The sequence below is a fragment of the Salmo salar genome, chromosome 02 (genome assembly GCF_965601325.2).
Source record: "Salmo salar chromosome 02, fSalSal1, whole genome shotgun sequence".
Taxonomy (NCBI): domain Eukaryota; kingdom Metazoa; phylum Chordata; class Actinopteri; order Salmoniformes; family Salmonidae; genus Salmo; species Salmo salar.
The window spans coordinates 53,554,246-53,626,334 of record NC_138292.1 but is presented as its reverse complement, the minus strand read 5'-3'; the positions used below and the strand labels follow the sequence as shown (position 1 = coordinate 53,626,334).

General features: G+C 44.4%; 2 protein-coding genes across 10 annotated transcripts in view; one reads left to right on the top strand and one right to left on the bottom strand.

Moving 5' to 3' along the window:
• Positions 1-5,536, bottom strand: part of LOC106585934 (sprouty-related, EVH1 domain-containing protein 2) — a 31,356-nt gene extending 25,820 nt beyond the window's left edge. For all 4 annotated transcript variants that reach the window (XM_014172684.3, XM_014172699.3, XM_014172704.3 and 1 more), the window contains exon 1: positions 5,130-5,536. In XM_014172684.3, the coding sequence (XP_014028159.1) occupies positions 5,130-5,155 (26 nt within the window). In that variant the 5' untranslated portion in view covers positions 5,156-5,536. The remainder of the gene's footprint in view (positions 1-5,129) is intronic.
• A 17,351-nt stretch (positions 5,537-22,887) lies between these two features.
• Positions 22,888-70,882, top strand: LOC106585964 (homeobox protein Meis1). Of its 6 annotated transcripts, none has more exons than XM_014172736.3 (13): positions 22,888-22,927; positions 27,029-27,249; positions 28,135-28,276; positions 28,492-28,542; positions 28,962-29,012; positions 29,596-29,742; positions 31,896-32,007; positions 36,406-36,557; positions 52,298-52,374; positions 64,366-64,424; positions 65,716-65,805; positions 66,224-66,321; positions 69,097-70,882. In XM_014172736.3, exons 1-12 carry the CDS (start codon positions 22,925-22,927, stop codon positions 66,280-66,282), a joined length of 1,164 nt encoding a protein of 387 aa, XP_014028211.1. In that variant the 5' UTR covers positions 22,888-22,924; the 3' UTR covers positions 66,283-66,321; positions 69,097-70,882. The 6 variants fall into 6 exon arrangements, with proteins under 6 accessions (XP_014028211.1, XP_014028216.1, XP_014028224.1 ...); XM_014172741.3 differs by lacking the exon at positions 22,888-22,927 and adding an exon at positions 24,992-25,655 and having other exon boundaries at positions 65,743-65,805; XM_014172749.3 differs by lacking the exon at positions 22,888-22,927 and adding an exon at positions 24,994-25,255.
• The last annotated feature ends 1,207 nt before the right edge of the window (positions 70,883-72,089 follow it).

Below are 72,089 nucleotides of genomic sequence, written 5' to 3'. Positions count from 1 at the left end.
CTCAACAGCCAGTGTAATCCCGTGGCGCGTTATTCAAATACCTCAAAAATGCAAAAACTTCAATTTTTCAAACATATGACTATTTTACACCATTTTAAAGACAAGACTCTCGTTAATCTAACCACACTGTCCGATTTCAAAAAGGCTTTACAACGAAAGCAAAACATTAGATTATGTCAGCAGAGTACCCAGCCAGAAATAATCAGACAGCCATTTTTCAAGCTAGCATATAATGTCACATAAACCCAAACCACCTTTGATGATCTTCATCAGATGACAACCCTAGGACATTATGTTATACAATACATGCATGTTTTGTTCAATCAAGTTCATATTTATATCAAAAACCAGCTTTTTACATTAGCATGTGACTAGCATGTGACTAGCATTCCCACGAACACTGCCGGTGAATTTACTAAATTACTCACGATAAACGTTCACAAAAAGCATAACAATTATTTTAAGAATTATAGATACAGAACTCCTCTATGCACTCGATATGTCCGATTTTAAAATAGCTTTTCGGTGAAAGCACATTTTGCAATATTCTCAGTAGATAGCCCGGCATCACAGGGCTAGCTATTTAGACACCGAGCAAGTTTAGCACTCACCAAAGTCAGATTTACTATAAGAAAAATGTTATTACCTTTGCTGTCTTCGTCAGAATGCACTCCCAGGACTTCTACTTCAATAACAAATGTTGGTTTGGTCCCAAATAATCCATTGTTATATCCAAATAGCTGCGTTTTGTTCGTGCGTTCAAGACACTATCCGAAAGGGTAAATAAGGGTGACGAGCATGGCGCAATTCGTGACAAAAAATGTCTAAATATTCCATTACCGTACTTCGAAGCATATCAACCGCTGTTTAAAATCCATTTTTATGCCATTTTTCTCATAAAAAAAAGCGATAATATTCCGACCGGGAATCTGCGTTTAGGTAAACAGACGAAAGAAAATAAAGCATGGGGTCGACTCGGGCACACGCCTAAGCCCATAGTACTCTGATCGGCCACTTGCCAAACGTGATAGTGTGTTTCAGCCAGAGGCTGCCTCGATATCGTTCAGCTTTTTCCCGGGCTGTGAGAGCCTATGGGAGCCGTAGGAAGTGTCACGTTATAGCAAAAATCCTCAGACTTCAATAAAAAGAGCCAAGATAAACAACAACTTGTCAGACAGGCCACTTCCTGCATGGAATCTTCTCAGGTTTTGGCCTGCCATATGAGTTCTGTTATACTCACAGACACCATTCAAAACAGTTTTAGAAACTTTAGGGTGTTTTCTATCCAAAGCCAATAATTATATGCATATTCTAGTTACTGGGCAGGAGTAGTAACCAGATTAAATCGGGTACGTTTTTTATCCGGCCGTGTCAATACTGCCCCCTAGCCCTAACAGGTTAAGGTCCTGGAGTGGCCTAGCCAGTCTCCAGACCTTAATCCCATAGAAAATCTGTAGAGGGAGCTGAAGGTTCGAGTTGCCAAACGTCAGCCTCGAAACCTTAATGACTTGGAGAAGATCTGCAAAGAGGAGTGGGACAAAATCCCTTCTGAGATGTGTGCAAACCTGGTGGCCAACTACAAGAAACGTCTGACGTCTGTGATTGCCAACAAGGGTTTTGCCACCAAGTACTAAGTCATGTTTTGCAGAGGGGTCAAATACTTATTTCCCCCATTAAAATGCAAATTATTTTATAACATTTTTGACATGCGTTTTTCTGGATTTTTTTGTTGTTATTCTGTCTCTCACTGTTCAAATAAACCTACTATTAAAATTATAGACTGATCATTTCTTTGTAAGTGGGCAAACGTACAAAATCAGCAAGGGATCAAATACTTTTTTCCTCCACTGTAATTCCTTCTATGTACGCTACTCCTCACACTTTTTCCCTTCGCTTGTGGAATTCAGTGCACAACAGAACAGATGTCTGTGACCAGGCACAAAAAACCTCTCCAAGCCAAACCTTCATATCATAACTGCTAACCGCTACACAGCATACATCACTGTCACCATATTAACGTTATAGTCAACAAACTAGAACTAACATGTTAGTAAACCCAAAATGTAATCCATGTGTACAATCACGCAGTAGTGTATAGCAAGCAGTTGGTGTGCCACAGTGGCAATAAATGAATGAAACCAAAAGCTTATCTTGACTTGGAAGAGTTGAAGTGTTGGAAAGCCTAAGCCACCTCTCTTTTTGAGTCAGATTGTTGAGTAGGCTAAATTTGCTACATTAGCTAAGTAAATGAAAGGTAAACTAAGAAGAAGAACAATTACAACAAAATATAGCTATGGTTAGGGTTACTGTATAAGTCTATGGAAGAGTGTGAGAACCATGAGCCTCCTATGTTTTGTATTGAAGACAATGTACCCAGAGGTGGACAGAAAATAGCTGTCCTCCTGCTACCCCAAGGTGCTGCCCTAGAGGGTGCTGTTGAGGCTACTGCAAACAGTGCGTTTTAATCAGTTATTTGGTAGGGATGGGTATGAGTAATTGAGTACTGAACGGACATCAAAACCATCTTTAATCACGTTTTTCAAGTACTGTAAAAACACTTGGTCGAAACTCTCGTCTTTGAAGACAACATTAATTTGCTTCGACTCGTGTTCCATTTGTACACATGCATTTGCGGGGCAAACAAAAACGTAACCAAACGGGTCCCGTGTGGCTCAGTTGGTAGAGCATGGAGCTTGCAATGCTAGGGTTATCGGTTTCATTCCCACAGGGGACCAGTATGAAAAATGATGTAGGCCAACTAACTACTGTAAGTCGCTCTGGATAAGATCGTCTGCTAAATGACTAAAATGTCAAATGTATGTATCTAACCGTTCTTCTCCCCAAATTCCCTTTCCCACCTTGTCTCACTCAATTGCGTTCCGACCGCTCACTCTACAAATGCTGAGTGCCACACAAAACCGCCTGCTAGGCCTTCAGAAACAAAGGCCTAGAAAAATGCATCTAACTGATGGGATAGACAAGCCACATTCCTTGCCAAATAACAACAGTTTTATCACAAATTCAAAATGGACTGATTGACTGAAGTAAGTAAATGTGTGTTCCAACAACAAGGTGTAGTTTTGGAATAATTGCGCCCCGTCTAATTTCCGCTCAGGCTACTTTGCTGTTGTCACTAGTTACCACAGCCACAAAGTCAAAATTGGCTATATTGTAAAAATGTATGGAGAAAAAAAAAGGTTAATTTAAGGTTAGGCATAAGGTTAACGTTAGGGTTAAGGGTTAGGTTTAAATGTGATATTAAGAAGAGAAATTGTACAAATAGGCAGAGTTTATGACTGTGGCAACACTACTTTGCAAACTGCTAGTGCCATTTAGAATTGGTTAGCCTATGCTATAACCCCGCCTAAGCATAGACAGGTTCCACACTGAAAATATGCAAAACATTAGTCTGATAAATAGAAATTGCATATTTTCATCAGATTCATTAAGCCTAGGCCAACTAAATTGAATGCACTTATATCGAAAAGACAGATTTTGGTTTGTAACCCTAAAAATAAAAAAAAGGTCTTTCAACTCGCCAAATTGAGCCTGGTAAAAGATAAATAATAATCATGGAGAATAATTGTTCCAGACATGAGATGTACATCACTTCGCACTATTATGTGGTAACGGCTTGGGAAATAAAAGAGTCTTGGGTGCAAATATATATTTTTTTTAAACAACGCTATGTCATTGCACAGCCATAGGATTCTACCAACAAACGCCACTGCTGAGGCTACTACCTGTTCCACGATATAATATAACCAGGTGAAATGACCGTTTCAATAAATTCATTATAAAACTGCACTTTTTTTTTAAATTGATGACTGGGGCATTTTAGCTATTAGGATTTGTTATTTGTAATGGTTATGATAAATGATGCATCGTTGGCATATAGATAAATGCGCACATATATTTTTCCAGTGTGGACCTTATGTTTTTCTTAATTTGAGTACTTGAAAAACAATCATACAAGTACTCAAAGTCAAAAAACTGCAGTTGTCCATCCCTATTATTTGGTGAAATGTGAATATATTTAGTACCTATAATTATATCTAAAAATGATAACTTTTGAAGTGTTTCACTACTTTTATGAAATTCAATGAATAGGATGGTCCTCCGCCTTCCTTCTCTGAGGAGGCTACAATAGGACATCTATTTTAAAAAGCAAAAGTGTGTAGAACTATAAGTAAGATGGAATGGACTTTACATGAGAAAATGGCTTGTGTGAAAATGGGTTTACCAGTAGAAATAGAGGGAGTAAAAATTAAACAATCTGTGCATGACAAAGAATTTCCAGTGAATGCCTATGTACTAGTATTGCAGCAGAACCCATGAATAACCTATTAATAGACTAACGTAATGTACAAGGTCCTTATAATAAAATTTAAAAAAAACTGTAGGGCGGAAATGTTGACTATCATTCGGTAACTGCAGTAAAATGCGATGTATCATTATACTGAATCAACAGGATTAACTTTCCAACTAGACATTAATATTTGATCCTACTTAGAACATGATTAAATATTCACGTAAACTCTGCCAACGCCGCGCGCACCCCCTCGGCCTTTGCGGTTGGTATTTTTATGAATGAAGGACAGTATGCAAATTAGAGCGATTCCGAAAAGAAATGGCGGATATGGCATATCAGTCCTCCACAAAGAAAGACTTTCTAGCCAACAGCGTCACAATGCAAACGAAAGCTACTTTTCCGTGACCGTGCACCCAGATCATTTTACATAGTGGTCAACATACACACATACAACGTTGTTATACGCCTGCCGCTGTTATTTGCATGGCAAATGGTGACATTAAGCGCAGTTTTGAAACTTTTCACTGTAAAACCCTTTACAAAATGTTTCCGATCCAACCCCCCCTCTCGTCCCCCCCTTCTCCCTCGTTCAAGACTGAAGTCGTTCAGGAGGGAGAGGGGGGCCTAACCATCCAGCTCCTCTGTCCACTAACGTTACATTGTAACAAAGCATGTTCAACTTTGGGGGAAAACTTCAGGTCCACTCTCGTCATGCATCTCAGACATGCACAACATGGGTATAATTAGAGAACGTATCACACACGAAATAAGAATTAAGGCTACTTTTGCGAAGTAGCTAATGTTATAGGCTACTCACTCGTCTGGGTGTGTTTCCTCGGTCATTTTTCCGTTTCACCTACAATAATATCCCACCGAGGGCACATTGTGTGGTGTCTTCATTTTGTCTTGCCCTTCTCGTCCAACACCTCGATCACACACCGTAACAGTAGCAGCCTAGTTTTCCAGAGTGTTTTTTTCTATGTTTGTTTGCGTTATTTATTGCTTCTCTTCTTCGTCTCTCAGCGCTTCACTACAATTATTCGAGTGCATCCACGAGAGTGTAAATCCCTTTGGAACACCTCCACCGATTTAATCCCGTCGCGCCCCATGCTGAAATGCGGTAATTGAAATCGTGCGTTGATGTCGGTGAGGATGGCCCCGTACGAGCCCCATCTCTGGTTACTCCATGTTGGATTCTGTCTGTAGAAGCCAACGCCGCCGACACTGGGGTTGGAGGGGAGGGGGGGGGGGGGGGGGGGGGGGGGCTTGCGGAAGTGATGACGTCAGACCTGAAGGACTGCAAACCTTATAGGATTTTTAGGGATGTCCAAAAGCCAGCAGTGGACTAATTGGCTATACCAAACTATGATGTATGTTTCCCTATTTATACTGTTCCACACAATAAGGTCTCTCTCAGGACATTGCATTTACATCACTGTTTGGACTGTACTTTATCATATTGCCTCCTAGTTACATTTTCAAACAGTGCTGGTTGGTATGTTATGAAGATGTGGATACAGGGTTAATGATACCTAATGTAGCCTATGTATGAACTAGTGAGTAACCTGAATACCTATATCATGATTATCATGCATTCATAACAGCTGAAATTACTGGAATACAACATCTTTTTGATTGCACCATCATCAATTATTTTCCAAACACATCTGTCATTCACTGACACAGTAGGTGATGAGAAAAAAGAAAGAAACCATATATTTGAGGGGTCTTGAGTGTAGAGCAGCTGTAGATAGTTTTCAGTTAAGGTCATTGTATCACATTACCGCTGTTTCAGCCTTAGTGCCAATGAAAATACATTTTTTTTTATATTGTCAATAAACTATTGTTCAATTTCTCACAAATGGAAGGCTCAACGAATCATGGTCCAAACTACAATAGTTGTCTTCTACCACCACCTAGTGGTCAACATATGCGTTACATTCATTTGCCGTTCACAACTGTCCAGATGACATTTTAGCAGTGGTGAAAAAAGCACAAATATTGTCAAACTGAATAAAAGTAAATATACCTTAATAAAAAATTACTCAAGAAAAAGTGAAAGTCATCCAGTAATATACTATCCAGTTTTAAATGTAGCCTACTTAAGTACAGTGGTGGAAAAAGTACTCAATAGTTATTTTTTTTATTTCACCGTTATTTAACCAGGTAGGTTAGTTGAGAACAAGTTCTCATTTACAACTTCGACCTGGCCAAGAGAAAGAAAAGCAGTGCGACACAAACAACAACACAGAGTTACACATGGAATAAACAAACATACAGTCAATAATACAATAGAAAAAGTCTATATACATTGTGTGCAAATGGATATCATAAGGTGAATGCACCAATTTGTAAGTCGCTCTGGATAAGAGCGTCTGCTAAATGACGTAAATGTAGGTAGGATAAGGGAGGTAAGGCAATAAATAGGCCATAGTGCTGAAATAATAAAAAAAATAGCAATTAAACACTGGATTGATAGATGTGCAGAAGATGAGTGTGCAAGTAGAGATACTGGGGTGCAAAGGAGCAAAATAAATAACAGTATGGGGATAAGGTAGTTGGATGGGCTATTTACAGATGAGCTATGTACAGGTGCAGTGATCTGTAAGCTGCTCTGACAGCTGGTGCTTAAAGCTAGTGAGGGAGATATGAGTCTCCAGCTTCAGTGATTTTTGCAATTCGTTCCAGTCATTGGCAGCAGAGAACTGGAAGGAAAGTCGGCCGAAGAAGGAATTGTCTTTGGGGGTGACCAGTGAAATATACCTGCTGGAGCGCGTGCTACGGGAGGGTGCTGCTATGGTGACCAGTGAGCTGAGATAAGATGGGGCTTTACCTAGCAAAGACTTGTAGATGACCTGGAGCCAGGGGGTTTGGCGACGAATATGAAGCCAACGAGAACATACAGGTCGCAGTGGTGGGTAGTATATGGTGCTTTGGTGACAAAACAGATGGCACTGTGATAGACTGCATCCAATTTGCTGAGTAGAGTGTTGGAGGCTGTTTTGTAAATGACATCGTCGAAGTCAAGGATCAGTAGGATAGTCAGTTTTACGAGGGTAAAAGTAAATGTAATTGCTATACATCAAATTCCTTATATTAATCAAACCAGACAGTAGGTTTTCCTTTTTATTTACGGACAGACAGCGGCACTCTCCAACACTCAGACATCATTTACAAATGCAGTATTTGTGTTTAGTGAGTCCGCTAGATCAAAGGCAGTAAGGATGACATTGTGCCATATTAATTGATGCGTTGGACCATAATTCTGTCCTGCCTGAGCATTCGAGAAAAAAAAGGTACATATTTTCTGTAGGAATGCAGTGAAGTAAAAGTAAAAGTTGTAAAAAAATGTAAATAGTCAAGTACAGATAGCCCCAAAAACTACTTAAGTAGTACTTGAAACTATTTGTACTTAAGTACTTCACACCACTGCAATTTAGATCCGATATAATACATTTTGGTGTAAAATGACCTTGCATGACCTAACATGACATTGCATGGTATGCTACTCTTGCATTGTACTTTAATATTACTGCCTTGTGTCACATCATGTTATTAGTAATACTTTTAGTTTGACATCAACGTAGCTAGAACATATGTTTTGTTATACACCACTTTGCTTTATATATTTCTGTAAATTATATGATTTGTTTTTTGAACAGATAACACAAACAAAGTGAGGGCTATAAAAAGTATTACAATACCACAGCAATTGCATGTTATGGCAAAATTCAGTAGAGGGAGCCAGTCTGTTGGATGCTTCAATCAATGGTTAGTGCTGGCAACATTCAGATTCTCTACCCTTCTCCCGAAGTGTAACATACTACAGTGTACTATAGAATACTACGATACTTACTATAGAATTCTGTAGTAAACTGTAGTATACTGTAGAATACTATACTACACACTGCAGTATCCCACAATCATGTGTTGTACTTACTATAGAATTTTGTAGTATACTGTAGAATACTATAGTAAATACTACAGTATACTACAGACTGCAAAAACAGTACAGTAAATTCCAAAGTATTGTCCGCAAAAACACTAGAGTCTGCAAAAAACACTACAATAATTACTGAAGTATATACTACAGTATTTAATGTGCATATACCAGCTATAGGAGGACGGTCTCATTGTAATGGCTGGAATGGAATTAATGGAACGGTATCATGGGACGGTACCCTCATGGATCGGGATATGGGACGGTACCCTGTCCCATATCCCAATTTGTGCCACCCATAAGCAAGAAACCTACATGCCAAGTATAGACCATATATTGTGTTCCCTACAGGTTATGGAAAAGAGCAGAAGCTCTGAACTATCATTTCAGACCTCAATCCTACCTACGTACAGGTTATGTTAAATGTGCTCTTTGAGTATGTTGTCCAGTAGTTTTTCTCACGGAGAGAGCCCCCACTGCTATCTCAACGATAATAAAACAAAAAGCTATAGTAAATAATACAGTCATGTCCGCAAAAGTATTACAGTAAATACTACAGTCTTCAAAAACACTACAGTCATTACAATATATATATACACTGCTCAAAAAAATAAAGGGAACACTTAAACAACACATCCTAGATCTGAATGAAATAAATAATCTTATTAAATACTTTTTTCTTTACATAGTTGAATGTGCTGACAACAAAATCACACAAAAATAATCAATGGAAATCCAATTTATCAACCCATGGAGGTCTGGATTTGGAGTCACACTCAAAATTAAAGTGGAAAACCACACTACAGGCTGATCCAACTTTGATGTAATGTCCTTAAAACAAGTCAAAATGAGGCTCAGTAGTGTGTGTGGCCTCCACGTGCCTGTATGACCTCCCTACAACGCCTGGGCATGCTCCTGATGAGGTGGCGGATGGTCTCCTGAGGGATCACCTCCCAGACCTGGACTAAAGCATCCGCCAACTCCTGGACAGTCTGTGGTGCAACGTGGCATTGGTGGATGGAGCGAGACATGATGACCCAGATGGGCTCAATTGGATTCAGGTTTGGGGAACGGGCGGGACAGTCCATAGCATCAATGCCTTCCTCTTGCAGGAACTGCTGACACACTCCAGCCACATGAGGTCTAGCATTGTCTTGCATTAGGAGGAACCCAGGGCCAACCGCACCAGCATATGGTCTCACAAGGGGTCTGAGGATCTCCTCTCGGTACCTAATGGCAGTCAGGCTACCTCTGGCGAGCACATGGAGGGCTGTGCGGCCCCCCAAAGAAATGCCACCCTACACCATGACTGACCCACCGCCAAACCGGTCATGCTGGAGGATGTTGCAGGCAGCAGAACGTTCTCCACGGCGTCTCCAGACTGTCACATGTGCTCAGTGTGAACCTGCTTTCATCTGTGAAGAGCACAGGGCGCCAGTGGCGAATTTGCCAATCTTGGTGTTCTCTGGCAAATGCCAAACGTCCTGCACGGTGTTGGGCTGTAAGCACAACCCCCACCTGTGGACGTCGGGCCCTCATACCACCCACATGGAGTCTGTTTCTGACCGTTTGAGCAGACACATGCACATTTGTGGCCAGCTGGAGGTCATTTTGCAGGGCTCTGGTAGGGCTCCTCCTGCTCCTCCTTGCACAAAGGCGGAGGTAGCGGTCCTGCTACTGGGTTGTTGCCCTCCTACGGCCTCCTCCACGTCTCCTGATGTACTGGCCTGTCTCCTGGTAGCGCCTCTATGCTCTGGACACTACGCTGACAGACACAGCAAACCTTCTTGCCAGAGCTCGCATTGATGTGCCATCCTGGATGAGCTGCACTACCTGAGCCACTTGTGTGGGTTGTAGACTCCGTCTCATGCTACCACTAGAGTGAAAGCACCGCCAGCATTCAAAAGTGGCCAAAACATCAGCCAGGAAGCATAGGAACTGAGAAGTGGTCTGTGGTTACTACCTGCAGAACCACTCCTTTATTGGGGGTGTCTTGCTAATTGCCTATAATTTCCACCTGTTGTCTATTCCATTTGCACAACAGCATGTGAAATGTATTGTCAATCAGTGTTGCTTCCTAAGTGGACAGTTTGATTTCACAGAAGTGTGATTGACTTGGAGTTACATTGTGTTGTTTAAGTGTTCCCTTTATTTTTTTGAGCAGTATATATATATATATATATATATACTACATTTGTTTTTACTACAGAATTTATTTTATATCATAAACTAGGTGGTTCGAGCCCTGAATGCTGATTGGCTGAAAGCCTTGGTATATCAGACCGTATACCATGGGTATATAATAATTTTGTATTTTTTTTAACTGGTCTAATTATGTTGGTAACCAGTTTATAATAGCAATAAGGCCCCTCAGGGTTTTGGAGTATTTGGCAACTATACCATGGCTAAGGTCCTGTATCCAGGCACTCCACGTTCCGTAGTGCTTTAGAATAGCCCTTAGCCATGGTATATTGGCCATATACCACACCACCTTGGGCCTTATTGCATAAGTAAACTGTAAATACTACAGTGTACTACAACCGTGTCTGCAACACTACTGTCAATACTACAGTATTGTTAGCAAAAACACTACAGTGAAAACTATAGTATTTATACCATAGTATACTATAGTATTTTTTCATGTGGACACTCTCATAGATTTAAAAAATAATGGACTGCTGTGAGGAATATGTTGGAAACACTCTCCAGTCACGCTTGAACCAATCCAATGCTTTTAAATGTATGAGGGGGAGTGAACGAGTGCACGAGCAGAGATTCGGAATGTAGCCATACTCTTCTGAATCCCAAAACAACCCCTAGCCCCTACACCCTAGGCACTCAAGGAAGTAAATCTGAAACGATTAGATCGACTTTTGCATTATGGTAATACATTTTGCATTTCCCAAGGTATGTTAAACCAAATCAAACCATCTGAATAATTGACCCCAGTGTCCTACTCCCTTGTCACTATTGTCGATCTCAGAGGACTAGATAAATGGCAGCAATATGGCAAGTATGTGTGTGTATGCATGTGTCACTGTCTGTCTGTCTGTCTGTCTGTCTGTCTGTCTGTCTGTCTGTCTGTCTGTCTGTCTGTCTGTCTGTCTGTCTGTCTGTCTGTCTGTCTGTCTGTCTGTCTGTCTGTCTGTCTGTCTGTCTGTCTGTCTGTCTGTCTGTCTGTCTGTCTGTCTGTCTGTCTGTCTGTCTGTCTCTGTGTGTGTGTGTGTCAGTTTGCATGTGTCTATGTACAGTGCCTTCAGAAAGTATTGTCACCCCTTGACCGGGCTCTACGTTTTTTACTGGTTTGTGATTCACTGACGCTGCCTCTGGTTAAAGGGGAATAAAGCAGCCCAGGAGTTAACACATACAGGAACTTTATTTAAACACACCGAGGAAGACAAACATGGGGATGAAAAGTGGGAGAGGTAGTGGAATACTAGTGGTTCTTTAGAAGGAATGGAAAGGCAATGAATATGTTATACATACGATCTCACATCAGAGGTAATAACAGTAGATAAGGACTGTATAAATGATATATAATCCCTGAACATGTTTGCAGGTTACAAGATATACAGAGGCAGCATAGGGGGCCGAGGACACGACGTGTCCCTGTCCCGACAACGGTGCTCAGGCTGGAGAGGCAATATAGTCACATTCGATGCCAGGGCCGAAGAGGCAACTTCTTGCTGCTGTCCACCATGACTCTCCCATGTTCTCCACTGCAACCTGTTGGAGAGGACTTCCCTGATAGGAGGAAGCCTGGGATCTGGTCTTCTGTTGCATAATGTGAAAAATACTGTATATTCCGCTCAATTCGGGCAAAACGAGCTTCCTGTATTCATGACTTATGCAGCGATGTCCACAACGCTGCAACTCCCTGGTACTCCAATGTCGAAGAACAATCCACACGTTGGGTGGCTGGGGATGTGGCCCCATCTGGTTCTGAGTAGTATCCCGTAGGTGGAGGAGAAGGGCCATAGGGTCCATGCTGCACCGTCAGCAGGTGTGGGGCTCTCATAGGCTCCAGAGAGGGGGTATAATCCACATGGTAGTAATCCACTGGATACCCCGGGGCCATACTCCACTGGACCGCAGGTGGGCAGTGTGGAAAGTACCCTGTGTGGTCTCTGTGGGCCGCCATACTGTAGTGGTGTCAGCAAAGTCACAAATCCGGCGAGACAAAAGACCTCGAAAGAGAGCGACCCGGGGCTATGTGTTTAACTGGATTGTGACTGATGCCACCTCTGGTTAAAGGGGGATAAAGCAGCCCAAGAGTTAACACATACCGGAACTTTATTTAAACACGCTGAGGAAGATGAACATGGGGATGTACATGCAGATGAAAAGTGGGAGAAGTAGTGGAATAGCAGGGGTTCTGTAGAAGGAAATGAAAGTTAATGAATTTACTGTATATACAATCTCACAAGAGCAGTAATAACAGGAATTAAGGACTGTATAAATGGCGGCAGGTAGCCTAGTGGTTAGTGCTTTGGACTAGTAACCAAAAGGTTGCACGATCAAATCTCCGAGCTGACAAGGTAAAAATCTGTCGTTCTGCCCCTGAACAAGGCAGTTAACCTACTGTTCCTAGCCCGTCATTGTAAATAAGAATTTGTTCTTAACTGACTTGCCTAGTTAAATAAAGGTTCAATAAATTAAAAAATAATAATAATAATATACACTGCTCAAAAAAATAAAGGGAACACTTAAACAACACAATGTAACTCCAAGTCAATCACACTTCTGTGAAATCAAACTGTCCACTTAGGAAGCAACACTGATTGACAATACATTTCACATGCTGTTGTGCAAATGGAATAGACAACAGGTGGAAATTATAGGCAATTAGCAAGACACCCCCAATAAAGGAGTGGTTCTGCAGGTGGGGACCACAGACCACTTCTCAGTTCCTATGCTTCCTGGCTGATGTTTTGGTCACTTTTGAATGCTGGCGGTGCTTTCACTCTAGTGGTAGCATGAGACGGAGTCTACAACCCACACAAGTGGCTCAGGTAGTGCAGCTCATCCAGGATGGCACATCAATGCGAGCTGTGGCAAGAAGGTTTGCTGTGTCTGTCAGCGTAGTGTCCAGAGCATGGAGGCGTTACCAGGAGACAGGCCAGTACATCAGGAGACGTGGAGGAGGCCGTAGGAGGGCAACAACCCAGCAGCAGGACCGCTACCTCCGCCTTTGTGCAAGGAGGAGCAGGAGAAGCACTGCAAGAGCCCTGCAAAATGACCTCCAGCAGGCCACAAATGTGCATGTGTCTGCTCAAATGGACAGAAACAGACTCCATGAGGGTGGTATGAGGGCCCGACGTCCACAGGTGGGGGTTGTGCTTACAGCCCAACACCATGCAGGACGTTTGGCATTTGCCAGAGAACACCAAGATTGGCAAATTCGCCACTGGTGCCCTGTGCTCTTCACAGATGAAAGCGGGTTCACACTAAGCACATGTGACAGACGTGACAGAGTCTGGAGACGCCGTGGAGAACGTTCTGCTGCCTGCAACATCCTCCAGCATGACCGGTTTGGCGGTGGGTCAGTCATGGTGTGGGGTGGCATTTCTTTGGGGGGCCGCACAGCCCTCCATGTGCTCGCCAGAGGTAGCCTGACTGCCATTAGGTACCGAGATGAGATCCTCAGACGCCTTGTGAGACCATATGCTGGTGCGGTTGGCCCTGGGTTCCTCCTAATGCAAGACAATGCTAGACCTCATGTGGCTGGAGTGTGTCAGCAGTTCCTGCAAGAGGAAGGCATTGATGCTATGGACTGGCCCGCCCGTTCCCCAGACCTGAATCCAATTGAGCACATCTGGGACATCATGTCTCGCTCCATCCACCAACGCCACGTTGCACTACAGACTGTCCAGGAGTTGGTGGACGCTTTAGTCCAGGTCTGGGAGGAGATCCCTCAGGAGACCATCCGCCACCTCATCAGGAGCATGCACAGGCATTGTAGGGAGGTCATACAGACACGTAGAGGCCACACACACTACTGAGCCTCATTTTGACTTGTTTTAAGGACATTACATCAAAGTTGGATCAGCCTGTAGTGTGGTTTTCCACTTTAATTTTGAGTGTGACTCCAAATCCAGACCTCCATGGGTTGATAAATTGGATTTCCATTGATTATTTTTGTGTGATTTTGTTGTCAGCACATTCAACTATGTAAAGAAAAAAGTATTTAATAAGATTATTTCTTTCATTCAGATCTAGGATGTGTTGTTTAAATGTTCCCTTTATTTTTTTGAGCAGTATATATATATATCTATAAAATCCCTGAACATGTTTACAGGTTACAAGATATACAGAAGCAGCATACATAATGCAACAACAACAACTAACTATTAAGAACAATATGTTACACAACTCACCATCCCACCAGTCCAGAGATACAGTATGACTAAGCCCAGTTGTTGATGGGCAGAGACAGAGATGTTGCTCTCTGCCACTGCTTGAGGGAGACTGATAATATTGTGTGCCCTGTCTAGTCAAGATGATGGGCAGATGTCCAGCATCCTAGTAACTTCCCTAGCAACCTATCAGGGTGCAGGTCACACAGGTCAAGGAGAGTTTGGGAGGCAGGTTTATGGTACCCCCTAGACTCTCAGGCTCAGGTCATGAGGGATGGAGAGTGGAGTCTTATTCTAAAATCAATTAAATAAAACTAATTCCTCATCAATTTACACACAATACCATATAATGGCAAAGTGAAAACAGGTTTTTAGAAATTCTTGCACATTTATTACAAATAAAAAAACAGAAATACCTTATTTACACAAGTATTCAGACCCTTCACTATGAGACTCGAAATTGAGCTCAGTGCATCGTGTTTCCATTGATCATCCTTGAGATGTTTCTACAACTTGATTGGAGTCCACCTGTGGTAAATTCAACTGATTGGACATGATTTGGAAAGGCACACACCTGTTTATATACACAGTTGGCAGTGCATGTCAGAGCAAAAACCAAGCCATGAGGTCGAAGGAATTGTCTGTAGAGGTCCGAGACAGGATTGTGTCGAGGCACAGATCTGGGGTAGGGTAACAAAAAATGTCTGCAGCATTGAAGGTCAGCAAGACCACAGTGGCCTCCATCTTTCTTAAATGGAAGAAATTTGGAACCACCAAGACTCTTCCTAGAGCTGGCCGCCCTGCCAAACTGATCAATCGGGGGAGAAGGGCCTTGGTTTAGGGAGGTGACCAAGAACCCGATGGTCACTCTAACAGAGCTCGAGTTTCTCTGTGGATATGGGAGAACCTTCCAGAAGGACAACCATCTCTGCAGCACTCCACCAATCAAGTCTTTATAGTAGAGTGGCCAGATGGAAGCCACTCCTCAGTAAAAGGCACATGACAGCCCTCTTGGAGTTTGCCAAAAGGCACCTAAAGGACTCTCAGACCATGAGAAACAAGATTCTCTGGTCTGATGAAACCAAGATTGAACTCTTTGGCCTGAATGCCAATCGTCGCGTCTGGATGAAACCTGGCACCATGCCTACAGTGAAGCATGGTGGTGGCAGCATCATGCCGTGGGGATATTTTTCAGTGGCAGTGACTGGAAGAATAGTCAGGATCGAGGGAAAAATGAACGGAGCAAAGTACAGAGAGATCCTTGATGAAAACCTGCTCCAGAGTGCTTAGGACCTCAGACTGGGGCATAGGTTCACCTTCCAACAGGACAACGACACTAAGCACACAGCCAAGACAATGCAGGGGTGGCTTTGGGCCAAGTCACTGAATGTCCTTGAGTGGCTCAGCCAGAGCCCGGAGTTGAACCCGATCGAACATCTCTGGAGAGACCTGAAAATAGCTGTGCAGCGACGCGCTCCATCCAACCTGACAGAGCTTGAGAGGATCTGCAGAGAAGAATGGGAGAAACACCCCAAATACAGGTGTGCCAAGCTTGTAGCGCCATACTCAAGAAGACACGAGGCTGTCGCGCAAAGGTGCTTCAACAAAGTATTGAGTAAAGGATCTGAATACTTATGTAAATGTGATATTTCAGTTTTTTGTATTATTTATTATTAGCTAACATTTTTAAAGACGTGTTTTTGCTTTGTCATTATGAGATATTTTGTGTTGATTGATGAGGGGGAAAAACAATTTAATACATATTAGAATAAGGCCGTAACGTAACAAAATGTGGAAAAGTCAAGGGGTCTGAATACTTTCCGAATGCACTGTAAATCTGCTTGAAAATCTATGACAAGACCTGAAAATGGTCATCTAGCAATGGTCAACAAACAATTTGACAGAGCTTGAAGAATTTTGAAAAGAATAATAGGCAAATGTTGCACAATCCAGGTGTGGAAAGCTCCTAGAGACTTACCCAGAAACACTCACAGCTTTAATCACTGCCTAAGGTGATTCTAACCTGTATTGACTCAGGGGGGTGAATACTAATCTAATCAAGATATACACTGAGTGTACAAAACATTAGGAACACCTTCCTAATATTTAGTTGCACCACCTTTGGTCCGTAGAACAGCCTCTACAAGGAGTCGAAAGCGTTCCACAGGGATGCTGGCCCATGTTGACTCCAATGCTTCCCACAGTTGTGCTAAGTTGGCTGAATATCCTTTGGTTGGTGGACCATTCTGGATACACACGGGAAACTGTAAAGCGTGAAAACCCCAGCAGCAACTCTCAAACCGGTGCACCTGACATCTACTACCATACCCTGTTCAAAGGCACTTAAATATTTTGTCTTGCCCATTCACCTTCCGAATGGCACACATACATATTCTGTGTCTCAATTGTCTCAATGCTTAAAATCCATCTTTAACCTGTCTCCTCCCCTTCAGCTACACCGATTGAAATGGATTTAACAGGTGATAAGGGATCATAGCTTTCACCTGGATTGACCTGGTCATTCTATGTCATGGAATGAGCAGGTGTCCTTAATGTTTTGTTAACTCAGTGTTTTATTTGTATTTAAAAAAAAATCAAATGTTAGAATATTCTTCCACTTTGACATTAGAGTATTTTGTGTAGATTGTTGACACAATGACAATTAAATCTATTTTAATCCCACTTTGCAACACAACAAAATGTGGAAAAAGTCATGGATACTTTCTGAAGGCACTGTATGTATGTGTGTATTTGTCTGTGTGTGCACGCTATGTTTCATAATAACATGGCTAGACAATCTGGACCCTCTCTTTCCCTCTGTTTTTTTTGTTGCAACCCCTATTACCAGTCTGTTCAACCTCTCTTTCGTATTGTCCGAGATCCCTAAAGATTGGAAATCTGCCATGGTCATCCCCCTCTTCAAAGGGGGTGACACTCTAGACCCAAACTGTTATAGACCTATATCCATCCTGCCCTGCCTTTCTAAAGTCTTTGAATGCCAAGTCAATAAACAGATCACTGACCATTCGCATCCTACCGTACCTTCTCCGCTGTACAATCTGGTTTCCGAGCTGGTCATGGGTGCACCTCAGCCACGCTCAAGGTACTAAACGATATCATAAGCGCCATCGATAAAAGGCAGTACTGTGCAGCCGTCTTCATCAACCTGGCCAAGGCTTTCGACTCTGTCAATCACCGTATTCTTATCGGCAGACTCAATAGCCTTGGTTTCTCAAATGACTGCCTCGCCTGGTTCACCAACTACTTCGCAGATAGAGTTCAGTGTGTCAAATCGGAGGGCCTGTTGTCCGGACCTCGGGCAGTCTCTATGGGGGTGCCACAGGGTTCAATTCTCAGGCCGACTCTTTTCTCTGTAGATATCAACGATGTCGCTCTTGCTGTGGGTTATTCCCTGATCCACCTCTACGCAGACGACACCATTCTGTATACATCTGGCCCTTCTTTGGACACTGTTAACTAACCTCCAAACGAGCTTCAATGCCATACAACACTCCTTCCGTGGCCTCCAACTGCTCTTAAACGCTAGTAAAACCAAATGCATGCTTTTCAACCGTTTGCTGCCCGCACCTACCCGCCCGACTAGCATCACTACTCTGTACGGTTCTGACCTAGAATAAATCCTTCTTCACTTACGCCGCCAAACTTACCCTAGTAAAACTGACTATCCTACCGATCCTCGACTTCGGCGATGTCATCTACAAAATAACTTCCAATACTCTACTCAGCAAATTGGATGTAGTCTAACACAGTGCCATCTGTTTTGTTACCAAAGCGACTTATACCACCCACCACTGTGACCTGTATGCTCTAGTAGGCTGGCCCTCGCTACATATTCGTCGCAAGACCCACTGGCTCCAGGTCATCTATAAGTCTATGCTAGGTAAAGCTCCGCCTTATCTCAGCTCACTGGTCACGATAACAACACCCACCCATAGCACGCGCTCCAGCAGGCATATCTCACTGGTCATCCCCAAATCCAACAACTCCTTTGGCCGCCTTTCCTTTCAGTTCTCTGCTGCCAGTGATTGGAACGAATTGCAAAAATCGCTGAAGCTGGAGACTTACATTTCCCTCACTAACTTTAAACATCAGCTATCTGAGCAGCTAACTGATCGCTGCAGCTGTACATAGTCCATCTGTAAATAGCCCACCCAATCTACCTACCTCATCCCCATATTGTTTTTATTTACTTTGCTGCTCTTTTGCACACCAGTATCACTACTTACACACCATCATCTGCTCATCAATCACTCCAGTGTTAATCTGCTAAATTGTAATTACTTTGCTACTATGGCCTATTTATTGCCTTACCTCCTCATGCCATTTGCACACACTGTATATAGACTTTCTTTTTTGTTGAATTGGGTTATTGAATGTGCGCTTGTTTATTCCATTTGTAAGTCTGTGTTGTTTGTGTTGCACTGCTTTGCTTTATCTTGGCCAGGTCGCAGTTGTAAATGAGAACTTGTTCTCAACTAGCCTACTTGGTTAAATAAAGGTGAAATTTAAAAAAAATTAAGAAACATATGCACAAACTGGCCCCATTCAGGTTTATCCTCAGCAGAAGCCTTTTCCGGGTAGCCTATTCGTATCTTTACACATTTTTATGATTTTTTAAAAGTACGAGAATAGCTACCAAGTCGGCCCATGGGGGTAAAGAAACATTGTCCATTTGGCCCCCAAAACAGCAACAGCAAACAACAACAGGAAGAATACCAGGCCTGCTCAGCTGTCTCTGTCAGGCCAAGGCCAGAGATAATTGCGGCTGTGACCTTTTTCTGTGGCCCTTAACTCACTCTTTTCACATTCCAGGTCAATCGGAATTGTCCCACGGTTTGCGTCCAAAATGGCACCCTATTCCCTATGAAGTGCACTACTTTTGACCATAGGGATCTGGTAAAAGGTAGTGCACTACATAGACAATAGGGTGCCATTTGGGATGCATCCCCATGTTGTAGTAATAATAATAATAACAACACTGCAAACTCCCCCCCCCCCCCCCCCCCCCCTGTCAACAGAATATCCCAACCGTCATTATCCACCCCTTGAGGCTCATTTTTTGGGTGGTGGTGGGGGGGGTGGAGGATGTAAAGTCAAGGACATAAATAATACTGCATGAGTTCAAGGCAAATTGTATCTGTCTGTGGATTGTGACTGATGTACATTTGAGGATTGTGTATTCTGATCATTTACAGTATGTACATGATATTGGCACTTATCTGTCTCCATAAATGAATAATAGTGTGACATATTGCAGAAGGAAACAGATATGATGCATTGCTGGAGGCCACCTGTATTTAGCTCTGATGATGCCGTTTTGTTCACTATAACAACTTTGATCAGAGAACAGTCAATGTGAAAATCATTCAGTTTAGGTCTTGACTATGCATGATGAAATAATATTTGTATTTGAAATGTTCAGAGACAATAAAATACCTACCATTAGTTGAAATGATTATTTCGGACCAGAGATAGGATATGCTGTGGTAAAATGGAATTCATGCATGTATAAAATGCATAGCACATAAAACAGGGACAGGGACATTCTTACTTTAATATTCTAACATTAGGAAGGAGGAAAGTTTAACAGTTTTGATGGGTCTTCAAAAACACTTTACAAGTTGCTCTTTTGCCATGTAAAAGCTTTTGGAGTTACACAGCAGCTGTACATGGTGAAAGCAAATACAGTTGAAGTCAGAAGTTTACATACACTTAGGTTGGAGTCATTAAAACTCGTTTTTCAACCACTCCACAAATTTCTTGTTAACAAACTATTTGGCAAGTCAGTTAGGACATTTACATTTACAAGTAATTTTTCCAACAATTGTTTACAGACAGATTATTTCACTTAGAATTCACTGTATCACAATTCCAGTGGGTCAGAAGTTTACATACACTAAGTTGACAGTGCCTTTAAACAGCTTGGAAAATTCCAGAAAATGATGTCATGGCTTTAGAAGCTTTTGATAGGCTAATTGACATCATTTGAGTCAATTGGAGGTGTACCTGTGGATGTATTTCAAGGCTTACCTTCAAACTCAGTGCCTCTTTGCTTGACATCATTGGAAAAATCAAAAGAAATCAGCCAAGACCTCAGAAAACAAAAATTGTAGTCCTCCCCTTGTCTGGTTCATCCTTGGGAAAAATTTCCAAACTCCTGAAGGTACCACGTTCATCCGTACAAACAATAGTACCCAAGTATAAACACCATGGGACCACGCAGCCGTCACACCGCTCAGTAAGGAGACGCGTTCTGTCTCCTAGAGATACGTACTTTGGTGCGAAAAGTGCAAATCAATCCCATAACAACAGCAAAGGACGTTGTGAAGATGCTGGAGGAAACAGGTACAAAGTATCTATATCCACAGTAAAACGAGTCCTATATTGACATAACCTGAAAGGCCGCTCAACAAGGAAGAAGCCACTGCTCCAAAACCGCCATAAAAAAGCCAGACTATGGTTTGCAACTGCACATGGGGACAAAGATCGTACTTTTTGGAGAAATGTCCTCTGGTCTGATGAAACAAAAATATAACTGTTTGGCCATAATGACCATCATTATGTTTGGAGGAAAAAGGGGGAGGCTTGCAAGCCGAAGAACACCATCCCAACCGTGAAGCACGGGGGTGGCAGCATCATGTTGTGGGGGTGTTTTGCTGCAGGAGGGACTGGTGCACTTCACAAAATAGATGGCATCATGAGGAGGAAAATTATGTGGATATATTGAAGCAACATCTAAAGACATCAGTCAGGAAGTTAAAGCTTTGTTGCAAATGGGTCTTCCAAATGGAAAATGACCCCAAGAATACTTCCAAAGTTGTGGCAAAATGGCTTAAGGACAACAAAGTCAAGGTATTGGAGTCGCCATCACAAAGCACTGACCTCAATCATATAGAAAATGTGTGGGCAGAACTGAAAAAGCGTGTGCGAGCAAGGAGGCCTACAAACCTGACTCAAGTTACACCAGCTCTGTCAGGAGGAATGGGTCAAAATTCACCCAACTTATTGTGGGAAGTTTGTGGAAGGCTACCCGAAACATTTGACCCAAGTTAAATAATTTAAAGGCAACGGTACCAAATACTAATTGAGTGTATGTAAACTTCTAACCCACTGGGAATGTGATGAAAGAAATAAAATCTGAAATAAATCATTCTCTCAACTATTATTCTGACATTTCACATTCTTAAAATAAAGTGGTGATCCTAACTGATCTAAGACAGGGAATTTTAACTAGGATTAAATGTCAGGAATTGTGAAAAACTGAGTTAAAATCTATTTGGCTAAGGTGTATGTAAACTTCCGACTTCAACTGTATATAAAAAATAATGTAATTGTTTTGAAAGGGAACTTTCCAACTTCTGTTTCAAATGTGAACTAGTTCAGTTACTATGTAGTTGTATACCATCACATCAAGATATTACAATTCCACAGTGGTGTAAAGTACTTATGTAAATGTACTTTAAGGTACTACTTAAGTCGTTTTTTGAGGTATCTGTACTTTACTGTACTATATATATTTTTGAAAACTTTTACTTTTACTTCACTACACTCCTAAAGAAAATGTGGTACTTTTTACTCCATACATTTTCCCTGACACCCAAAAGTACTCGTTACATTTTGAATGCTTAGCAGGACAGAAACTGATCAATTTACATAGTTGTCAAGAGAGCATCCCTTGTCATCTCTACTGAGTTTTGGAGTGTGCCCCTGGCTGTCCATAAATTTAAAAAACATGAACAATTATGCCATTTGGTTTGCTTAATTTGACGAATTTGAAATTATTTATACTTTTACCTTTGATACTTTAGTACATTTTTTTTAATTACATTTAGTTTTGATACTTAAGTATATTTAAAACCAAATACTTTTAGACTTTTACTCAATATTACTGGTTGTCTTTCACTTTACTTGAGTCATTTCCTATTAAAGGTGTCTTTACTTTTACTCAAGTATGACAATTGGGTACTTTTTCCACCATTGCAATTCCATGTAGGCATAACTGTCTGTGGAACTCAGGTGTAACACGTGTATTTTGCTATACGTTTTGTCTGCATAAAATACGTTTCTATAAATTGACATTTTTATTTTCCGTCGCAAAGTAGCTACAACAACTCTATAACAAACCTATTACAATAAATGCCACAACTCAACACACATCTTAGTTGAACTTGCACTTGCCTAAGACTAGATGGCGCAAATGGTCCAGTAAGCGACCAAACAAACTGATACCCAAACAGTATCAGTGAAAAACAGTGAGAACTTGTTAACCCATCTTTTGGTCGCAGAAGATATTTCATGGTAGGTTATGCATGCCTAAATCAGCTAGACTTGTGATGTAACAGATTGCTTAATTTGATTACAGTAACATTTTCTATAACATTATTAAGAATGGAGTAATGTGAAAGGGGAAGATACCAGTTCCTATTAAATATTTCTTCCCGTACTTACTTTCAGCTGTGAAAGGCTATTTCATAAATTACGTTTGAGTTTTCTGTGAAATGTAAGCTCATTTTGGCCTGTGTGTAAAAACATTTGAATTGGTTTCGAAAGAAAATCAGGTCACTCAATCAGAAATTTGAGTTTGTTCAACAAACATTTGATGAGCTATTCAGAGATATAGATTCTTAAACAAACGGTCAAATGTGGGCTACTGTAAAGGATGTGAACTTACACGGTATGTACAGCTATGTTTTTTCTTGACCACAATACAAATGTGGGTCTTCCAAATGAGCCTATTCACGTTTTGGTTAGCCTAGACATTAAATTATTAAATATATATTTTTATTTAACCTGTATTTAACTAGACATGAATAACCCTGCGGATTGTGGTCTGAGTAAATCTTAAATCAAAACATGTTAGGAGTGTTAATAAAGGCTGTAAAAGTAGCCTATAGACACAGATATTCGTTCATTCACGTTACACATTGAATCATTTATTTCATGCCAAATAATAATAATAATAATTGATTGACGATTTCAAAACAACAATAAACGTTAATTACCTTTCTTACACTTTTGGTTTAGGCTCCTTCAAGTCCTTCCATAACTTCCAGAGTTTAGTCTAAGATTGGCAGAAAAATACATGAATAATAGTACCTTCAATAAATATATGTCATTATAAGGACATAATTGGATTGCTTCTTCGTACAACCAATTACAGAAGAAATCAAAAGTTTGGTTTCAAAGCGGTTTTGCCTGCCTGCACGTCCTGCAGCTATGCTTCATTTCATCAAATATATGTTATAATCTGAAAACAGCTTTAATAGCCTACCACCGAGGTTAAAACTATTTAAAATGAATTAGATATGTTCTTAACCTCACATATTCCAAGTATTTAAGAGGTTGGTCAAATTCCATCTACTCATAGGTATATCCTCGAGAGAGATAAGGCCAAATTAATTTCTATGGACAAGGTAGCCACTCTCTCTGGGTAAAGCTACCGTATTTTGAAGGCAACCACCGACCAGCCTCCCGGTTTGAATCTTGGCACGGCTATGCGTCTTTGGATAACACTTTGGACAGACTCTATATGGCTTTCATGCCATATTTAAATCACTGCTCCTCTAATCTTCATTTAAAGTTGACCTGATAACATTAATACTCGGTTGGTTCCCTACTCAAAAGTCAAAGGGTTTACAGACTACAAAGTACAGAGAATAAAGAAATTCGTAATTTTATGCACGGTCTGCGAGGGAGCTTTAGTTATTGAACTTGATAGGCTGCAGTTCAGTGACTGTCTTTTGACACTTACAAGTACAGTTAGTCATCTATTTGCAAGCTCTCATTACACAATACTGTCCAAGTCCCCAATGCACCAAACCATCAGTGTTTGTATTAGAGAACAGAGGCATGTGGCTTGATGTACGCTTAATTGCGCCCATTCTCTTCCCACTTCTACTGTCATATTGGACAAAAGGTCTGTCAATCAATTCTGCGAAGGAGTGTCAAATTCTGACACACAACCTCCAATAAAATGAATGTTTTAGAGTGCTATTATAAACCTGAGAAAAAAAAGGGATTCGATTATTTGTTAGACTACTTTTATTTTGGGGGAAAATGGACAGCTGTTTCTATTCATGGTCAGTTATTTGCTTATCTATAGCCTATCTTTGTTCATATTTATATGTATACTTTAAATAAACCTAAGGCCTGCTCGTTATTGCCACAACAAAACTTCCAGTTGAGCACCAGATAATGCAAACCTTATCTGCGATTGAATATCTGCTATTTTTACAGTTCTCAAACGCCCCCACCTGGTTCTCCACTTGATGTGGCCCATTCCAATACGTGACCAGTTATGGCCACCACTACTTCCGGGTTTGCACAAATTGGTCAAAGCTACCCTCTCTGCGTTATGCGCCCTGCAACAACACACACACACACACGCGCGCATTTGGAGACCCAAAGCACGGCATTCGCACTGCACATCGGGATCCACCAACACACCGACGGACAGTTGACGGCTCCTTTAAGAAAAACTAAGTCAGAAAATATCACCCCTCCTTCTTCAGATCTCCACTTGGATGGTATTGCATCAAAGAAAACCTTCACTGGAGTTGCAAGTGATCGAGGACACGATGGGGACTGTTTTTGAACATCTTTACAAGAATATCTGAAGCATTCCAAGTGAGGGAAGAGCGCGACGAGTCATCATTAATTAAGCAACTTGACAACCTCGATATTGATTGACAGCTTGCTTGTTGAGCGAGACTAGAGTATCAATGTTTTTTTTCTTCTGTAAGGGGCATTTTACACCAGTCTCAAGCGTGAAGTCGTAGCCTAGTGTCGCTTGTCTATGAACGGTCTCCCCGAGAAAGCGAAGGAGCTCTATACTGGATTGTGGCGTTTTTATCTATTGCTGGACTTACGCTGACAGTCTAGCAACCATCCTCTCTGGAGAGACGAGCACAATATTCTTAATCTTGCATTTGGAGTTAGGTGTTTATTTTCCCTCAGCCCTGGCCTCGTAGAAGACGTTTAGAGTCTGATTGGAATCGGCTAGAGTGACAGGCCGATGGCGCAACGGGTGTGTATTGACAGAACTTTTAGCAGTGGCAATAAAGCTACAACTGAGACGTGGCTGATTACTGTGCGCAATTCTCCATTTGTATGGCACAACAAGCAGGCAGCTATGCAATAAGAGGTTGTTTCAGCCCTTTGGTAGAGCTATAAGTTGTCAAGTATACTTCTGCTACGTGCTAGCCTATACTATTCAGCATTTTAACGTGTGTGAGTAGAATAAACAATTGCATTTTCATATTGTCTAAAGAGCTATAGACTGCAGACTGCAAACTTCATCACATAATTCATTTGTACTATTATGACATGTGTTTTGATATTCTGCATTTCATAAACGCAGCATCCGTCTTTGGGGGACCAGTGTTTAATGTAGGCTATAACCAAGTTGTTACACATCAACTTAAAAGATTTACAAAAAACATTATGTAGGTTTGGTAACAAGAACATGGACGACAATTCACAAATGTTTTGTGTGTATGCAATTTCAGTCTTTACAGATATGAGAATTATGTAGAGAATGTTCGCTTTGTGTTTAGTTTGTTGATATGTGTCTTTTTCAACATTTCATAATATTTATACATTCTTATCTGATATATGACATACAAATAAATCAATTCAACATTTAGAATAAAAAATATGTGATTATTTCAAAACGTTCTCGAAATATACTCGAAATAGTTTAGATAGGCCACGTATGAACAATTAGTCTATCTAAAAATGCATCTGTCATTTTAAAAGTTTCTTTAAGCTATTAGTTTTGTCAAGATAAACAGAACAATATTTGATTTCTTTGAAATATCAGCAAGAATACAGAATGGAAAGTGTAGACATTTGTGATATTGTTTTGTCTAAGCAAGACCCTGTAGTTCTAATCGCCTGAAAGAATTAAGCATACCAAAACCGTTTGAAAGTATTAGACACATACAAGTGAACTGCTTTTTCACAACGTTTTAACATGTTAATGATTCAACACTAATCCACAAACAATGAACATTTTCCATTGATATTTAATTAGATGAACAACATATGCTTTTATTGCCGCTAATATTATTCCTACCACTAAACATACGATAGGCTACTATTAGCATCATATACCTAACACATTAGCACGTATTTTCTATACTAATTTAGTAGGCCTAGACCTATTTGCTATGATTAGTATAGACTGCCAACAACATCATTTAAGCTATTTTACTATTGTTGTTAATAGATTTTTCTTGTTATTAGTCTTTATAATTCGTTTTTATTGTCAGTATTATTACATTATTACATTTAGTATAGCTATTATCAACACAGGCCTTCATTCAAAATCAGGAGAGGTAGCACAACAGTGACATTGGTTATTCTTTCAGAATATTCTCTCTCTTTCACTTTTGACAGTATGAAGACCTTCCCCACTATGGAATGGACGGAGTAGGGCTGCCCTCGACGATGTATGGGGACCCTCATGCAGCGCGCTCCATGCAGGCGGTTCACCTGAACCACGGGCCCCAGTTCCACTCGCACCAGTACCCGCACTCAACACACGCCAGTGCCATACCGCCCAGTATGGGCTCCTCCGTCAACGACGCTATAAAAAGAGACAAAGATGCCATTTACGGGTACGTTTATTTTACTGCCAACATAAAGTGTATAGCCATTGGGGATATCAAGCACCACAAATGGATGGAAGTTTAAGAGAGAGGGAGGCTTTGGGAAATTCTTGCTAATTATAACGTCTTCTGTGTTCGGTCATTACGCATGGTGCTATATAGGCTTGTTTAAACTTTGTATATCTGTTTTGAAATGTAAAATTATGACATTGTCCCCTGAATTTTCGAAAAAGATGCATAGGCTATGTTTGCATTTGGCTTCAAGTCTAAATATAATGTTATTTTGCGTTCACTAAATTAATGATTTGGATGTAGCCTATTGTTTAGCACGAGCCAGCGGTCGAGTTAGATAACCTAACTCCATAAATGTTTGTAAATCCAACTCTCAGAATTAAAAATTGTACATTAAACACATTCTCAAACTACCCTGCCTGTACTTCAAAAAATGTATAGGCAGTGTTGTTTATATTTGTGTGCCATAATATAAACCTATTTTCAGGCCAAGTTTAATATTCTTAAACTCTATTGAAAAGTTCATAATGTAATTTTTTTGCCTGAGTTAATCTCACTGAAGAATATGGTGTTATTTCGTTGTCCTAAAATGTTGAATCGTGTTCTAAATAAGGCACTCAAGGGCTGAGGTTGCCATACGACCACTTATGCCTATATGGCCAACTAATTTCATGCAGTAAGACTAGGACAACTTTTATGTAATTATTGTGCTGTTACATTTCTGAATGTTTTATTAGTGCAATATTTATTCAACTTACAACTGAAAACAGTAGGCAATGTGAGGGAAAGTCGATGTAACCTACTTTCTTAGTTTGGGCCTATACCGACTCGCAAACTTTCCAAGGCGGCATACAGTGTTAATGTCCTCTCTCTTCCTTTTAGGCACCCCCTTTTCCCACTTCTAGCTCTGATTTTTGAAAAATGTGAATTAGCAACTTGCACGCCGAGAGAAACTGGGGTCGCTGGAGGCGACGTGTGTTCCTCCGAGTCTTTTAATGAGGATATAGCCGTATTTTCAAAACAGGTTGGCCATATCTATTTACTTGTTTTGTTGGAAGTTCAAATTCGTTCAAATTCGTATATTTTAGGGTAAATAACAGTTGTGCATATATAGATGTTTTGTAATTCTGCGTTGTGGAAACTTTGTAAGCGACAAGCTGTCCCATGCACGTGAACACAATGGTTATGAATGATGTATGACACTCAGTGAGCAGTGAACTTCTAACTCTTTTGTTTCAGATTCGATCAGAGAAGCCTATATTTTCATCAAATCCAGAAATTGATAATTTGGTAAGAACTCACTTGCTTTAGGCCATTCACAAGAACAGTATCGAACAGCTGGCCTATGAATACATTCATTCATTGTTTACAGTAGCCAACACTTGGTGTGAATTTAACTTCATCACAGTCCTTGTTATTAATGGTGTCATAACAGATACACGTTTGTGTAATCGTAATCTGTCAAAACGATTTTCTTGTCATAAACTTTGTTTGCTTTCATGCTAATTATTTTAATCCTAATGATCACACACACACACACACACACACACACACACACACACACACACACACACACACACACACACACACACACACACACACACACACACACACACACACACACACACACACACACACGTAATGTTAATAATAATTTAATGCTCCAAAATGTGAATACAAATGTTTTAATGCAAACTTTTTCCTTCTAGATGATACAAGCAATTCAAGTATTACGGTTTCATCTGCTCGAGCTGGAGAAGGTATATTTACTCATAACCATCTCGTGCACTGTGTGACTGATAGGCCTGGTGCTGTAAAAAAAAAACGGATATTTTATCACCATCGATTGCGATGATGCGTAGGATTAGGCTATAACTCCGTAGTAGAGGTGTAATAGTGGTTGCCCAAGTAAATGTTGATGTTATGGAGTTGATCATGCTGTCATTGATGGATGCGCTTGCAGAATATTAGGCGAGGGCGTTTATATACTAGTCGCCATATTGCTCATGTTAGGCCTGTATTGTAACTTTCATTAGTGAGGAGAACAAGTTACTAAAGTAGCCTACAGTTCTCGCTCAATTATATATATAAAAAATACGAAAAATAAAAGAATCAGTCGTTTTTCTACAAGTAATGTAAAATGTATGTAATGTAATGTAGTTCTGCTATTTTTGAAGCCAATGTGCTTGAATAGTATCTTAGGCCTGTCACAAGGCCAGGGATAGGCTATTCTTTATAATACCATTTATTGCCACCATCTACGTTTTATTTTTTAGGGCTTTCCCATATGGTATAGTGTTCATTCAGTTTTGATACATGTTTGGTTGTCTTCTGTGTTTGCAGGTACACGAGCTATGCGATAATTTCTGTCATCGATACATCAGCTGCTTGAAAGGAAAAATGCCCATTGATTTGGTCATAGACGACAGGGACGGTGGAAATAAATCTGACAGTGAAGATTTTACAAGATCGTCTGGGCCTCTTGATCAGGTAAGGTCTTGCCTATTACGTGCATATTAATACAAGTGTCGTCTATTAAGTGCATTTGAATTGTAGGCCTATACAGAGAACACGTCTCACGCGTTTTATGCTGTCTAGATCAATAGATAGGCCTATGGAAAAAATATAATTTAGGAAATTGTTGGCCTCCTCTTAGTGATATAGATTAATAAGTGACTTTAAAATAAATCAAATATCAAATGTAGGCCTAACATTTGACAAAATGACCATGAGAACAAAGTTTCTATTCCATTTAACTTCAAAGCATAATAAATGGTTTCATCTTTTTTCGGGATATGACCATTAGTATGTTTTGGGAAAAACTTGTTTGAAGTAAGGATCCCAGTAAACAGTTGCTTGGCTTTTATTATATAACTTCTTGAATAAGTGCTTTGGGGGACTATGGGAAACATTTTAATTGTTATTATGCTATTTTATGGTGTTTTTATGTGTTAATTATGTTCGTTGTGCTGCATGTGCTTGAAAAAGATGCCATGGATCAAAAAAGGGACAAGAGGTGAAGGGTCAAGTCTGCTCCTTTTTCGTGTGAATGCAACCAAGCCAGTTTTGAAGTCACGTTGCAGCCACTCTTTGAGCAAGGCTTTAAGAATATGGAATCCTTTCCTCCGAGTGCCATGTCAGCCACACAGCAACTTGTTAACCATTTAACCCTTTATTTACCAAAGCAACGAGGATGTTGTTGAGATCTTCTGAGTGTCCCATTCACTGTACTACAGGGTTCCAAGCTCTGTATTATAAAATAATACTCTATCCAAGTCTATGCTGTATTCTAGTGTGAATCAAACTACTATATATCCACTAATGAACATGTATCCCCTTCAGTCCTCTCATTTCCCTCCAGTAGTACTTCTATCACATCTGCTGATTTGCACTTTGACGGTCGTCTTTGATTGTGCTGTCACCTGCCAGAGTGTTTTTATTATTATCGATCAAACAACATGATCAATGATGAGCGCAGGTCCCCTGAGTCTTATAAGCACTCTTGATTTATGCTTTTGATTTAACAAATTGTGTGGCTCAGTTGGTAAGAGTGTGGCGCTAGCAAAGCCTGTCGTAGGCTCGATTCCCGCTGGGGTTACATATACTAACATGTAAGTCGCTTTGGATAAAAGTGTTTGCTGAATGGCATATATTATGAAGCAGCACACTAAAGTGTAGCCCCTGGATGTGGAGGTCAACCCAATAACCAGTCCCACCAGCCTTTACTCTCCCACCCGAAAGTCCATACATGGTAAAGCACCCGCCCGCCCGCCCGACACCCACCCTACCTTACAGGCACTTTGTCCCCTCACCTCTAGCCCAATAGTGTACCATTTTCACACTTAATCCCACACTTAGTTTCTCTTCTCAAGTGGGGCTGCATAGGGAGTACCTAACACTGGTTATGGGTGAATAGTGGGAGGTGGTGGCGGTGCATGTGTGTGTGTGTCTCGGTACTTGCCACCCTCGGTCTCTCAGGAGCGGTTCCATTCTGATTGAACCAATCTCTTCAGTCCGGTACTCACTCCCCCTCTTCTATCCCCCTTGCTCGTTTTGTTGGGAGCTCCTCTTGTTGAAGTTGGCCATTGCTGCTTTAACCATTTGTGTTCTGAGCATATGTTCTAGATTACCACAGCCTGACGGCATTCTCTTGGTATGCAGTGTAATACATGATATATATTTTTCTTTTTTTTTCCTTCCCAAAGAGGAGTTATTATTATTCATTTGCTGGTCAAAAACAATTATGAATAATAGGGTTTGCATTCTGACCTGGAGTTAGCATTGAGTTAGCCACGCTGCGCCGCCAACTGAGGGGAGTAGCTAGCCAGTGTGTACAGGGCCGTTTGGCCGTTGTGTTTGGAATGACTACAGGCTACAGTATTTCTCCTTTTTCCCCCACATGATATGTACTGCATATGATATGGATATGATATGTAAGGAAACTAAGAATGCGGCTTTCGTGCCAACATACCTTGGGTCTCCATCCACATCTCTTTTAATCAGTCGGATTATTCTTTATGACTAACTCCTCTTAAAGCTCTTGGTTTCTATATGACCCATAGACCATTGACACGCTCTCTGTGGTAAATCGTATTCATACTGTAGTTTCTTGGCTGATTGTTGGTGTCATGTCATCCAATCAGATCTCGTGGAGCAGAGACCACGATGACACGGCATCAGTTCGCTCGGCGGGGACGCCCGGGCCCTCCAGTGGGGGACACACGTCACACAGTGGGGACAATAACAGTGAAGAAGGTAAGGATTCACTGATAGGTAAGATAACAGGATAGGTGTCCATCATTATTGTTTTTGTCTTTCAAGTATACTTTCATATCAGTGGGAGGAACGAGGAAGCTATTTTAGAGTTTTGGGACAGATCAGATTCACTTACAGGTAGAAATACTAGAAAGGTGTCCACGATTATCTCATTCGCCTATCAAGTACTTTCAGATTAGTGAGACAGTGTTGGGAGTGATCCCATGTCAAGCCAATGAGTGAGTGTCACGTGTTGTCGAGTTTGGATTGGATGTAATGTTGAATAGAAAGAGAGACAGCACAGAGAAAGAGAGAGTGAATGATGAGGGTTGACAGAAAAATGTGAATGCTGAGCTCAGCCTGGGACTGGATATGGAAGAAAGGGCGCATTATGTTCTTGTCGACTGAGCGACGATTTATATACCAGCCTCTGCGCCTCTTTTATTTGGACATGGGGAAAGAGTAATAACAGAGAGCAACACACACACACACACACACACACACACATATACACACACACACACACACACACACACACACACACACACACACACACACACACACACACACACACACACACACACGCACACACATTAAATGCTAGGCTAGCTCCTAATGGTTGAGGTAGAGAAGAAGACTAAAAGGGACTCTCTCTCCTCTGCTATTGGCCATCTTTATGAGCGGGGCTCTGGGTTTGTGGACTCCCACCACACTCTCCAAATAGTTTCAGTCAGATGTGTATCACCTATTACTAGGGCCATTTGCAAAGTGCTGTTTGTGTGCCAAGTGCAACAAGCGTTCAGGGGTTTTGTTATCTCCAGAATACATTTTCAGTTTAGCACCGCCACGGTTGGACTGCTTCGGGGACATCTGTGTGTTTTAACTCCCAAACACAAATACAGTCACACAGCCAGAACACAAGGCCCAGAACACAAGGCCCAGAATACAAGGCCCAGAACACAAGGCCCAGAACACAAACACCCCTAATGTCCTTTTTATTCCCCATTTGGATGGTTGGGAAATTGTGGCTCCTTCAAGGGAAGTATTTGACAGAAACGTATTGGTTGAGCCTCTGTTGGAAAGTGGATTCTTGGTTGATCAATATTGGGGTATGTAGGCCAGTGATACCGTAACACTGGTTCCTTGCATCACGTAGATAGTCCTAGAGGACCAGAGAAACTACCATTGGATAGTCATGGTTTTCTGACTTTTCAGGAAAAACCTGATACATACCTGAGGAGAGATTTGTTATCTCCCACTTTAACTGAAAGAAAAACTATCTTTCACCTGTAGGGAGGGGAGGTGTCATTGCTGGGAAAAAGAGGAGGAAGAAGGAAAACAAAGGGAAAGCTGGTAAATAATGTCCCAAAGAAGGCAAACAGTTTCAACGACTTAGTTCATCGCTATGGGGATGTCTGCAGTTTGGTCAAACATTTAGCTTCTGTTCATTTGAACTTGCAGGAAGCCAATAGAGAAAGTCCATCGAAGACAAGTAGTCAATTAATCTCAATCTTTTCTTTGTGCATTGTCTGTGTTTTGTTGTTCATGGTTGCTTGAAGTTATCACAAGCCTGACCTGAGCAGCGAGGCCATTCTTCACAGACCCTTGGATTGGCCGACAATGGTCACGTGGCTACCTTGCTTCTATAGAGAAGTGCGTCTTGCAAGAAATTACCAATGGTGGAAGCCTGGTGCAAAATAAAAGGTCCTCTCTCCTCCCAGGCCCCTTGCACCAGACCATGGCCAATAACATGTTGTGCAAACACTTCTGAAATCTCAGCAATTGAGCAGGCCAGCAGCTGCTGCGAGCGCCGAGCTTTGACAGCTTGACTTATAATGTTTGCGTGAAAAGTGCAAGTGGATTTTTGTGCCTCTTAATCTTGATGCTGGAAGAGAAAGGAGCAAGCAGCGATATTGAACAGTAGAAGAAAAAAAGGGTGGGAATGGAATGAGGGAAAAGGGAATAAAAGAAAGAAGAGGGAGAGAGAGGGAAAGAGAGCAAGGGTGAGCAATGAATCCTTTGGTTTGGCGTGGGCATGGTCAAGGCTACATAACCACAGCTGAGCTGACTTCATGTTCAGAGTTTTTTTTCGGGGCAACAAATTCCTTTGTATGGCCTCACTCCTCCACTGGATGCCAGACAGGAAAGCAAAGTGTAGCAGCGACTTCCCTTGCCACTACCACTTTCTCCGGACCTCCCCAAGTCACTGCATCGCTTTGCTCCTTCCTTCGTCTTTTAACACAACCCCCCTTCACAGTCACACATAGCTGGATGTAGAGGAGGAGGATTTGACATGTGCAGCTCTAGTCACTGTAGAGCGTGTGTCCCCTGTCTCCGTCTCTACCCGGTACACAAGTTGTCGCTGTGAAGCTCGGAGCTGTCACAAACCATTAGTAGGTTGGGCCCAAAGTCACCCCAGCGGCGGCGTATCTCTCCTCGTGGCGTTGGGCTAGAGAACGCTGCCGCAACACGGCGCTGTGAGGAGTGTAAATCAGCCTGAGGGAGCCCGCCGTCGTCCCCCTAATGAGGCCGAGAGCTTGTTTATGGACTTCAGCATAATTTTTATGATTATTTCCACCTTCTCAGACTCTTGTCGGTCCCAGTAGAATCTCACCTCTGTTTTGGCGGCGGAGGTAATGGCAGGAGAAGCCTAAGCGAAGTCAACCTCCAAGCTAGTGAAGTCACCACTGATATTATACTAATGTGGTCGGTAGTTGCTGCCATATGCCTGCTCTGCTCGGCTTTAACTGACTGTCTCTAACCTTGCCTGTTGCTGTTAAAAGGGGGAGGGGGGGGAATTAAATAAAATTAACCTCATTACATGGCACTTGACAAAAATACTGCGTACGGCATGATTTGTAATTGCATTTGGTGGAGAGGTTAGCAGTTAGTGGGGGCTTTGCTAAAGATGAAATGGACTTAATGTTGGATCGAAGGAAGCCTGGTCCCAGATATGTTGTGCTGTCTTGCCAACTCTATCATAGGAGTTGGCAAGACAGTACAGAGAGATCCAGGGCCAGGCTACCTTCAATCCAACATTTCATCCAGTTCATCTTTAGCAAAGTCCTCGGCGTGCCCCAAACAATGACCATAGGAGTTGGCAAGGCAGCACAAACCGATCTGCGAGCAGGCTAGATCGAAGGAGTATTCACTTCCAATGAGACATCTTGGATTATGAACCCAGGGCCAGCAGTGTAGCTCCCTCGGCCAGATGGGAGCTAAGTAAACATAATAGGCGAACTTTAGCAGAAAAAACAGCGAGAGGAACAAACTGGGTATTAAATCATTGGCTGGTTTTGGACTGCGTTTGTGTCCCAAATGGCACCCTATTCCTTACATAGTGCAGCACTATGGACCCTGGTCAAAAAGTAGTGCACTATGTAGGGAATAGGGTGCCATTTGGGACACACTCTAGGTCTGTGATATCTCGGAGATGTACTGTATGGATTTTGGGGGTGGATAGATGGTGCTCTGGGTGGGTCATATCAACCCCACAGTACAGTGAGTCAGAGAGTTCAACCCCACAGTACAGTGAGTCAGAGAGTTCAACTCCTGGCTTAAAAGCTTTCTGAGATGTATATTCATAAATCTTTACAATATATATATGTTCTGGGGAGGTTTGGTGCATCACGTGTACAGTACATGAGAGTGTTTTGTATGGAACATTGAAGACTCAACCTATTCGTTCAGACACTCTCTTCTGATAAATATGTGAAGGTTTCTTGGATGAAGATGTTGATGAGTCAATCGTTTGAAATGTAGAGAGAAATAGATTTTTCACCAGATCCATCCATATTTCAACTTTAGAGCTTTGTCCTTGCATTCTGAAAGACTGTGTAGCAGTAACTCTATTACGGCATCCTGCAGTTTGATCAATATATTCAGAGCAGTGATAAATCTGTGTAAAAAGGGTAGAATTTCTGAAGAAAACATGATCAGTTTCTGTCTTTTGCCCAAGATGCTGTTGCAGAATTCTCTCCTTTTGGTTGAAAACATTTATCTTTTAATGCACTAACTAAACACATTCAGCTAAACAAGGCCAGGAAAGCACGATCGCTGGCTAATCATGCAAAATATAAAATTAGTCCTTCCACAACCCAGAGAAGCTATGTTGAAAGGTTAGAATTTCTGAAGCAAAATGAGCAGTTGTTGACTGTTGTCCAAGAGAAGATAGTCGGTTGCCAGGTTGTAGCAGAACGGTCCGTCTTTATTCCCTACACAACCTGGGGAAACTTGTTAAAAAAAATACAATTTCTGAAGTTAAACTAGCAGTTATTTTCTGTTTGCCCAAGAGGAGATAGTCGTTTGCCAGGTTGGAGCCGAAATGTCCCAAACCTCCCTCCTTAGCTCCCTAATGGAACCACTCACCCACACTAACTGTTGCCTTTGTTTGTACAGGTGACTGCATGGACAACGGGGTGGCCTCTCCCAGCACTGGGGACGACGACGACACTGACAAGGAAAAGAGGGATCGTCACAACAAGAAGCGAGGCATCTTCCCTAAGGTGGCCACCAACATCATGAGGGCGTGGCTCTTCCAGCACTTGACGGTGAGTAGAGTGGTGGATCACCATTACACTTCTTAGAAGCCAAGCAGTGGGACTTCGATACCGGTGGCCATTTTGAGCTCCATGTCATGCCCTTTAGCCTCAGTTATACTTTATGGGTGTTTAGGGTTGTTGTGACAAGTCTGAAATGTAGCAATGAGGGAGGGGACTTTTCCACTGCTGCACTAGCATGTTTAGGAGGATTTGGCTGTTGAAATGACTTTTGAATTGACTCCACCGAAGTTGTCAAACTGAACCATGCATGCGGGTGTGTACGCGTGTGTTTGTTTGACAAGGCATATCAAAGCTATAGTGAAAATTATTTTGTAGATAACTTCTCCCTAACTCTCCTGTCAGTCGCTACGAGTGAAGTGAGTTGTGATAAAAGACTTTGGTTAACATTCAAATCAAATCAAACTTTATTTGTCACATGAGCCAAATACAACAAGTGTAGACCTTACCGTGAAATGCTTACTTACAAGCGTTTAACCAACAGTGCCGTTCAAGAAGAGTCAAGAAAATATTTATCAAATAACTAAAGTAAAACATTTAATAAAATAATTATAAAAAGTAACACAATAACATAACAATAACGAGGCTATATACAGGGGGTACCTGTAAGAGGTGTGTAACCGGTGGCAGGGAAGTCAGACGCAGGAGAGCAGAACTTGGTAATAGCCGGAGCAGTTTAATAGCATAACCCATGGCATAAAAAAATATCAAGATATGGGCACAAAAACCCGTCACGCATCAATCAACACGTGCACAAGCACTTACAATAAACAATCCCACACAAAGACATGGGGGGAACAGAGGGTTAAATACACAACAGGTGATTGAGGGAATTGAAACCAGGTGTGAGGAATGACAAGACAAAACACATGGAAAATGAAAAGTGTATCGATGATGGCTAGAAGACCGGTGACGCCGACCGCCGAGCGCCCCCCAAACCAGAGGAGAGGACCCGACTTCGGTAGAAGTCGTGACAGTACCCCCCCCCCCCCCCCCCCCCCCGATGCGCGGCTCCAGCAGTGCGCCAACGCCAGCCTCGGGGACGACCCGGAGGGCGAGGCGCAGGGCGATCCGGACGGAGACGGTGGAACTCCCGCAGCATTGAAGGGTCCAACACGTCCTCCACCGGAACCCAGCACCTCTCCTCCGGACCGTACCCCTCCCACTCCACGAGGTACTGAAGGCCACTCGCCCGACGCCTCGAATCCAGGATAGAGCGAACGGAGTACGCCGGGGCCCCCTCAATGTCCAGAGGGGGCGGAGGAACCTCCCGCACCTCAGACTCCTGGAGCGGGCCAACCACCACCGTCCTGAGGAGAGACACATAGAACGAGGGGTTAATACGGTAATCAGGGGGAAGCTGTAACCTATAACAAACCTCGTTCACTCTCCTCAGGACTTTAAATGGCCCCACATACCGCGGACCCAGCTTCCGGCAGGGCAGGCGGAGGGGCAGGTTCCGGGTCGAGAGCCAGACCCGGTCCGGGGCCTCACTGCGGTGATGGTCTGCGCTGGCTTTCTGGCACAGCACGGCCTGCTGGAGGTGAACATGGGCGGCGTCCCATGTCTCCTCCACGCGCCTGAACCAGTCGTCCACCGCAGGAGCCTCGGTCTGACTCTGATGCCAAGGCGCCAGAACCGGCTGGTACCCCAGTACGCACTGGAAGGGGGAGAGGTTAGTGGAGGAGTGGCGGAGCGAGTTCTGAGTTCTGAGCCAGGGCACGAACGCCCACTCCCCCGGCCGATCCTGGCAATACGACCGCAGAAACCTGCCCACATCCTGGTTCACTCTCTCCACCTGCCCATTACTCTCGGGATGAAACCCTGAGGTAAGGCTGATCGAGACCCCCAGATGTTCCATGAATGCCTTCCAGACCCTCGAAGTGAACTGGGGACCTCGATCAGACACTATATCCTCAGGCACCCCGTAGTGCCGGAAGACGTGCGTAAACAAGGTCTTCGCAGTCTGTAGGGCTGTAGGGAGACCGGGCAGAGGGAGGAGAAGGCAGGACTTAGAGAACCGATCCACAACGACCAGGATTGTGGTGTTTCCCTGTGGGGGGGGGGGGGGGGGGGGGTCGGTAAGAAAATCCACCGACTGGTGCGACCAAGACTGCTGTGGAACGGGTAAGGGGTGTAGCTTCCCTCTGGGCAGGTGCTTAGGAGCCTTACACTGGGCGCACACAGAGCAGGAGGAAACATAAACCCTCACGTCCTTGGCCAAGGTAGGCCACCAGTACTTCCCAACCAAACAGCGCACCGTCTGACCAATCCCAGGATGACCAGAGGAGGGTGCCGTGTGGGCCCAATAGATCAACCGGTCACGGACAGCAGACGGAACGTACAGACGCCCAGCGGGACACTGGAGGGGAGCGGGCTCTGCATGTAGCGCCCGCTCAATGTCCGCGTCCAGCTCCCACACTACCGGCGCCACCAGGTAGGATGCCGGGAGTATGGGAGTGGGATCCATGGGCCGCTCCTCTGTGTCATACAGTCGGGACAGTGTGTCTGCTTTCACGTTTTGGGAACATGGTCTGTAGGAAAGGGAAAAAACAAAACGGGTGAAAAACATGGCCCACCTTGCCTGGCGAGGGTTCAGTCTCCTCGCTGCCTGGATGTACTCCAGATTGCGGTGGTCAGTCCAGATGAGAAAAGGGTGTTTAGCCCCCTCAAGCCAATGTCTCCACACCTTCAGAGTCTTGATGACAGCCAACAGCTCCCGGTCCCCCACGTCATAGTTTCGCTCCGCCGGCTGAGCTTCTTCGAGAAGAAGGCACAGGGGCGGAGCTTCGGTGGCGTACCCGAGCGCTGAGAGAGCATGGCTCCTATCCCAGCCTCGGAAGCGTCCACCTCCACTATGAACGCCAAAGAGGGATCCGGATGGGCCAGCACGGGAGCCGAGGTAAACAGAGCCTTCAGTTGCCTAAAAGCCCTGTCTGCCCCAGCCGACCACTGCAAGCGCACCGGACCCCCCTTCAGTAGTGAGGTAATGGGAGCCGCTACCTGACCAAAACCCCGGATAAACCTCCATTAGTAATTGGCAAACCCTAGGAACCGCTGCACTTCCTTTACCGTGGTGGGAGTCGGCCAATTACGCACGGCTGAAATGCGGTCACTCTCCATCTCCACCCCCGAGGTGGAAATGTGGTACCCTAGGAAGGAGACGGACTGCTGGAAGAACAGGCATTTCTCAGCCTTGATGTACAGGTCATGCTCCAACAGTCGACCAAGCACCCTGCGCACCAGGGACACATGCTCGGCTCGTGTAGCGGAGTATATCAGAATGTCATCAATATACACCACTACACCCTGCCCGTGCAGGTCCCTGAAAATCTCATCTACAAAGGCTTGGAAAACTGATGGAGCATTCATCAAGCCGTACGACATGACGAGGTACTCATAATGCCCTGAGGTCGTACTGAACGCCGTCTTCCACTCGTCTCCCTCCCGGATACGCACCAGGTTGTAAGCACTCCTGAGATCTAGTTTGGTGAAGAAGCGCGCCCCGTGCATTGACTCAATCGCAGTGGCGATAAGAGGCAGCGGTTAACTGTACCTCACCGTGATCTGATTTAGGCCTCGGTAGTCAATACATGGGCGCAGACCTCCCTCCTTCTTCTTCACAAAAAAGAAACTCGAGGAGGCGGGTGAAGTGGAGGACCGAATGTACCCCTGACGCAGGGATTCGGATACATACACTGCTCAAAAAAATAAAGGGAACACTTAAACAACACAATGTAACTCCAAGTCAATCACACTTCTGTGAAATCAAACTGTCCACTTAGGAAGCAACACTGATTGACAATACATTTCACATGCTGTTGTGCAAATGGAATAGACAACAGGTGGAAATTATAGGCAATTAGCAAGACACCCCCAATAAAGGACTGGTTCTGCAGGTGGGGACCACAGACCACTTCTCAGTTCCTATGCTTCCTGGCTGATGTTTTGGTCACTTTTGAATGCTGGCGGTGCTTTCACTCTAGTGGTAGCATGAGATGGCGTCTACAACCCACACAAGTGGCTCAGGTAGTGCAGCTCATCCAGGATGGCACATCAATGCGAGCTGTGGCAAGAAGGTTTGCTGTGTCTGTCAGCGTAGTGTCCAGAGCATGGAGGCGTTACCAGGAGACAGGCCAGTACATCAGGAGACGTAGAGGAGGCCATAGGAGGGCAACAACCCAGCAGGAGGACCGCTACCTAGCAGGAGGAGCACTGCCAGAGCCCTGCAAAATTACCTCCAGCAGGCCACAAATGTGCATGTGTCTGCTCAAACGGTCAGAAACAGACTCCATGAGGGTGGTATGAGGGCCCGACGTCCACAGGTGGGGGTTGTGCTTACAGCCCAACACCATGCAGGACGTTTGGCATTTGCCAGAGAACACCAAGATTGGCAAATTCGCCACTGGCACCCTGTGCTCTTCACAGATGAAAGCAGGTTCAGACTGAGCACATGTGACAGACGTGACAGAGTCTGGAGACGCCGTGGAGAACGTTCTGCTGCCTGCAACATCCTCCAGCATGACCGGTTTGGCGGTGGGTCAGTCATGGTGTGGGGTGGCATTTCTTTGGGGGGCCGCACAGCCCTCCATGTGCTCGCCAGAGGTAGCCTGACTGCCATTAGGTACCGAGATGAGATCCTCAGACCCCTTGTGAGACCATATGCTGGTGCGGTTGGCCCTGGGTTCCTCCTAATGCAAGACAATGCTAGATCTCATGTGGCTGGAGTGTGTCAGCATTTCCTGCAAGAGGAAGGCATTGATGCTATGGACTGGCCCGCCCATTCCCCAGACCTGAATCCAATTGAGCACATCTGGGACATCATGTCTCGCTCCATCCACCAACGCCACATTGCACCACAGACTGTCCAGGAGTTGGCGGATGCTTTAGTCCAGGTCTGGGAGGAGATCCCTCAGGAGACCATCCGCCACCTCATCAGGAGCATGCCCAGGCGTTGTAGGGAGGTCATACAGGCACGTGGAGGCCACACACACTACTGAGCCTCATTTTGACTTGTTTTAAGGACATTACATCAAAGTTGGATCAGCCTGTAGTGTGGTTTTCCACTTTAATTTTGAGTGTGACTCCAAATCCAGACCTCCATGGGTTGATAAATTGGATTTCCATTGATTATTTTTGTGATTTTGTTGTCAGCACATTCAACTATGTAAAGAAAAAAGTATTTAATAAGATTATTTCTTTCATTCAGATCTAGGATGTGTTGTTTAAGTGTTCCCTTTATTTTTTTTAGCAGTATATGTTTCCATAGCCGCTGTCTCCGCCTGTGAGAGGGGATACACGTGACTCCTGGGAAGTGCAGCGTCTACCAGGAGATTTATTGCACAATCGCCCCGTCGATAAGGTGGTAATTGAGTCGCCTTCTTTTTGGAGAAGGCGAGAGCCATATCGGCATATTCAGGGGGAATGCGAACGGTGGAGACCTGGTCTGGACTTTCCACCGTAGTAGCACCAACGGAAACCCCTAAAAACCTCCCCGAGCACTCTCGCAACCACCCCGTGAGAGCCCTCCGTTGCCAAGAAACAGTGGGGTCATGACAAGCTAACCAGGGTAGGCCTAGCACCACGGGAAAGGCAGGAGAGTCAATGAGGAAGAGACTAATTCTCTCCTTGTGACGCCCCTGCGTCACCATACCCAGAGGAGCGGTGGCCTCCCTAATCAACCCTGACCCTAATGGTCGACTGTCTAAGGCATGAACGGGGAATGGCACAGCCACGGGAACAATGGGGATCCCTACACTAAGGGCGAACGATCTGTCTATAAAATTCCCAGCCGCGCCTGAATCGACGAGCGCCTTATGTTGGGAATGCGGAGAAAACTCAGGGAAAGAAACATACAAAAACATGTGTGCAACAGAGGGCTCTGGGTGAGAAGGGTGCCGGCTCACCTGGGATGACGCCAGAGTGCCCTGCCTGCTGCCTCGATCCCCAGAGGAACCAACCCGGCACCGACCGGCGGTGTGACCTCTGCGGCCACAGATGGTGCACGATCCGGAACCTCCTCCAGTCTCCCTACACATAGCACCTCCCAGCTCCATGGGTACCGGAGAGGCGGTGCTGGGGGATGGAATCGATAGAACCCGATCTGGACATCCGCAGGTGGCCAGCAGGTTATCCAGCCGAATGGACAGGTCCACCAGCTGGTCAAAAGTGAGGATGATGTCCCTGCAGGCCAACTCCCGACGGAAGTCCTCGTGCAAACTGCCGCGATAGTGGTCGATCAGGGCCCTATCGTTCCATCCCGCGCCGGCGGCCAGGGTCCGAATAACCATGGTTATCTCCTGGGCGCTCCTCGTCCCCTGCCTTAGAGGGAAGAGACATTCACCCGCCGCTCTACCCTCGGGTAGATGGTCGAAGACTGCCCGGAAGCAGCAGGTAAAATCCTCAAAATGGTCCAGCGCCGCATCTCCTTCTCCCCACATGGCGTTGGCCCACTCCAAGGCTTTCCCAGAGAGGCACGAGACGAGGGCGGACACCTTCTCACGACCTGAAGGAGCCGGGTGGACGGTTGCCAGGTAGAGGTCGAGCTGTAACAGGAAACCCTGGCAGCGTGCAGCCGTCCTGTCATACTCCCGGGGAAGGGCGAGACGAATCCCACTGGGACCGGGTGAAGGGGGGGCGAGTAGTGGAGACCCTGGTTGTGCTGGTGGATGCGCTGGAGGAACTCCCTGTCTCTCCCAGCAGTCCATAGTTTTGACAACGCGGTCCATGGCGGCGCCGAGATGGTGGAGCATCGCCGCTTGCTCCCGGACGCGCTCCTCCACTCCTATTCCAGGGGCACCTGCTCCTGCTGACTCCATATAGCGGTGTGGGATTCTGTAAGGGGTGCGTAACCGGTGGCAGGGAAGTCAGACGCAGGAGAGCAGAACTTGGTAATAGCCGGAGCAGTTTAATAGCAAACCCCACGGCATAAAAAATAACAAGATATGGGTACAAAAACCTATCGCGCACCAATCAACACGTGCACAAGCACTTACAATAAACAATCCCACACAAAGACATGGGGGGGAACAGAGGGTTAAATACACAACAGGTGATTGAGGGAATTGAAACCAGGTGTGAGGAATGACAAGACAAAACACATGGAAAATGAAAAGTGTATCGATGATGGCTAGAAGACCGGCGACGCCGACCACCGAGCGCTGCCCGAACAAGGAGAGGACCCGACTTCGGCGGAAGTTGTGACAGTACCAATACCAAGTCAGTGTGCGGGGGTACAGGTTAGTTGAGGTAATTTGTCCATGTAGGTGGGGGTGAAGTGACTATGCATAGATAATAAACAGCGAGTAGCAGCAGTGTACAAAACATATGGGGGGGGGGGGGGGGGGTCAATGTAATAGTCCAGTGGCCATTTGATTAATTGTTCAGCAGTCTTATGGCTTGAGGATAGAAGCTGTACCGAGCAGTTGCCATACCAGGTGGTGATGCAACTGGTCAGGATGCTCTCAGCGGTGCAGCTGTAGAACTTTTTGAGGATCTGGGGACCCATGCCAAGTCCTTTCAGTCTCCTGAGGGGGAAAAGGTTTTGTCGTGCCCTCTTCACGACTGTCTTGGTGTGTTTGGACCATGATAGTTTGTTGGTGATGTGGACACCAAGGAACTTGAAACTCCCAACCCGCTTCCTGTTGATGTTAATGGGGGCCTGTTCGGCCCGCCTTTTCCTGTAGTCCACGATCAGCTCCTTTGTCTTGCTCAAATTGAGGGAGAGGTTGTTGTCCTGGCACCACACAGCCAGTTCTCTGACCTCCTCCCTATAGGCTGTCTCGTCATTGTCTGTGATCAGGCCTACCACTGTTGTGTCATCAGCAAACTTAATGATAGTGTTGGAGTCGTGTTTGGCCACGCAGGGAGTATAGGAGGGGACTAAGTACACACCCCTGAGGGGCCCCAGTGTTGAGGATCAGCGTGGCAGACGTGTTGTTGCCTACCCTTATCACCTGGAGGCGGCCCGTCAGGAAGTCCAGGATCCAGTTGCAGAGGAAGGTGTTTAGTTCCAGGGTCCTTTGCTTAGTGATGAGCTTCGTGGGCAACTATGGTGTTGAACGCTGAGCTGTAGTCAATGAACAGCATTCTCACATAGGTGTTCCTTTTGTCCTGGTGGGAAAGGGCAGTGTGGAGTGCAATTGAGATTGCATCATCTGTGGATCCGTTGGAGCAGTATGCGAATTGGAGTGGGTCTAGGGTATCCGGGAGGATGCTGTTGATGTGAGCCATGACCAGCCTTTCAAAGCACTTCATGGCTATCGATGTGAGTGAGAGCTAGAATGAAGTAGCAGTAAAAAGGGAGACAATATTATCTGTGTCCATAGCCTCACGGATAAAGACTGTTAAAGGGAGACATATCTGACAGACATAGACATATCTGATTTATAGCTTTGGCCAAAGTTAACAAGCTAGTCAATTGGCCAGCAGGCACTGAGAGAGAAACACTGAGAGGATTTTGCTATGTAGGCATTTTCCCCCTTTTTTCTGGCCAGGCTCCATACAAGGAGAGGCTAAATCGGGATGTCTCAATGGGAGTCAAGGTGGCTGCCAGAACCTACCACTGAACCTGGGTGGCTGCAGCCTGCAGCAGATGGGATGTAGGAGAGAGGGAGGAGAGATAACCCAGGTAGAGAGAGAGAGGGAGGAAGAGAGGTAGGGACAGAGAGTTGACCATAGACATTCCCAGGTTCTCTGGGGAGTAAAATGTTTGTGTGTGTGTGTTTGTGTGCATTGTCAGTTAAGTGGTATTTAGAACTATGAGCACAGTATCTTCCATTTACACTGTATCGATTCCCAAGGACTTGGTAAAGGTTCATGCATGTGGTCTAGCAAGCTGGCTGCGGATGTGTGTGTGCGTGTGTGTGTGTACCAGGAATTCTGGTGAGAAATGGGGCAGCACTCTTGCCCCTCCAGCAGGGAACCACAGGCCTTTTCTTCCTCTTTTCATCCCCCCATCTCCTCCTCCACTCCCTCTCTTTACCCACTCACACAAATGGTATTTTCCTTTTTAATTGATCAAGAAATTTGTGGTAAACGAAAGCCGTTGCCCAGAAAAGCCCAAAGGAGACCCTGACTGCATCCCAAATGGCACCCCATTCCCTATACAGTGTGCTACCTATAACCAGGGCCCATAGAGCTCTGATCAAAAGTAGTGCACTATGTAGGGAATATGGTGCCATTTAGGAAACAGCCCCCTCTGCTTTTTTTCTGCATACGGGGCTCCCCAAAGAAAAGGTAATTATGTGATAGGGTAATGGGACGAAACCCAGGCATTCAGATTGTTGCCATGCCCACTACATTGTGGGAAGATCCACGGGGATTTGGCGTGTCGTTACCACGGTGAGGGGGATAGGAGGCGGGGTGAGGAGTGAGGGAGGGGTTAGCAAGTTTCCTCCCTCATTTTTTATTAAGAATTAGTTTTTTTCCATTTGAGATTTTTTTCTTCTCTTAGTTGGGCACAGAATATTTAAGCCTGCGAGTGAGAGGGGAGCCACAGCTTGTAAAAGAGAAACCACAGCAGAACGTGCTGTTTTCTTCACATGTTTTCGCTTCTCTTTTTACAAAGTGTTTAATGTAAAAAGCAAAAAGCAAGTGGAAGGCATAATCCCTGTTAATGCAATTAAAGGCTAATTTGCCACCCTCTTGCTCACAGATGTGCTGTAATAATAATGCGTGCACCAACCCTGAAAGCACATTGTACCCAAACCTGAGCAGAAACAGGTGGGAAAGAACTTGTACTGGGTCGCTAAGCGTACTGTAACTTTGTTTATTGAAGTTGGGTTTGAATACATTTCAAGTTACCTGTAATTAAAAAACATCCAAATCTGTGAGTTAAGGAATGCTTTGGTTACACAGAGGTGAAGAGAACTTCTGAACTGGGGTGGAGATGGCCTAATTCCTGAACCTTAGAGTGCACATAACCCATGCAATGCAGAAACATTTTCATTCCTGCTTTCCTGTCCTCTGGAAAAAGGAATGCCCTCCTAAGCAGAAAAAAGAGGAGTCTGGCTAGCGTTTCACAGGAAGCCCCTGGAATGACCTCATCCCCTCTCGCCCCGGGATCATCAAAGGTCAAAGTTCGACAGGTCATTTGAACCCATTCGTCATTGGTTGTTTATTGCCAGAGCCCCCTTGGATGTTGACGTGCCAATCACCCATGGCAAACTATGGTGTGCCACACAGCAGCCTATACCCTGGCTGGGAATCCCTGTCCCATGCCAACGGCAGCCAGCCAACCCCATCCCCCTCCCCCCGTCTACCCAGAGGCACATTTATAATGCAGTCTTGCCCTTGGCCTGACTGGTCTCTCCTGCCCCCCCCCCCCCCCCCCCCCCCCCCCCAAAGTCCCTGGACTTCCCAAGCTTGCCCCCATACACACTGTGTATTTACTGTCCCCCCCACCCCCAAACCACCCCGACTAGCGCCACTCGTGTACGTGTGACGAATCCATCTATCCATATTCATATTTGTAAATTAAATTTAGTCCCGGGACCTACGGTTCCTGATTATACCTTAATTCTATCCAAGCAAGCACTCAGAATCGTTGGCGCCACCCAATTACAGAATAAAGAACATTACACATGGTGTATAATCACGTCTTGGCTTCTCGGACTAAAAATATGACCCTCCTTTTTAGCTGAATGCGCCTCTTTGTTGGGGTAGCAATATCTGAAGTTCTTCTTGCCACTGTTTTTAAACCTTTCTTTTAGATCCTTTTTGTTCTCGATACCCATTTGAGTTATTTGAGTTATTTGAGTTTTTTGAGTTATTTGAGTTCCAGGGAAATATTTGGAAGTAATGAGAAGATGATTATTGGAGTCAGTGGCAATCCAATTCCCTACATAGTGCACTACTAGCCCATATGGGTTTGGTCAAAAGTAGTGCACTATGTAGGGAATTAGGGTACCATTTGAGACACATACAAAGAAGGGAGGAGCAGAGAGATGGGGCAGCCAAACAGGGTATTTTTAGGAGACCTGTGGGGCATCTGAGTTCATTTATCCAATGCTGGCGCCCCATTGTGTCAGGGGATGGTCTTCGCTCTTTCTCTGGGTCCCTCACCCTGCAGTGAAAACATCATCCATTACCTTTTTGACAGGCCCCCAGGGACCTCCAGGGCTTGGGACTCAGCGCCCAGCGGGGGTCGCCTTTATTGACCTCCCCAGAAATCCAGCATGTGGTCACATACATCACTGGCTGGGGCCTTTTTCTCTGACAAGGTAAATGGGCAGTGTTTAGTCCCGAAAAGATAATGAAGTGAGGAGAAGAGGGCCGATGGACCCAGGACATTGGAGGAGATTGGCAGATGGCAGTACACAGTGAACGGGGGAAGCTTTAGTTTGATTGGGGGTGCACTAGAGACGAGTTCAGCAGTTAAACCTGACTCGTTGGTGTTGCTCTGCAATTCATGTTTTGTCTTGATTGCTTTCCCCTATAGCAGCTGGACACACATTGGATGCATTTTTTGGAGTGTCCCTCTCCTTACCCTTGCCAAAATGCCACTAATGGCAAAATGCTAACAAATCTGAGTTTGTTTAGAGCACTGGATTTTGAATTCTTTGTGAAGTTTAGCATTTAGCCTTACTGTAGTTCAATTACACCCCGTCTAAAGCTAGGGCTCTCTCTAGGGATGTAGTGTTAAATAAAGATGGGTGAACTCTGCAGACTGAGATGATGATTCATATACAGTACGTTTACCCTCCACTATTTCGCCGCTCCTCTCTCCTCTCACCTCTCGCCCCTGTCCTACTCAGCTGTGTCCGATTGTGGGCGCGCTGGACCGACCGCCCTCGGAGCGGCTCCTCACTCCAAATGAGGAGTAATTACAACCTCCTAACAGGTTTACTGCTCCAGTAAACAACATAATCACCCTCCCAAAACTTCTCCTGAATTGGCCCGGGCTGATCGTTCAGTCGTGAACTCAAAGAGCTCGCAGCTCAAAGCCCCATTTCCTCACAGCAACCCTTCCCTCCAACCAGCAGGTGTGGAATAGAGTGGCATGCCCCCTTGCCTCCCCTCTTACCCCATAGCCGTGAAATGCCACGTATTCTGTTACTGCTGTTTGCTAATGAGATTGGTCAGTAGTAGGTACTCCCACTCATTAGAGGCCCTTGTTTGGGGGATGGGGTTGGTTGACGTGCTCCATTGCTGGGGCTAGCAGCAGAGGAATGTAGCCTGGGGCTTTGGGCCCTGTTTAAGGCCTACATTGGCCAGCCTGCCTGGCTGGATGAATGGCTGCTAGGTGGGAGACTGGTTCAGCTGGCCTGTCACCACCTAGGCTGCCTCACAACCCACAGCCCAGCAGTAGCCACTTAGTGGTCGACACCAGGCAAGTCAGGGCCCACTATGTGAGTTGTAGTGTGTTGTAGAAGGGTGGAAGAGTGTATGATGTGTTTGTGTGCGTGTGTGTGCGTATGTGTACATTATGTCCATGTGTGTATGCGTGAGTGTGTACGTGCATGCGTGCATTCTCGCACATGTGCATGTGTGTGTTTACAAACCCCTCTGACCAACACCTCTCCAACACTGACTCTCTCGCCAGTTTGACAGTAAAGCCCACATTTCCATTTGATGTGATTAGACCTGCCTGCTAGGATCGGCCTGCTTGACGACGCTTCCCTCTGTTGCTGTTAATGTGGTGCTGAAAGGCATGGTGACGAGGTGTTCCCCTCAGAGTGGTCAGGCTGACTGTAAGTGGAGAGGGAGAGGGAGGGAAATAGAGGCCTGTTGACTGTTGGTAGTCTCGGTATCCCATGCTAATAGTTGAAAAGAAGTGACATTCATTTTCAGGTAGAGTCAATTGTGTTAGAAGCTAAGACAAGTTACGTTAATTTTCAGGTAGAGTCAGTTATTTTGGATACTAAGCCAAGTTATATTAATTTTCAGGTAGAGGTAGTTGTTTGTAAAAGCTAGTTGCTTGGAAGATAAGACAAGTTACTTTCAGTTACAGGTAGAGTCAGTTGTTTGGAATTCTAAGCCAAGTTAGGCTCATGTTCAGGTTAGTTGTTTCAGCTAAGCCTTAGCTCAGCTCTGTTGCCCCTGAGTATTTGTGTTGCTCTGCACTACTTTTTTGCTGTTGGTGTCTTCTGTCTCCTTGGAGATTTGGTGTCTGTTAGTCATTCACCTGGAGGGCATGGTTTCATTCTGTCCCAGCATGCTAGAGAGCAGTTCTTGCCTGAGCATGGAGTGGCTGCTAGCTGGCAGCAGACCTGTGTCGCCATTCATGTCAGAGTGCTCCGAGTATAATGTCCCTTTAGGCACAAATCTAGGATCAGCTTTAAATGCTATAATCCTAACGGTAACCGTTATAGTGAACAATCACAAACTCACCTTGGATCAGCGTTGAGAGGCAACTTCATCTTCCTTGCGTCAGAGCCAAGGGTCATGTCCAGTAGGGAGAAAGCTTTTGAAACAGAGCAAAAAGGGGAAGATACTGAACTCGTCCAATATGGACACATATTTTACGTTTTCGGTTACAAAGCGTTTTTCCACAGTGTACCCTACTGAACAGGACCCAGGCCTCAGTGCTGATTACAGGGTTGGGGATGGCCTGGCCTTAACTCTGGGGCGGTTAGCTCTGGGTCGGTTAGAGCCGCTAGTCCTTGCTAACAGGATTATAATTCATAATGAGCGGGTGGGTCGGGATTGGGGCCCAGAGTGGAAACTCTGAAATTAGGCCTGAGGTTACCAGCCTTTCCTATGTGTGTGTGTGCGCGGAAGTCTGTGTACGTGCGTGTGCATGTGTGTGACTGTGCTTTCACTTTTGTGTTCTGGGAAGATGTTATGGTATCTTAACTTGTTTTTCCTTATGAATGTCATTGTAGAGATTGGTTCAAGGCAAGTTTTTTTCACATTTTCTCATAAATGTTTTGCTGCTATTTTTCCTTCTCTTAGTTGATAGAATTATCCACGTTATTCAGGAACAAAGGCCACTTGGAGGAACATGGAACATGGCCGACAGACAGCGAGGGACAATTTGATGAGGCGACACTGAGATTATCACTTTCTGTGGCGAATTAGACTCCGTTTAGGCCAATTACCTACAATCAAATCACATGGAAGCAAGAGGGCAAGGCATCCATTACCAATTGATTCAGCGTCAATGAAAAAAACTCAGTAACATCAAAGACCCTCTCCCTGTCGCCACAGAAAAAGGATGTGGTAGATAGATATTCTTCAGGTGTAAAGCGTGTCATTTCTAGCTTTGTGCCTATGTGGAATTGGCCTGCAGGTGTTTGGCATCTCAGATGGTTTGAACTGGTCACAGTGGAGGTCTGATTTCTAATGTTAAATAGCATTAGATGTAATTTTTACATTTTTTATTTAACCTTTATTTAGCTAGGCAAGTCAGTTAAGAACAAATTCTTATTTACAATGATGGCCTACCCGGCTAAACTCGGACGACGCTGGGCCAATTGTACGCTGCCCTATGGGACTCCCAATCCCGGCCGGATGTGATACAGCCTATGAAGTGTTGGAACAGTAGCTGTTTTGACCTTTTCCTCTTATGGTCAATCCATAGTTTGACCTCCTTTCCTATATCATAGCTCCCTTATTCTCACTGACTTGAGAGGTCTGGAGATGGTTGAAAGCCATAGGCTTGGTTTAGTACTGACATAGTGCTCCCCTATCCAGTTCTTTCAGATTAGGGAGTAGGAGTGGAAAGTAAATAGAAAAGGGAGCACTGTTAAATGCATTGGGATTCTTCCCGTGTGACTTACACTCCCAACTCTACACACACGCGTACACACACACACACACACACACACACACACACACACACACACACACACACACACACACACACACACACACACACACACACACACACACACACACACACACACACGCCTGTATCTATATCCCCCCACTGCTAAGAGAAACTCTAAGACATATCAGGAGCTTTTGTGTGTGTGTGTGTGTGTGTGTGTGTGTGTGTGTGTGTGTGTGTGTGTGTGTGTGTGTGTGTGTGTGTGTGTGTGTGTGTGTGAGCTTGTGTGAGCTTGTGTGTGTGTGTGTATGTGCAAAGCACGAGTATCACCCGTAATTAATATAGCTGTTTCTCCACTCGGGTAAACTCTTTAATTGGCTCACACACACACACACACACACACACACACACACACACACACACACACACACACACACACACACACACACACACACACACACACACACACACACACACACACACACACACACACACACACACACACTCCACACGCCTGTATCTATATCCCCCCACTGCTAAGAGAAACTCTAGGGCATATCAGGAGCTTTTGTGTGTGTGTGTGTGTGTGTGTGTGTGTGTGTGTGTGTGTGTGTGTGTGTGTGTGTCTGAGCTTGTGTGTGTGTATGTGCAAAGCACGAGTATCACCCGTAATTAATATAGCTGTTTCTCCACTCGGGTAAACTCTTTAATTGGCTCACACACACAGACACACACACACACACACACACACACACACACACACACACACACACACACACACACACACACACACACACACACACACACACACACACACACCATTAATTATGATTCCATTTCATATTGCCCTAATGAGTCTTTGGAGCCACACCTCGGTTTGTTCATGCTAATTAGCAGCTGCCGCTGCTAGCACAGTCACAACAACACAAACAACACAAAAGCCAGTTTTTGTTTTCCTTCAGTTACTATTTCCTTTATATTCATATGGTCTTTCTTTTTCTTTTTCTCGTTGAAACAGCATCCTTACCCTTCGGAAGAGCAGAAGAAACAACTGGCCCAGGACACAGGGTTAACGATCCTACAAGTCAACAATTGGTGAGTTGGATTGGGGTTGTTTGGTGTCTGCATGTGTTTACATGGCAGTAATACTTAGGCCGCGTCTTAAATGGCAACCTATTCCCCATAGGGCTCTGGTAAAAAGTAATGCACAATATAGGGAATGGGATGCCGTTTGGGATGCTGCCTTAGTTAGTTTACTCCACCCCAGGCAACCTGCATCTAATGATTTGAATGATTAATTCCTCTGGGAACACCCGAAAATATCCCCCCCAGTTAATTGGAATGAGAGGAAACATGTAGAATAGTTCCAGTGGTGCGGGGTGCATTTACTACAGAATTTACTGATCTGAAAGAAGAAAGTAGGACATTTCACTGTACTTTGATCTATTTTATGAATAAATATCCACAGTTATTGACAAAGTATGAGGTAATAGCCTGCAAGGTGTTTAATGCTGTCTGGTTATGGAGGCAAAACATAGACAAGAATGATGATTCAAGCACTCTATGAGAAATCTCAGTCTTCAGATGTACAGACATGCTATCCAATTGAACCCTAGCCTAGGCGAAAATACGCAGCAATATACATTAGCAAATACAGAATACAGAAAATGCAATCAATGGTTTATGGTTTAACTCTACACCATTCCAACTACTGTTTAGCCTTTATATGTATACACTATGCACAGCATTTCCCAATATGCATCTGTCAAAATGAATACCCACAGAACAATCCTCTGTCAATTCTACAGCTGTTGTATGCACTAATCATTTGCCTATGAACTGGAGTTATACTGTTAGCACTGAGGCGGTTTGCCCTAATAGGAAGTCCACTTGTGTGCAGCTCACCCTGCACTATCAGCTCCAACATAAATATCCCTGTCATGTCTACCTCTGATAAGCCTCCCAGTAAAGCAATACAAACAATCACGAATCCCAGAAGTGCTAAAAATAGCCCACATTAACATATGTAGCCTACCCTAACGACGTTCATCACTATTGCGGTTGTTAATTATATTATAACTTTTTTTATTACAATTTGTATTGTTTTTATTTTAGTCCATAGTCATGGTGCTCCCCCGATGGTCATTCCACCCCACCACACCCCCTCAATAGTCTTTACTCTGCCTCCACTTCAATGAACATTTATTTATTCATCACTGCCACAGTTGTTATTATGTATATAGGGCTATTTCTATTTCTATCGTTGTTGTTTTATTGCCATTTTCATTCTTTTCTTTCACTAAGTCCTGCATGTTGAAGCGTGAAGCATAAGATTTTTACTGTACCCTGCAATCACACCTGCAACCCTGTACATGTAACTATTAAACACTGAATCTTAATCTGAATCTGAAACAAGGTTCATGAAATCGATAACTTGCTAGTAACAGATAACATTCATATACTGACTATCTCTGAAACTCACTTAGATAATACCTTTAATTATACAGTGGTAGCAAGACATGGTTTCAACAGCTTCAGAAGAGACAGGAATGCCACTGGTAGAGGTGTTGCCATTTCTGTTCAGAGTCATATTCCTGTAAAGCTTAGAGAGGATCTCATGTCAAATGCTGTTGACGTAATATGGCTACAGGCTCACCTGCCTCAACTAAAGCCCATTCTTGTGGGAAGCTGCAATAGACCACCAAGTGCTAACAGTCAGAATCTGGATAAAATGTGAGAAATGCTTAGTAATGTATGTGATATCAACAGAGCGGTCTATTGTTTTGGGTGATGTAAATATTGACTGGCTTCCATCAAGCTGCCCACTCAAGAAAAATATTCAAACTGTAACCAGTGCCTGCAACCTGGTTCAGGTTATCAGTCAACCTACCAGGGTATTTACAAACATCACAGGAAGGAAATCATCCACATGTATTGATCACATCTTTACCAATGCTGCAGAAATCTGCTCTTAAGCAGTATCCAAATCCATCAGATGTAGTGATCATAATACTGTATAGTAGCTATATCTAGGAAAACCAACATTTCAAAGGCTGTGCCTAATATATTGTATAAGAGGTCATATGTATATGTAAATAATATTTGCTGTTTAATGAGGAGCAACCAGATGCTGCACTTGACACATTTATGAAATTGCTTATTCCAGTTACTAATAAGCGTGCACCCAGTAAGAAAATGACTGTAAAAACGGTTAAATCCTGTGGGCTGATGAGGAATTGAAAAATTGTATGGTTGAGAGGGATGAGGCAAAAGGTATGGCAAATAAGTCTGGCTGCACAGCCAGAAACGTACTGTAAATTGAGAAATCATGTGACTAAACTGAACAAAAACAAGAAGAAACTGTACTATGAAACAAAGATAAATTATATAAAGAATGATAGTAAAAAGCTTTGGAGCACCTTAAATTAAATCTTGGGCAAAAAGACAGACTTGGCTCCATTCATTGAATCAGATGGCTCATTCATCACAAAACCCACTGATATTGCCAACTACTTTAATGATTATTTCATTGGCAAGATTAGTAAACGTAGGCATGACATGTCAACCACAAATTCTGAACCTACACATCCATGCATAACTGACAAAATTATGAAAGACAACTATTGTCATTTTTATTATCCGTAAAGTGAGTGTGGAGGAGGTGAAAATAGTATTGTTGTCTATCAACAATGACAAGCCACCTGGGTATGACAACTTGATGGAACATTTCTGAGGATGATAGCGGACATAATTGCTTCTCCTCTTTGCCATCTATTCAATCTAAGACTACAGGAAAGTGTACTACCAAGAATAGCAGAGCACCCTTTACTGGCTCAAACAGCCGACCAATCAGTCTGTTACCATTTCACAGTAAAGAAATTAACAACATAGTTTCAGCACACTTATAGGGAAGGACATTCGACATGTACGGCACTTAAACAAATGACTGATGATTGGCTGGGAGAAATTGAGAATATAAAGATTGTGGGAGCTGTTTTTTAAGACTTCAGTGCTGCTTTTGACATTATCAATCATTCGTTATCAATGCGTTATGGATTTACATCCCCTGCTATATTGTGTATCGAGAGTTACCTGTCTAACAGAACACAGAGGGTGTTCTTTAATGGAAGCCTCTCCAACATAATTCAGGTAAAGTCAGGCAATCCCCAGGGCAGCTGTCTAGGGCCCTTACTTTTTAAAATCTTTACTAATGTCCTGCAACTGGCTGATGACTCAACACTATACATGTCAGTTACTGAAATGACTGCAACACTTAACAAATAACTGCAGTCAGTTTCAGAATGTGTGGCAAGAAATATGTAAGTTAGTCCTAAATATTTCAAAAACTAAAAGCATTGTATTTGGGACAAATCATTCACTAAACCCTAAACCTCAACTAAATCTTGTAATGAATAATGTGGAAATTGAGCAAGTTGAGGAGACTAAACTGCTTGGAGTAACCCTGGATTGTAAACTGTCATGGTCAAAACACATTGATGCAACAGTAGCTAAGATGGGGAGAGGTCTGTCCATAATAAATTGTTGCTCTGCCTTCTTAACACCACTATCAAGGCAGGTCCTACAGGCCCTAGTTTTGTCGCACCTGGACTGCTGTTCAGTAGTGTGGTCAAGAGCCACAAAGAGGGACTTAAAATTGTCCCAGAACAGGGCAGCACGGCTGGCCTTTAAATGTACACAGAGAGCTAACATTTATAATATGCATGGCCCAAAGTAGAGGAGAGATTGAGTTCATCACTACTTGTATTTCTGAGAGGTATTGACATGTTGAATGCACCGAGCTGTCTTTTTAAACTACTATCACACAGCTCAGACACCCGTTCATACTCCACAAGACATACCACCAGAGGTCTATTCACAGTCCCCAAGTCCAGGACAGACTATTGGAGGCGCACAGTACTAAATAGAGCCATGACTACATGGAACTCTATTCCACGTTAAGTAACTCGTGCAAGCTGTAAAATCTGATTTTAAAAAACAAATTAAAATACACCTTATGTTACAGCGGGGCCTGTGTAGAGACACACACACAGACACAGACACACGCATACACACACATGATAACATACGCACCATACACACACTTACACATGAATTTTGTGTTGTAGACATGTGGTAGTAGAGTAGTGGCCTGAGGACACATACTTAATGTGTTGTGAAATGTAATGTCATTTTTTTTATTGTATATAACTGCCTTAATTTTGCTGTAACCCAGGAAGAGGGGATCCATAATAAATACAAATACAAATACATGCGCCGCAAAGATCTGAAATCTCAAACTCGCTCTTCCCTGAATAGTGCAGTAATAATTAGCAAAAACTAGCGAAGATGGCCCGCGGTGTGCCACACTGCCATGGTTATTGGGCGGAAGGTAATGGCTCACACAGAGAGGCCAGCTGCTGTAGCCAGGTAGAGAGGAGAACCCAGCGTGTTCCTGCACACTCAGCTGCAATCAGCACTTATGCCTGCCTGGGTCCTGTTCAGTCGGGCACACCGTAGAAAAATGTCTTACAATGGAAAGCGAAAATTTGCATTGTTATTGGACAGTTCACAGTTGTACCTTCCCGTTTCACTCTGTTTCAAAACTCATACAGAAAGGACATGTGCTGTAGCCAGGTAGAGCGGAGAACCCAGCTGGTTGCTAGTGCACACTCAGCTACACACTTTTCCTCTTTCAAGGACGGGGAGGTCGTGAAACATTGTGTGTGTTCCAAATGGCACCCTATTCCCTTTATACTGCACTACTTTTGACCAGTGCCCCATACACTACTTTTGACCATAGGCTCTGGCCAAAAGTCGCGCACTATATAGGGAATAGGGTGCCATTAGGGACACAATCAGGATAGGCTCTCAGGGGCGTTGGTTAGCTGCTCAACCTAGCATGCAGGTAGTGGTACCACACGGGCCCCATGGGAATCAGGGGTGTGAGAGAGGTGGGTGGGGAATGGAGGGAGAGGAAGAATATAAATAGAGGGGTAGATAGGATGCTTGCACATTCTGGATGGGTGGTGAGGGGTGGGGTATGGGAAATATTGTTTCATTTGATGGAGATTGATGACTTCTCCTGCTATTAGTGTAGCAGCAATGCTAATATTGTGTCATCTATTATTTGTCTGTTACCGTGGTAACCTGGCTGGCGAGCTGATTTTCTGAGGGAGTCCAGGTTTTTCTCTTGTATTATGCTGAGAAATACAAATGAATTCGCGAGTTTAGCCAACTTTGCTTTCAGAAAACTGCAAATGAGACCTTCTTGTTGGTGTCTCTCCCATATATGCTTTTAAATGAACTTGTGCGTGTGTATGTGTATCTCTATCTTCTACCAGTATCTGTGTGTGTCTGTCTGTGTATGGAGAGATGGCGGGTTCACAGTTTAGTTAATGGAAACACTCCTTTGAGTTTGGCGAGAGGTACCCACTGAGGGTTGTAAGGGGGGTAAGGGGGGTTTAGTGATGAGGTAATGGCCTCCCACTGTTCAACAACAGAGCCTAATGTTGCCGTGGGGAGTTGTGAGCGACCCCCGCGTATGTCCTTTTCGTTAAAAGCACCAACCTTTGAATCACACACGGACACACAAATGTGCACACACACACACACACACACACACACACACACACACACACACACACACACACACACACACACACACACACCACACACACACACACACACACACACACACACACACACACACACAGAGACACATACATGTATGCGCGTATGCACGTATGTGTGTGTACAAGCACGCTGGCACACATGCGCGCACACACACACACACACACACACACACACACACACACACACACACCCACACACACACACACACACACACACACACACACACACACACACACACCCATACACACATACATACACACAAGTACTGTTCTTGGAATCGCCGGCTGCGGTGGAACGTTACAGATATTCGAGCGTGTGTGTAGGAATTCAGAGCCGTTTGGCCTCTCAACTCAGCGGCTGGCACTGACGTTTTTTATCCCATTTTTTCTATGTCCTCTCTGGAATTTATGTGGTGGAAAAAGTACTACATTGTCATACTTGAGTTAAAGTCAAGATACCTTAATAGAAAATGACTGAAGTAAAAGTGGAAGTCACCCAGTGAAATACTACTTGTGTAAAAGTGTAAAAGTATTTGGTAAAAAATATACTTAAGTATCAAAAGTAAAAGTATAAAACATTTCAAATTCCATATACTGTATTAACCAAAGCAGGCGACACCATTTTCTTGTTTTTTATTATTATGGATAGACAGGGGCACACTCCAACACTCCAACATAATTTACAAACAACGCATGTGTGTTTAGTGAGTCCGCCAGATCAGCGGCAGCAGGGACGACCATGAATGTTCTCTTGATAAGTGTGTGAATTGGACCCTTTTCCTGTGCTGCTAAGTTTTCAAAGTAGTTTTGGGTGTCAGGGAAAATAATGTATGAGTAAAAAGTACATTATTTTCTTTAGGAATGTAGTGAAGTAAAGGTAAAAGTTGTCAAAAATATAAATAGAAAAGTAAAGTACAGATACCACAAAAAACTACTTAAGTAGTACTTTAAAGTACTTTTACTTAAGTACTTTAACACCACTGATTTAAATGAAGCAGCAGCACAGTCTATTTCCTCGACATACACATTGCATAGTCATCGTTCAATTGACATTGCTGTTAGTGCTTTGAATATACTGCACATGCATGGGCTCGTTTGTCAGTCACATACTAAGTGCAGTAGGATAGGTTGCGTAGAGGTTGTGGAGAGGTTGCTGAGCATTTAAGTCCACCCTACCTCATAACAGGGCCATATGCTGATTGGAACAGGTGAGAAGGGGGGGAGGGGGGGATGATGTCAATGGCGTTTTCACGGCAAACAGCTGGACTGGTTTATTCAAACACACCCAAGGGCGGGCGTGCAAGGGGGGAGTTGGGGGAGGGGGGGGGGGTTAGGGGGATGCTGACCTGAGAATGACACCCGGGGAGGTGGGTTTAGGGGCCATTTTACGACCAGGGGAGCCCAGACTGGAGGGGAGCGCTCGTTTATTTTAATCCTCACAGGAGAGGCGTTTCACCGTGCAGAGGCTCCAGCTCTGCAGCCTACAGTGGACGAGAACAGATGCCACCGCACCAAATTAGCTAAAGGAGGATATTTCAGTTGTTGGGGTTGTTCTTTCTTGAGGGCATTACTTTAAACAGAAAATGCTTTTTGGGCTGTGTTTTTATGTATGTGTACATTTGATGGTGCTTGGTGGTGAGGTAGTATTTATAAAGTTGTGGATCAGGGTTTGGGTCAATTCCATTTCAATTCAGTCAATTCAGGAAGTGAAAGTAAAGTGAAGGCTTTTCAATTCATGTCACGGTTGTCCTAAGAACGGGACAAAGGCGCAGAGTTCCACATCTTTACTCCAAAGTGAAACTTCAAATAAACAAACAACTAAACGTGACTACGTGGTGCACAGGCACAAACACAAAACAATATCCCACAAACACAGGTGGGAAAAATAGCTACTTAAATATGATCCCCAATTAGAGACAACGATACCAGCTGCCTCTAATTGGGAATCATACAAAACACCAACATAGAAAATATAAACTAGAACACAACATAGAAATATAAACTAGACTACCCCCTAGTCCCGCCCTGATCTACTACACCATAGAGAAACAAGAGCTCTCTATGGTCAGGGCGTGACAGTACCCCCACCCCTCCCAAAGGTGCGGACTCCGGCCGCAAAACCTGAAACCAAATGGGGGGTTAGGGGGGTGACTAGTGTCGGGGGCGGCTCCGGTGCGGGTCGTAGCCCCCCCCAGACCCCGGATCCGACCATGGCGCCAGGCTGAACGCCATGGCTGGAGTGGGCACCGGCGCAGAGGAGGGCTCCTGCCCTGGAGCTGGGTTGGACACCGTGCCTGGACTGGGCATCGGTGCAGAAGAAGGCTCCGCCCACGGAGCTGGACCGGACGCCTTGCCCGGACTGGGCACCGGTGCAACGGAGGGCTCCGGCCATGGAGAGGGACTGGACGCCGAGCCTGGACTGGCCACCGGCGCAGAGGAAGGCTCCTGCCCTGGAGCTGGACTGGACGCCGTGCCTGGACTGGGCATCGGCGCAGAAGAAGGCTCCGCCCACGGAGCTGGACCGGACGCCGTGCCTGGACTGGGCACCGGCGCAGAAGAAGGCTCCGGCCATGGGAGCGGGACTGGACACCGTGCCTGGACTGGGCAACGTCGCAGAAGAAGACTCCGGCCTTGGAGCTGGACTGGACGCCGTGCCTGGACGCCGTGCCTGGACTGGGCACCGGCGCAACGGAGGGCTCCGGCCATGGAGCTCGACTGGAGGCCGTGCTTGGACTGGGCATCGGCGCAGGGGAAGGCTCCGGCCATGGAGCTGGAGGTTCCGGACCGTTGACCATCGCAGGAGGTTCCAGACCGTGGACCGTCGCACGAAATTCCGGACTGTGGACCGTCGCAGGAGGTTCCGGACTGTGGACCGTCACAGGAGGTTCCGGACTGTGGACCGTCGCAGGAGGTTCCGGACTGTGGACCGTCGCAGGAGGTTCCGGACTGTGGACCTTCGCAGGAGGTTCCGGACTGTGGACCGTCGCAGGACGTTGCGGACTGTGGACCGTCGCAGGAGGTTCTGGACTGTGGACCATCGCAGGAGGTTCGGGACTGTGGACCGTCGCCGGAAGCTATGGACTGTGAACCGTCCCCGGAAGCTCTGGACTGGGAACCGTCACCGGAAGCTCTGGACTGGGAACCGTCGCTGGAAGCTGGACTGGGTACCGTTGCTGGATACTCTGGACTGTGAATGCGCACTGGAGGCCGAGTGAGTGGAGCCAGTACAGGTGGCACTGGACTGGTGACACACACTTCAGGGCGAGTGTGAGGAGCAGGCACAGGACGTACCGGACTGGGAAGGCGCACTGGAGGTCTAGTGCGTGGAGCCGGCACAGGTGGCACCGGACTGGTGACACACACTTCAGGGCGAGTGCAAGGAGCAGGCACAGGACGTACCGGACTGGGGAGGCGCACTGGAGGTCTAGTGCGTGGAGCCAGCACAGGTGGTACCGGACTGGTGACACACTTCAGGGCGAGTGCAAGGAGCAGGCACAGGACGTACCGGACTGGGGAGGCGCACTGGAGGTCTAGTGCGTGGAGCCGGCACAGGTGGTACCGGACTGGTGACACACACTTCAGGGCGAGTGCGAGGAGCAGGCACAGGACGTACCGGACTGGGGACACACACTTCAGGGCGAGTGCGAGGAGCAGGCACAGGACGTACCGGACTGGGGAGGCGCACTGGAGGCCTGATGAGTGGGGCCGGCACAGTTTGCACCAGACTGCTAACCGGATCCTCTGGTTGGATGTTGAGCAGAACACACTTGCACAACATCTCTCTCATCTCTCTCTCTCCCAACTTCCCCATTGCCTCCCTGACGGTCTCTGGCTCTTCAGGGCGAGTGCAGGGAGCAGGCACATGACGTACCGGGCTGGGGAGGCGCACTGGAGATCTGGTGCGTGGAGCCAGCACAGATGGCACCGGACTGATGACCTGATCTTCAGCCCGCCTGCGCTGCCGCATACTCGTAGCCAACTCCATTCTCCGGTATCCCTCCTCACACTGTTCCATCGAATCCCAGGCGGGCTCTGGTACTCTCCTTGGGTCAACCGATCACCTCTCTATCTCCTCCCTTGTGGTCTCTGGCTCTTCCCTCTGCCCAGCCGCCAGCTGCATGTGCCCCCCCATAAAAATCTTGGGTTTTCTGTGGCCGTGGACTGACGACACGCTCCTCCAGAGTTTGCCATTCGGGCTCTGGCACTCTCCTCGGCTCGACCGGCCACCCCTTGTGCCCCCCCCCCCCCCAAAAAAAAAATCTTGGCACAAACACAAAACAATATCCCACAAACACAGGTGGGAAAAATAGCTACTTAAATATGATCCCCAATTAGAGACAACGATACCAGCTGCCTCTAATTGGGAATCATACAAAACACCAACATAGAAAATATAAACTAGAACACAACATAGAAATATAAACTAGACTACCCCCTAGTCACGCCCTGACCTACTACACCATAGAGAAACAAGGGCTCTCTATGGTCAGGGCGTGACAATGCAAAAGTTCCTGAGATGATTGAATTGAAATGGAATTGACCCTAACCCTATTGTGGATACCCTGGCTGTATCTAGAAGTGCTTACTTCACTACACGCTAAGCATACAAGTTCATATCATACAAAGCCGTCGTAAAATAATGTTTTTCTTCAGAAAAACAACGCTTTTCAAAAGTGGAGGGTTTTTACAACATGTCTAGTCCGAAGAATAGGCCTCTATTGTGGGATTGGGAGCCAGAGAGTGGTGGATGGTCGCACTTATTGTGCGGTGGGAAGCGGAGGGCTGAAGCAGGGCCATAAACGCAGTCCCATGGTGTGAAGGGTTCGCGGAGGGGTGAAACTTTTAACTCCCTAACAGAGGACACAGCCTTGGCCGCGCCACATGGCGCTCTATTCCCCCTTTCATTGGCTGCTTAAAAGGCGGAGCTAGGGGGTGTGTGGTGGCGCCCGGGCTCTCACACAAACAGTGTGCCCCACAGCCTCTCCACCCCTCTCTCTCCTTCTATCTCTCTCTCCTTTGAGACCCCTAACACTACATACACCCCCTGTGCTCCCCACCATGATTCGTCACAGTATCATCAAGGAAGTGTCCTTCTTGTGGTTTTTTGTGGAAGCACTCTGGCCTAAGGGACTTTGCGCTTCATTTGTCAAGGCTTTGTTGATATGAAAGTAATTGGTTCCCCTTCATTTTTATGGTTATATCACCCAAAACATCACCTAATAGCCACATTTTATTGTCTGATAGATATACAGTATGTTATTACACTGAAAAAGCATGCGGCTCTAGATAGGCTTCATCATATGACTCGGTTTTCTAGTTCAGTTTGGGCCTCTTCCCCTCACTTCTCTCTTAGTATCTTCTTCTCCCCCTCATCTTCACCCCCCCACTCCTCCTCCCACTCCTCCGCCCCCCTGCCGCCCCCTGCTTCTGCCTTTTTTCGGGCCCTGCTGAAAGGAGTGTTGTGGCTTTTGTTTCCCTGAAAAGGAAACCCGTTCCTCCCCTTTTCTCTTCTCTCTTTTTTTCAGAAGAAAAAGATGAAATGGAACCATCCCGCCAGGGGTAAAAAGGCAGGGGGACATAAATCAAGTTGGAACCACTGAGCTTTCACTCCCCGGGTCGGCAGGGGTCACGGGGCGGGTTCACAAGGCTTTAGGCTGAGCAAGACCAGAGTGCTCCTCTGCCGAGGGCGCTGGGTCACGGGGCCGCCAGGGTCAAAGGTCAGGGATCATGCATACCAGAATGATGGCTTTCAAGAGCACAATTATACTTAGAGGGGACGTGTATGAATGTAGGACAACTCTCTGCAAACATAGCTATTCCGTAATGCACCTAATGTATCCCACTGCAGAGAGATTTAGTTGTATAAGCTTTGTTTGGATGTGTGCTAAGGGGATGGTACACTAAAAAACTATACTAGTACTTGAGGACTTTACTTAATCAGTGCTTGGTGTATTTTATGTAATGAAAAGCTAAATAGAATTTTGCTGTGACATGAAATGTTTTGGACTTAAAGGACCAACATTTTCAGAGACAGTATATCAAGTGTCTACTGTATTGGTGGATATCAAAGAAGTGTATGCTTCCACCAGCAGTGTCCGTTTGCTATGAACTCATAGATATTCCAGGTGTTTGGTTTGATAAGAATCACAGTTACTGTCCAAGAAGCCATTTTTTTTCTTTGAAAGCCACAGTTTGAGAGGAAGTTAAGGTTTCCATGTTCTTTTAGTGAAGTGTAGACGAGACGCCTGGACAACGTCAGGCAACCATCGCTGACAGCGAGTCTTTTTTTCTTCTCGTAACGCCAAAGTGAATGAATGCTTTTCCTCTGTGGTCCCAAAACAGTACATTGAAATCATATGCTGCTCGCCAGGCCTCATTTATAACGTGTTGCTGTCTTCTCTCTCCTCCACTGCCCTCCCCCCATTCCCTCCCTCCCTCATTCCCTCTCTTTCAGGTTCATCAACGCGAGACGAAGAATAGTTCAGCCCATGATCGACCAGTCCAATAGAGCAGGCAAGTCTCCCGTCAAATTTGAGGGGTTTCAATTCATGTGGTAAAGTTGTTTCAATTCAAGTCAACGCAGGAATATGAACTCGTCAAGAAAACAGGTCAACATAGATAAAAATAAATCTTATAACATCTCAACATTTTTACATGAATTAAAACAGAAATTAATCTGTTGTGTATTTCTCCTGCTACTATCTCCAGTCTTGCCCCTTCTGGTCTTCGATGTGTTTAACTGAACGGACGGACGGACTTAACTACGGGAGTGAAGGGCCACTAAAACTCAGAGGATTAGCCCAGACAAAGACGCTAATCACTTTGACTAGCCAGTCCATTGAAAGTTTGACCTCGGATTAAAAACAAACAAGGAGCAAGTGATACTGAAGCTAAAATATGACCAGTCGTTTTCCCTTGCTTTTTTACAAATTGAAATTTAATTTCAGAATTAAAACTTTTTGATTAAAAAAACACATTTTGTCTACTGTAAAAAGTTGTTGAGTAGGACTTTGGTTTACTTCGTTAGTCTCTCTCTCTCTCTCTTTCCCCCCTCTCTCTCTCTCTTCCTCTCTCTCCCTTTCTGCTAAAGACAGAGCAGTCCCCTGGCACATGCCTTGTTTTGGAGCTGCTGTAAAATTTATGACCTGTGATGAGGGTTAGGGGTTAGGGTTGCATTAGGGGGACTCTGTAAAGTTCAAAGACGGACCGAGGAGCTTGAACTGTTGCTCCGGCTCATGTAACCAGAACCAGCTTCTCTACCTGGGGCTGCCTACACTTTATGATATGAGGGAGACAGAAATCCGAATCACAGCCCCTTCCTCCGCCACTAATTGTTCCATAAGCGATAGTGGATGGATTAAATAGTAACCTGGTGGAAAAGTAGTTCCTTAATTACGTACTATAATCATGGTTAAGCGGTTTGTGTTTAATGAGTCAAAGTGTTGTTATAAGTTACTTATCTCCCATTTACAGTGCTGCTGTGTATTTCGAGGTAATTACGTTCAAGTTGCCAGAACAGTAATCTATTTGCTGATATCAAGTTGCTCTTTCACAGCATAAGCCATAAGGACAACTTGATATTAACTCTTACCAATACATACGAAGCCATTTGTTAGTAATTAAGCCTGTTGATGAAGAAAATTACCTCCCAAATAATCTTGTAATTAGAGGATAATAGTGAGAGAATAATGAGGACAGACCAAACCGGGAGAGGGAACGTTTTATGGGGGCGCACCGGTAATTAAAACTTATGCAATATTCTAATTAGCATTTCCTTCTGTCTCGGCCTGTGTTTTTTCGCCAGTGACTGGAGGAGGGCCCTACACCCCAGATGGTCAACCAATGGGAGGGTTCGTTATGGACGGCCAGACACACATGGGAATCAGGCCACCTGGTAAAGACTCCTATCTCTTAACTCCTACGTCCCAGACACACACATACACACATGCACACGCATGCACATATGCACACATGCACGCACACACATGCAGGAATGCACACACACACACACAAACACACACACACAAACACACACAAACTTTTGAGTCCCTCAAACCATGGACCTGACTGGTTCCCATTCACCCCTCCCCTGTCACAGTATTATTTACTCACCCTATCTCCCCTGCCCTCCCTCTCCCCCTACCTTGCCGAGACACAGTCTTGACCAGGTGTGACCGGTCACATTGCAATATTTGCATTGCCTCACCTCACTGACCCAAATAATAAGTCTTTGTCCTCTTTATCGCTGTCCCCCTTCTCTTCCCCCATCCTCACTCACAACTCTCTAATTTGTCCCTCTTCTCTCCCCGTAGGGCCCATGGGTGGGATGGGCATGGGTATGGGCGTGGAGGGACAGTGGCACTACATGTGACCCTTTGCGGACTTAGCACAGAGCCCAAAGGGACGCACTGTAAGTATCAAGCATCCACATGAATGTAGACGTGTTTAGAAACATATTCTATTCGTATTTACAATAAAAGTGACTCCAAAATAACAATACATGATTTACCATTAATTTCTATTGGGCACAAAATAATGTTAAACACAATCAAAACAAACAGCAAATGCATCCAGTTTGTAGAGTCACAAGCTTGATGTAATCATCGCGTACTTGGAATATGGGACGAAATACTAAACTTTTGACTACTTTAATACACATATAAGTGAATTTGTCCCAATACTTTAGAATTTCTAATCGGTTCACCGGATATGGATGAAAATACCCTCAAATGAAAGCTGACAGTCTGCACTTCAACCTCCTATTCGTTGTATCATTTAAAATCCAATGTGCTGGAGTAGAGAGCCAAAACAACAAAAAATGTGTCACTGTCCCAATACTTTTCGAGCTCACAATATCATGAAGAATGTATAAGGCATGCATACTAAGTGGTATGCTAGCACGGACACACGGAGAAAAAGTCTACTGTACATAAATGCAGCATAAAGCTACTGCCACATTGCAGCAGGATGAAAAGGCTGGCAAAAGCTAATTGACTTTGTCTAAATTAAATATGTATACGCCAGTGGTGTGACCAATTGATTTATTTGACTGGTCATGTGGACAGAAATAACGACCTTTCATTGCTCCCGCTTCTCACACGCACTGTGGGAAAGAACTTGTTATGGCTGTCCACTGTCAAAGGGTCAACCGTCGAAAAAAATAAAGCATAGTCTACTTCTCAGATGTGCATATTCGATGTTTGTTTAGAAGCAACCAAAGTGAATGCTCGATGAAAAGCCATAGTGCTAACGAATTTGTCACATAAAAATTGTTAATGGGGTAGGAGGTGGCATCTGAAATCCTATGGAAACAGAAGTAAGACAGACATAGACTAAGAGTCAATCTTCCTCTGCCATCTATTGAGTGATGGTGGCATCCAGCTCCCTCACAGTTACGTTTCGGCCATATTGAGTGGCTAATTAAGGTAAAGTTCTCAAAGATTGCAGGGTCAATTAATCATAAGAGATGAGCAATATTCTTTCACGTCCCATTGAATGAATTGATCATTAACGAGGGACATAAAATGGTTTCCCCCTCTTATTTGATTAAGGGCTCCAGTTCCTTCATAAGATATTTTCATTAAGCCCGGCGAACGGGGAAGATTAAGCGAGCTGCTTACGACCGAGACTGGCGAGAGACTCGAGACTCGGCGGGTTTTTCTAATACGGTCACTGGGCGACATTACTTCGAACCAAAGTCAATTAAAGACTCCTCAGAAGGAGCATTACGATTTCTTCCCCTTGCGATTATCGAGCTTATGGGTCCTTGGGAAACAATGCACCTGTCAGTTCGGATCCGAAGCAAGCCATGCAGAAGCCCCCGGACCCCTCTGCACTGCAGAAATGACTGTTCTCTGGTCGTTTGGCCCCCTTCTTTCTTTTCTTCTTATTCCGCAAAATTAGCCAAGGCTGGGCAAAGTCGTAATTTTCCCTTCCCAGACAATAGGCGATTACGGGCCCACAAATTAACGAGCGTACAGGATTATTTCCCCCCGTACAAAATGTTTCTCTCTACCCAGAAACCCCCTCAGGCATCCTTTGGTGAACTTCCTCACTGACCCCTGTGCGTCGCCCTAACACCGCTGGAGGCCATTGTTTAAAGGAGCCTCTCCGCCAATTATTCGGCCAGGGTTTTCTAACATCGTTCCAAGGGGTCAGGGTTGCCATCTTTTGAGGGGAGGACCGGTAAAGGGACTCAGGAGAAAGAAAGAAAACGAAAGAGAAGAAAGACAAAATAAGGCTTTGGGGGCGTTTAGCCTCTGCTCTCCAATCGGGAAGTAGCGCCTGTTGATTGGGTCCCCTGGTGTCAGTGAAACAGAATGGGTCAGCCACACTGCTCTCTTGCTCAGCTGCAGAGTGCTGCACTCTAGCCGGCTCTAAATTGCTCGACCAATGGCCTCTTTTTCCTCCCTCCTCCTCTCCTTACCTTCATGAACACTGATCTAAGAGTTAGTGGGATAGGTGAAATCCATTTGTCCCGACATGTCACCCCATTGTAGTGCCGCTTCACTGCACACAACATAACTGCTTCACATGACCTATTCTTTATGTATAGTACATGTCTCTGTGGGAGTTAAAGTAACAGTGCACAGTGCTGTAGTTTTAAACTAACACTACACAGTGTCATAGTGTTGAAGTAACACTACACAGTGTTATAGTGTTAAAGTAACACTACACAGTGTTATAGTGTTGAAGTAACACTACACAGTGTTATAGTGTTAAAGTAACACTACACAGTGTTATAGTGTTGAAGTAACACTACACAGTGTTATAGTGTTAAAGTAACACTACACAGTGTTATAGTGTTGAAGTAACACTACACAGTGTTATAGTGTTGAAGTAACACTACACAGTGTTATAGTGTTGAAGTAACACTACACCGTGTTATAGTGTTAAAGTAACACTACACAGTGTTATAGTGTTAAAGTAACGCTACACAGTGTTATAGTGTTAAAGTAACGCTACACAGTGTTATAGTGTTGAAGTAACACTACACAGTGTTATAGTGTTGAAGCAACACTACACAGTGTTATAGTGTTGAAGTAACACTACACAGAGTTATAGTGTTGAAGTAACACTACACAGTGTTATAGTGTTAAAGTAACACTACACAGTTTTATTGCTAAAGTAACTTGTACACACTGGTGTTGTTTTCAATTTTACTCATTGTTTGTTTTCCCAGCAGAACTGCCAGGTATTCCCGAGGACGGCGTGTCCCATGGCGGTCGGATCAGCACGGATATGGGCATCACTCTGACCTTCACTGGTGCCCCTACCATCACCTCTACCCTCACACCAACCAGCCCCACCACTGGGGCATGATCTCTCAGTGTTGCCCCTCCCTCCGTGACTCTTCCGTGACCCAGCGATATCGATTGCGCTGGTGCCCAGCCCAAACTCACCACCATCACCTGACTGTTTGTCAGTAGGGCTGGTGCCCGCCCCCCCTTTTCCAACTCCCCCCATTTCCTTCAAGTGGTTCAGTCTGAGTAGCTACTGTTGCTGAACCACCATCATGACTATGAGAGGCCTTGGAAACCCCCTCATGCCTTGTGAGGACTTCTGACCTTGTGAGGACTTCCCTTCAGGGGACTACAATTACTGGAGCTCTCCAGTGGATACTTCAATACTCTGTTAATTCAACCAATACAAACAAACACTTAGTCCTTCACTTTTCCCCCCTCTGCTGCATTGCATGGACAGTTATAGAGGGTGAAGATACTCTTGTCTTGGCAGTGGACTTGTACCCAGAGAAGAAGCCAATGTCTGTATTTACTGGGGGGTCTTTTTAAAACAACAAACACCCTGGAAACCATTCTTTTTTTATATAATGAAATTGTTGTAATTATGGAAAATTACAATAAGGTGAGGCAATAGTGTCCTGTTTACAGTTTTATCACAAACTCTCTACGGACAAGTAACAATAACTATTGCAAGTGCTCTGGTATTGCTTTGCCGTACTATGCTGTTTTTCAAAAAAGGACTTGACTTGTCTAATTCACACTATGTGTGTGAGTCTTTTTTCATAGACTTTTATCTCCTACCCCCACGAATCTCTTTGCGTTTGAAAATAAAAATAAATAACAGGACCAGTTTCTCTCAGTTTGCTGTATGAACAACACAGAAAGGAACCATTTCAATGCTTTGAGGTCCTGTCATACAATTTATATTATGTGGTAAAGAGCTTTGTAAACACTTAAGTAACTAGAGTGTAATTACAGATTTCCTTGCTACATGTAGCCTATAAGAGTAGTAATTACAGGGCTACTACACAGGTATGAGTGCAACTCAATGTAAAGTGCTACCAAAACCCCAGTTAGTAACCCGGACAGTTAGTAGGAGGGTACAGCTTGGTACAATACAGTGATGGGAAAAATTACACAGTAGATTTCCTGCCTAGCGGCTGCCCCCTTCCCTGCTTCGCCTGGGTAGCTCTGTATTTACTGACTAATTACTTTGTTTGACTCACCGACTGTGGTGGAAAGGGCTTATGCAGACACAGATTGTGTCCCAAATGGCACCCTACCCCTTATATGGTGCACTTGTTTTGACTAGGCCTCATAGGGCTCTGGTCAAAAGTGCCATATATTATATGGAATGTGGTGCCATTTGTGATGCATCCTCAGTGTTGGTGGTGTGGGTAAGAACAGAGAAGGGTCGCTATCTCTCGCTCTTTGGTTTCTCAGCTGCTGTATGAGGTGTGGCTGAAGGAAGCAGGCTGTTGAGGCCAAAAGGTTATTCTGCATGACGGACGCTGTTGTCACGTCCGAACCCCGACGAGAACAGACCAGGTGGGCTTTGAAGGTCCACTAAATGAACAAGCACATTGCTCTATCTTCTTGTTCTTGTCTTTCAATATCTTGGAATAACACATTAGAAACTTACCTAGGACCTATAGTCTCTCAGGTTTGAATCACAATGTGAGAAAAAAAGGTTTAACCAAAATAAACTGTTGTGGCATATAGAATGTTTGAGGATACTTGAGGATTTTTCTTTATTTTGGAAGAATAGAATATGAATTGAGGTTATACGGGGATGCATAATGTGGTATAGATGTGGAACTCCCGCATCACTATTAATAAAATATCTGCTGAAATGCACTTCACTGATATCCACCCCCTCCCAAACTGTGGCTACTTTTACTCTTGCTGCAACTGGGACAAACAATATGCTGACACTGAAACATGGTCTTATACTATATATAAACAGAGGCCTACTATTTATATGACATATTGTTATTGTGGCGTCCTCCAGCACGAGAAAAATGTAATACACTACACTATCCACTACCAAAGATGCTTAATAGTGAGAAGGCCTAGATATAAATGAGTCTTGCTTGGAATTTGAGGGACTGAAAATATGCTGACACTTACTAAAACATGATCTTCTACTATAGACATAGGCCTACTATTTATATGATGTCCTTTTGTGAGACTCTCCAGAGACAAATTATATCCACTATCCACTACCAAGATACTCAGTAGTGAGAAAGGCCTAGCTAGATACAAATGAGAGTCTTCCCTGGAATTTGAGGGGGAAAAAAGAGATTTGCGTAAATCTGCCCCAAACACTTAAATGGAGTGATTAGTTCCTGCTCACGCTCTACTTCTCCCTTTCAATAGATGCACTCTCCCAATCCTCTGGGAGTTCCCTAGATACACCTTATTTCAAAGCTGGTGGCCACAAAAGGAATAATTTATCTTCCTCTTAAAATCAATTACTAATTTGGTTTGAGGACAGAAGGATATTGTGGAATTTTCAGTTGGTTATCGACTTTTATCAAGTGTTGAGATTATGGGAGAATGAGGCTGCCACAAATCTTATTTTTTTGCCACAAATGTAAAATTTTTTAAAGAAAAAAGAAAATAGCACCATAATGTTTATGAAAATGTAACTCTTTCTTGTCAAGATTCCCCCCTCATCTCTCTGCTCCTCATGATTCCACTGCAAGTCTCACATTCCCGAGTGACATGTCTGTCTACTCCGATAAAGCCAATGTGAACTAAGTCCCATGTTTGACTGCCATCTTTAGGGGATTTTGGAAACTGCCTCCATCTAACTGTTTTTCCCAACTAAGGTGGTGTTCCAAATGGCACCCTATTCACTACATAGTACACTATTACATAGTACACTAGTGCACAATATAAAGAATAGGGTGCCATTTAGGACGCTACCTAA

What these genes read in the sequence shown, in the direction of transcription:
- LOC106585964 (XM_014172728.3), top strand. An exon ending in GACAAAGATGCCATTTACGG is followed by an intron (nt 27,250 to 28,134) that starts GTACGTTTATTT and finishes TCTTCCTTTTAG; the next exon opens with GCACCCCCTTTTCCCACTTC. An exon ending in ATCTGCTCGAGCTGGAGAAG is followed by an intron (nt 29,013 to 29,595) that starts GTATATTTACTC and finishes CTGTGTTTGCAG; the next exon opens with GTACACGAGCTATGCGATAA.